The sequence below is a fragment of the Mustela putorius genome, unplaced genomic scaffold, assembly GCF_011764305.1.
Source record: "Mustela putorius furo isolate JIRA1106 unplaced genomic scaffold, ASM1176430v1.1 tig00000174_pilon_pilon_pilon, whole genome shotgun sequence".
NCBI lineage: Eukaryota > Metazoa > Chordata > Mammalia > Carnivora > Mustelidae > Mustela > Mustela putorius.
In genome coordinates, this window is record NW_025421304.1 from 7,284,297 (window position 1) to 7,354,825 (window position 70,529).

Genomic DNA, 70,529 nt, shown 5'->3' on the forward strand with positions numbered 1-70,529 from the left:
TTTCCAACAGCCAGCACTTGAATCTCTCTGCATCAGGACCCCTTTTTCACTGGGTACAGCAAGCCATAAGGTCCTGGAAATCAGCAGGCAGGATATGGTGTATAAATACCCCAGCTCCCTCATCCCTGCTTGGGATAACTCAAGTGTGACTTGTCACCTCCCAGAGTTCCCTGGTGGGATAGGTTTCAGTTCCCCATGGTGGTAATGGGCCTGATAACATGCCCTTTTTGGCTGTCTCACTTTCCACCTCCCCTGTAGATATCTCATGACTTCCCAAACAGACTACTTTTTCTCTAACCTTCATGTCAGGATACGCATCTCAGGCAACCCATGACCTTCAGTGATCTGGGTATAGTCTTTGTGTGATCCCATCACTTCAATCTGAAAGACAGGTTTGTCCTTGGGCATGTTGGATAACTGCTTAGTGTGATATTATATATAATAGCTGAAATTATATGATCTTATTCATTGTCTCCAGAATTAAGTTGTTTTAGACAAATTGTAATTTGGTTTTTTTTCTGTTAGCAGCCCTCAGCTTCCTCTTGGGGAGCACAGTTGTCCTACCCTCACTTCTTACCTCTAATGAGAGGCTATGACTCATTCCTGGCCAATAAGAGTGCCACTCCTCCCTGGCCACTTTGACTGGCTCTCAGTTTGGCACATAACCCCAGAAAGATCACTGAGAGGTAATCCCAGAAGCTTTAGGGAGAGAGATGTCCTCTTTCCACTAGTTGCTAAACTAGACAATATAAACCAGAGCCATGGGAGTCACCACACAGACAGGGACCTGCTCAGGACCCAAGTCAGCCCTGAGGAAAGCAGAGCTGGGAGATAGAAAGAGAATTGGGCCCAGTAATGATGTTCGCACCCTTGATCCAGCCATGCCTGCACTTTTCCTCCTGAGTTCTTTTTCCTATTAATTGTTATAGTCATGACCATACTACTGAACTGGAGAGGGGGTTTCTCTGGAGGAGGACAGAGTTCCCTTCCCAGAAACTGTTTTCCTAGTGGGGGCTGTGGAGTCTTCTAGAGTGTGGGTACTGAGAAGAGAACTCCTGGCTCCAGTGGCAGGCCCATCAGATCTACAAGATCACTGTGGATCTCAATTCTGGGTCTGGATGTATTGGGAAACCTGCCCTGGGTGGCCCTTTCCCGAAGATATGTATGGAGGGTTTGGACAGAAGGGTTGGGCACCATGGTGATATGAAATACTAAGCAACAGGTGTCTGGGTTATACTGTTTCTATAGTGCCCTCTCTGGACCATAGTGCCATGTGGCTCTCCCCAGTCCCTCTGAAGCCTCACATACAGACTCTGCAGCATCCATTTTGTAGGGTATCCACCAAGATTGAGTCACTTCCCTAATTGGACACTGTTCCAAACCTCATGGGTGTTTCACCCTGAGACCTTGGTCATCTCCTGACTGGCTAGTAAGAAGATGGGGCTGTGAAGGGCAATAGGACCACAGCCATGAAGAGCCATTGAAATAGGAACATCTGCTACTGGTAGCTTATGAGGCCATGGACAGGAAAAGACAGAAAGAACAGACAGAAATGGATACTAGGGCTTGAGAGGGGGAATGTAAGGCACAGGTGTGGTAGGGGTGTACAAGGTACAAATGTGGTACTCTGCAGGCTGGGAGCCCTCACTGGTGAGGGCAGAAGACACCAGAGCTGTAGACAAATGAGATTTACAAGAGGAAAGACAGGTGAGGAAACTCCAGGGATGAGGCAAGGTGGGCAAAAGAAGACCACTTTGACTTGCCCACTTGAAGTCACTGTCCCAAAAATGCTGTGATGAAATATAAAATCACTGTTTTTAATTAATCCAAGACATTTCTACAACAATGCTGGCAGATGATGGGAGGGTAAGTCTCAGGGCTGGGACCTAATTTGATCTGATTTGATCATTACTCTGGTGAAAGTAATTACTTGGCTGAAAGTTTAATGGCTTGGTTTGTAGGCTGTGTTAAATGTCCCTGTGTAAAAAAAAAGCCCCATGAAAATGTCATTGACAACTCAATTCTTATCATGTCTCAACCAGCAAGTAGTCCTCCTTGTTGTCTTTGCTGTGTAGCAAAGTGGTTTTTCTTGTTGGTTGTGGGGAGGGATGGGTGCTTACTTAGTGAGGCTGAAGACGGTCCTCTTTGACTACTGAGTAGCAGTAGTGCTGCTACTGAAAGTATGCAGAGTGCACAGCAACGTCAACATCTTATTGTTGGAAATGCAGACTCTAAGGCCTTATCCTGGACCTGCATTTTAACAAGACCCTCCAGTGATTTGTGAGCACAGAGAAGTGTGAGCAGCATTGGTACAATGGACATCTATTATAGTGTCTTCCCAGATCAAAATGGCACCCCATTCCCTCACCAGAAGAAGGGGGTGGGGCTGGAAGACACATTGGATAACATAACCCCAGCTCCCTGTCACATTTGATTGGATTGGAGCTAATCACCTAGCTGAAGCTGGGAGAATCACAGCCTTTCTCTGGGAATTTAGATAGGACTGTGTGTGTGTGTGTGTGTTGTCTGTGTGTGAGAGAGAGAGAGAGAGAGAAAGACACAGAGAGACAGAGACAGGGAGGACAGGGAGAGACAGAGAGGAACTGAGACAGAGAGAGGTACACACCTTCTTCCTGGGCAGCCAGATGTTTAACTTGTACACTTGAGAATGGGATGTCTTTTACCAGCTATAGGGCCGTGAGCAAGGGAATGTGTTAGACAATGGATAGTGCTGGCGTTTATGGTCTTGTTCTAGCCCCATGTTGAAGCACAAGCTCAAATGCCATGAGGTTTCATGAGGCTACCCTGCTTCCTAATAAATTCCTCTGGTCAGCCTAGCTTGGCTTGAGTTGCTAACTATGTCAGCTGGGATTTGTGGTGGCAGCAATGGAACCTGACTCTGGCTATCTTCCATCAGAGAGAATCTCTTGGTTGTGAAGGCTCTCAGGGTCTCATGGGAGGTAGGTGCACCAAAGGAGCTGGGTGGGTGAGCAGCAGAAGACACAGTCAGAGCGACGCAGCAAGGACAGTCCAGTAAACATGAATTACTGTTACCTGGAAGTGGTCCCAAGCTGTTCTTCTCACCTCTGTCTCTCTGTGGCCCTGTGGCCCTGTGGCCCTGATGGTGTGAGGGAAGGGACAGATTTAGTTGATTTGACTCTCTTATGGGTGCCTGATAGATCTACCTCCACAGATCTGCACACATCCAGTGCATGGTCATTTCCCAAGAAAATTCAGTTATAAAGGAAGAATGGCTGCTGGACAGCCCCAAACTGCAAAGCTCTGGGTCCTAATCAGAGCCTGGGGCAAGCACTTGAGTGGAGGCAATTTATTTGGGGATGATTCTAGAAAGTGGATGGCAGGAAGCAGAGACTGAGTCTGGAAGGAGGAAGACAATAAAGGATGTTATATCTAGGTCACTTCTGTAGGCAACAGGACTCGGTTGTACATTAAGAAGCAGGCAGAATGCCTTTGAGAACAATCCACCATGGGACCCACAGGATCCTTCAGTAGTCACCCAACCCTACTATGCTTCCACTGTGCCTGCTCCAGACTGAACAGGTGCTGTGACTTAGTGGAAGCCCTGGGTGGAAAAGCAGAGGACACAGGCCAAGCTTCTGAGAATGGCCCCAGGCCAGCATCTGGAAGCATCTGCCACAGCTGGGTAAAGCCCAAGGAGACTGAAGGAAGGTCTGTATGGTGCAAAAAACGTCTGTCGCAGTCATGACACACCGACTGGTCGTGTTTAAATGACCTACGTAACTAAGATGTGGGAACATAGTCGATGCCCCCAAGTTGGAATGATGGAATAATTATCTGAAAAATCATCTGTCAATGATGTGAAAATTTCCCTTTCGATCTTGACCAGTGGCATAAATTGGAAAATTGGGAACTTTGTTCATAGTAACAAGCAAGGACAAAATCTCTGATCTTTCTGGTCTCCTGGGATACTTTCTACAATTTCTAGTCTATAGAAAATGTATCCGGTAACAACGCAAATGCCATGCATCTTTTTAATAAATAAAAACCAACTGCTGAGATACTTCCAGCTTGATAGATTATTTTCTTAGTCCTTGCCTCCTGCAATTTAGGGGGAAATGAAAAATGTCTCGTTTATTTGACTGATTTTTAGTTTTTAACATGGTCAACAAACACATCTCTTTGACCTGGACCTGCCTATTCATAGGCAAAACCTCCACTGGGCCCATTTCTGTGGTCCCGGGAGTCTGTGTGCAGAGAACGCAAGGCTCTGGCAAAGCTAGGAGGAGAAGAGCTGGCGTGGCTTGAGTTTTCTTTGACGGAAGGTTTCCTTCTTATTTTTGATTTGTGGTGTGCCTGGCTTCCCCCACATCTGTCGCTGTCGTAACAGGTACTCTCTGATTCACGCAGCACGGCACTGTCTCCCAGGCACTGCCTGCATGGAACGGCTCAGAACAAGCCGCTCCCTGTGGCTGGGTCAACTTTCAGCATCACTGCGTGTCTTGGCCCTGCCCAGAGATCTCTCCATGTTCCTGTGTGGGCTCTGAGACTCCCACATGACTCAACTGCCCCGAGACCGCCCTGAGTTCTTGTTCCAGCAGCTCAACACATCTCGGAAGGATGTGCAGTGAGGCCTCCACTTCTGGTGACAGCCGCTGTGAGAAAGCACCGAGTTCTGCCCAAATGACAGCAGCTCTGGTTGTCGTAGGGGAAATCCTGCTGTGTCTGTGTCTGATAGGGCTCTCTGAGCGTCAGGGTGAGGGAGGGAGAGCTCTTAAAGCCCAGCTTAAATGCCACTTCAATTCAATTCCATGAATGTTTGATGAGCCCCTGCTTCCCTCCCCCCCCACCCCATCACAATTAATTATTTCTCCCCCTGGGTCCCCTTCCACCCCATTATTGTGCCTATCTGGGTCCAAATGGAATTCCAGTTAACTGTGGATGTGTTCCTCCCTGCTGCTGGACTGCCAGCTCCTTCAGTGAATGGTGGAGGGGTGTCCTTGCGTAGTCAGCTCTTTCTCCTGTACAGAGCTTGTGTGGGATAATAAACAATGTGTGTTTGAGTTTGAATTTGTGTAACAGTAGCTCATGTCACGTTCTGCAGACCTCATGGGTCCATGTCCCCCAAGACACCCCATATCCCTAACCTCTTCTTCCTCTGAGTTTGTTTTGCTACCAACCCTGTGTTTGGGCCAAATAGATTTTTTTTTTTTCTTTTTGGGTGGTGGGGTGTGGTAGATCATTCGCCTCAGATGAACCCCAAGCTCCCACCCAAGTGATCTGAGGTAGGCTCGGCCACCACGGAGCCAGGTGTGAAAAGCACCACATTCCTGGAAAGCCCCCTCCTAGAGGAAATGTCCTTCTGAAAACTCCTGGGAAGTTACATTTTTTATACATAAATCATCCTTTTTGTGTGTGAGAGTTGCTTTAATTAAAAATATCTTATTGCTTTTATTTTATTATAGAAGTGGTATTCATCACAGAAAAGTTGAGCCTTATAGTCAGCCACTAACGCCACCCATCATGGAGATATCAATCCTTAACACCCTGGTGTATAACCTTCCAAATCTGTGTGTTTGCACGCGCGCACGCGTTTGTCTGTGTGCACAAGCACACATGTGCTTATAATAAAATTAAAATTGAAACCTTATTTTTTTAAGATTTTATTTATTTATTTGACAGAGAGAGATCACAAGTAGGACGAGAGGCAGGCAGAGAGAGAGAGAGAGAGAGGAGGAAGCAGGCTCCCTGCTGAGCAGAGAGCCCGATGTGGGACTCGATCCCAGGACCCTGAGATCATGACCTGAGCTGAAGGCAGCGGCTTAACCCACTGAGCCACCCAGGCGCCCTGAAACCTTATTTTGAACAGGCTGCAGGAGCTTGCTATTTAAGGGAATTCTAAAGTAATTCCTTTGGGGACATGACTCCTCTGGGATTTATTGGTGCTACTTGCTCAGGTAAAATCTAGAAGTCATAAATCTAGAAGTTATGGTTGGGTTGTGTATGTCTGACAGTCTTTGAAAATTTCTATTTCTGTCTCTCCCTCCATATCCATCCATCCGTCTTTTATCCATCCACGTAACCATCCATTCATCTAACCATTTGTCCATCCACTCATCTGTTCATCCATCCGTCCATGCGTCCATCCGTCCATCCATCCATCCATCCATCCATCCATCCATCCATCCATCATCTATTAGCCTACCATATATTTTTTTAATTGAGTGTTGATAGATTGACATAAAAAGGCAGGCAGGGAAGCCAGGGCTGGGTTGATCGAGTGCCCTCCACAGGGAGCCTTGCACACTCAGTGCCACGCGTTTATGGGGTTCCCCAAGGGCTGGATTACACCAGGAAAGATTAACAACCCTGCTGCACAAATTAAAAATGCTCTATTATTTGCAGCATGAAGCACACTAGCTGAAGATCAGCATCTTCTCTTTGAACAACATAATTGAATGTCTCTCAGCCTGAACCTCTCGCTGTATTGATTTGAATTAATTATTTGTGCATTTGTAATCTGGCTTCCCCAGCCCAGGAGTGCTCCACGTCACAACACTGCATGGCCACCTCCTCCCCAGCTGTCACGGCTAATCTAGAAGCCTTTGACAGTTCAAAAGGCAATTAATCAGTCAAATGGAATCAGTTTTGCTGATAAAGGAGAGCTTTCCCTGTAAAACTGACACTCCATTTTATGGGATTAACATTCTGAAAAGTTGGTGTTAAAAGTACCAATTCATTAGGACCCTATTTGGAGAAGCTGTGGGAGGTGGTGGTTGGTGGGATCAAATTTTTACCATTGAGGGTCTTAGAGCTGGGTCATTGGAGAGGAGCTTGACAATACCAAGCTTTTAGGGATTTAGGGAGCAGGACGATGTTTGGCTGTAAACAGGGCATTAGTGGGTTATGTAGATAAGAGTATGTTGTAGATTGTGCTATAGACATGCTGCAGACCTTCCAAAGCAGAATGGAAAATTTCATATACTATAATTTACTGAAAAAAAAAAAAAAGCACCGAAAAATCAACATTTGCAAGGAAAAGAAAACTCAGGTTATCTGCAATCCAATTTAACTTCACTGTGTTCTTAAATCGAAAACTGGATACATGTTCTACAGGAACATCAATTACTTGCTTTGGGAATGGAAAGTGGTTAACCCTAAAACTTCTTTTGCTTCAGACCCCTTTGGGAAGCATTCTGAACGGCTGCAATCTCTTCTGGCCCTGCAAGGCCAGGAGAGTGGACACAGCTGTTGGAAGCTGCTGAGGGCAGAAGGAAAAGGGAGGCTGGCAAGGGCCCTCCTGGGGCTGGGGGCGGCGCTCACTGGCTCCCAGGTGCTTACAGATTTGGCACCTGCATGAAGCAGGCCAAGTGTGGGCAAGGAGGGCTTGTCAGGAAGTGGGGAGACCGTGCTCTTTCTCCGGGAACAGCTGCTTGGCACCCATCTATTGTGACCACACAGTAATGTGGGCCCCATGTGGCCACCTATGATGATTTTCTCAAGAGAAACCAGAAATTTGGATTTTCACATGAGAGTTCCTGCTGTTGTAAAATAATAACCAACATCCTTGTGCAGGCCAAGCAAAGAAAGTCTGTGAGCCAGAGGTAACTCAGGTACCCTCGGTCTGCAACCTCAGGGCGGAAGCCTGAGGACGGACGATGTGGGTTTGTCTTGCAGCCTGTAGAAGGGGAGCGCTGAATGTTACTTCTCGAATTTAACAGAAACCCCTGATGGGACGCCGTCTTTGCTTCTTTTGTTTTTAACCTCACCTGGGTTGCACTGATTGATCACAGCCCTCATTCGTGATAAGTTCTTATCATTGATTCAAGTGTGGTAACATTCACTCATTCATTCAAGATGATGCAGTCAGTACCCCACCTTAGTCTGAAAACTAAGGTCTTGACCATCCCCTGCATCTGGCTGTGGGTTCCTCCTTCACCCCATCTCTCTGCCTCCTCTAACCAAGATAGCCATGGTCCCGTGGTTCCATATCCTTACTCATCACTCTCTTGCTTTCCTTTTAGATAGTTTTATCTCATCTATAGGTTTTTTAGAGAGTCCATCCATCCATCCATCCATTCAGGCTCTATCTATTGGCTCTTGTTGGGTTTTAACTTTATATTAAAGTGCCTTTTTTTTAAAAGATTTTATTTATTTATTTGACAGAGAGAGAAATCATAAGCAGGCAGAGAGGCAGGCAGAGAGAGAGAGGGAGAAGCAGGCTCCCCGCTGAGCAGAGAGCCCGATGCGGGACTCGATCCCAGGACCCTGGGATCATGACCTGAGCCAAAGGCAGCGGCCTAACCCACTGAGCCACCCAGGCGCCCGGGTTTTAACTTTATAAAAAGAATATTATACTGTATGTAATCTTTTGGGACTTACTATTTTCAACTAATAGATAATATGATAATAGTTCATTTTTGACTCTTGTGTCATATTCCCTGATAAGAATATTCTACAGCCTATTCATCTGATCTCTAGTCCACGGGAACTTGTCTGTTTCCAGGTTATGCAAATGGCTGCCATTAGCTTTTATGTATACATTCCCTGGTGCCCATGAGCAAGACTTTTTCCACTCCGAAGTGGAGTTGTTGGGGGATGCCTGGGTGGCTCAGTTGGTTAAGCGGCTGCCTTCAGCTCAGGTCATGATTCCAGGATCCTGGGATCGAGTCCTGCATCAGGCTCCCTGCTCAGCGGGGAGCCTGCTTCTCTCTCTGCCTCTCCCTGCCACTCTGCCTGCTTGTGCTCTCTCTTTCTCTGATAAATAAATAAATAAAATCTTTAAAAAATATATTTTTAAAAAAGTGAAGTTGCTGGGCCACAGGGTATGGGAATGTTCAATCTTGAGAGTCAGTGGCAAAGCATGTCTAATTAGGTTGCACCAATTTATGCTCCCACAGTCAATGCCTGAGAGATCTTACAATCCACATCCTAACACATGGTATTATCAGGCTTTCACACTGTTGGTAACTGAGTGGCCATAATTATTATGGATTTGTTCTGCATTTCTGTTGTCACTAGTGAGGTGAGGCAGAACACGTTTTTTATGCTTACAGACCATATTTTTTGTGGCTCATGTTTTCTGTCTGTTTCTGCATTATGCTTTGCTTACTGATTTCTGGGAGTTCTTTGTACATGCTTGATATTAATTCTTTATTGGTTGCATTTTTAAGTCTCTTTTCCCTTTCTTTATGGTGGCTTTGGATGAACAAATGCTCTTCATGATACTTGGTCACCATCATCCATCTCTTCTCTTAAACTTACCGTCTTCGGGAGTTATTTAAGAAATCCTCCCCCTTAGGGGCGCCTGGGTGGTTCAGTGGGTTAAAGCCTCTGCCGTCGGCTCAGGTCATGATCCGAGGGTCCTGGGATCGAGCCCCGCATCAGGGTCTCTGCTCAGCAGGGAGCCTGCTTCCTCATCTTTCTCTGCCTGCCACTCTGTCTACTTGTGATCTCTGTCTGTCAAATAGATAAATAAAACCTTTAAAAAAAAAAAGAAAGAAAGAAATCCTCCCCCCCCTTCAAAATCTGAAAGATATCATCCATATTTTCAAGATTATCACTGATTGATGAGTATTAGTTATCATATGCCCCTTTAAAAAATCAAGGGCAGGGAACAGATCTGATTTTCATTGGGTTTCTGTTAGTTGGTGGCACATTAGACTTGGTGTGCAGTCCGGTTCTCTGACTTGATACGTATTTTTAGTGCTCCATGGCTCTTTGTAATTTAAAAGGTGTCCCTGCTAGTGTTGTGTTCAGACTTTATCTCATGTTGTGTCTGCAGGCACAAGAGGGTGTAGGTCCTTCCTACACATCATGGGTTTTCCATGCATGTGTGGGTAAAGGTTCTTCTTGGCAATAGAAGTCACGGAAGCCTGAGGGGCAGCAACCCCACCATGTGGTCAGGCTGGCTAAAGTTCCCCCAAGCACTGGGCCACTCCCACTGCTGCATCACTCACTGCAAAGAAAGCAAATGTGCTCTGAAGCAGTGGACCGCTCAGCAGACGTGTGTCCACACATGAGGAACAAGTGCACTGAGCTTCTTGCTACTTGTTATCTAGGAACAGCAGGGGGTGCACCCTCTGAAACGTTTGCAGCACGGATGCCCAATGCCAACGGATATGGGGATGAGCCTGTCTGGGGAAGCAGTGCAGAGAGAAGCCAGAATCAGACCCCGCCCCCGACAGTGTCAGGAGCCCCTTAGCCACAAGCTCAGCTCACAGATGGCTTACTTGATTATTCCAACCATATTCCAACCAAGGTCAGTCTTGACCAATCACACGGAGCTCTGTTTTATGGGTCAGAGCTGTAGCTAAGAATGCGGGGTCGATACAGAACTGAAACTCAGAATGCTACTCCCTCTGGTCACGTCACCTCCCATCACTTCTCTGACGACTCCTGTCCTTCCTGCGAAGCTTTGCCCTGAAATGCTGCCTGCAACACCATGGGGTGCTGCCAACCAGGGGCAGCCTTATCACAACTGCAGAATGCAGGGTCGCTTCCCCAGGTCTGGGTTGTGTACTCTCTCCAACATGTCTACACCCCCGCACCCCCTTATTTCCCTCCCTTAACCCCACACTCAGTCTCCCACTGGGGTGGACTTTGCCCTGCCATCACTCCCCTCCTCTCCCCTCCTGCCTCCTCACCCTCATTTTGGTGTTATTTGCAATAATGACCCACACTTCCACAATCCCTTCTAGTCAGCTGGGTGGTCTTCACAGCCTGGGGCCAGAGTTCCTGAATCACCTGCAGAGCCTTCTTCTCAAATCAAAATATTCATCTTTGTCCTCATACCTGAGGCCCTGTCTGCTGTGGATTCGGGCCAAAATCCAAAGGGAAAGGTGGTTTAGGTGGTGAGTCCAGTCCCATTGTTTCCATTTTGGGTGGGTGCTTGATCCTCCTGGTTTGTGTATATGCCAGAAAACTCAATGCAGACTGTCCATTTTTTGTCAGCATCTTGGGGTGTTACATGAGGGACCTCAGGGAGGGACCTCAGGGAGCATGTGTGAAGGTTCTGGTGCACATGTGCACCCTTCACTTCTTCTTCCTTTGAGTCCAGGGCACTAACCAGCAGGGACGTGGTGCAGGGGGGTCCATGGTCAGAAGGTTTTGTTTTTGGCTCTCTTGGACCCCAGTTCCACCTTGATCTTGGTCCGACTTCCACTGGCCTCTGTTGGGGAGTTAAGCCCAGCCTCACCCATGTCTTCCTTCCTAGAAATCCCTCATCCCAAGGAGAAGACACAGGGCTTGTACCTGTGAGTGTGAGGTGCTGCCCATCTGTGCAGAAAGAGGGCAGCCCAGGAGAGGAGTTCCCCAAAGCACATCAGCCTGTTCTTTCCCAGGCCCATCATGCCGGCAGAAACCTGGCTGACTGCGCATGTGTAGAAGGTCTGGTTTTAGGGATAGGATATGGCTCCCCAGTTCCGGGTCCCTGGAGTGATCTGGCACAATGTTAGCCCACCACTGACACATCGTTTCCGTTCAACCTGGAGTCAGCCTAGGAGGTGCCGTTTTCTTTTCAAGCACAGAGGACCTGTATTTAACATGACATTAGCCCACTGCACTATTGAGTTAACTATAAAAGAGATGATCCTCTGGACAGAATCATTGTCCACCAGGCAAATGATTAAATTTAAAGCTTGATTGGTGCTGATCAATAGAAATGAAATGTGAACAAACTCCATGTATCCGCCAGAAACAACAACTACAGGTGGTCTCCCCCATTGGCATTTCAGGGTATCAGTTCCACACCGGGGGTCTCTGCACGCGTGGAGTCATCCAAATGCACCTTCTTTTCCTTTCACCCCTCAAGTGAATACGGCAGTGACTTGCTGAATCAGTGGAGATAGGCTGGACTGTGCTGCACTAATAACTCCAAACTCAGTGGCTTGAAGCCTCACAGGCTGATTCGCCATGGTGCTGCATTTCCAGTACTGACCAGCAGAGGGGGCTGCGTGCACCATAGAGGGGGCTGCGTGCACCATAGAAACTCAGGACCTGGGCAGGCTGAGTATTTATTTAGTCTTCAAAACTGCAGGGCTTACCAGAGGCTTTGAAGGGTCTTGCACTAGCAGTCAAATGCCTGGGACTGAAAGTCATGTATCCCCCTTTATTTACCACTCCGTCACAGAGCTGCCCCACCTGCCACAGAATGCAGGAAGATGACCAACATCAAGCACAAACACACTTGTTTAAAAACTTGCTAGATTAGGGTGCCTGGGTGGCTCAGTGGATTAGGGCCTCTGCCTTCCACTGGGGTCATGATCCCAGTGTCCTAGGATGGAGCCCCGCATTGGGAATCCCTGCTCAGCGGGGAGCCTGCTTCCCCCTCTCTCTCTGCATGCCTCTCTGCCTACTTGTGATCTCTGTCAAATAAATAAACAAAATCTTTAAAAACAAAACAAAAAACTTGCTAGACTAGCAAACCCAATGGGTTCTAGTTATTTAATGGTATCTTATCGTGGAATGAATAACAGCCCCCACGTCATGTCTATTCCTTTAAGATATGTGACACCTACCCAGACACCTGTATTTCAGAGGCTCAAAGCTATCCCTCTATGCATATAGAAAGAGTATGAGCTTCCCCATCTTCTCCCGGAATTTCCTTCTCAAGCTAGCAGTGAATCCAATGTGAAATAGTCTTATCCAAGTGGACAAATACATTGCATAATTACTTTAAACCAAAAGGGGAAAATTGGTTCTTGATTTAAATTACACTCTTCCCAGCAACCTTCTTTCCTTCTGAACCCAGGCTGGGGGCTGCTCTTGATCCTGGCTCTGTGAGGTCCCCTGTGCCTCGTGGAGGCTGGGAAACACTCTGTCTGCTCTGTGCAGCCTTGGCCAGGTTCCCTGGGCTGTCGTCCATGCTGGGCTGCATCCTGCCAAGTGTGCAGCTGGCTTCAAAGAACAAGAGGTCATGGCATTCGGGCTGTTTTAGGCTCCTGGGCTTAACATTTATACATGCCTGCAGAAAGGTTATTTCAAAGTTGTTTTTTATTCAACTGTTATCAGCAATATACAATACAGTTTATAAACAAGTATCTGACCTTGTTTCCAATCTTTATTTAAAAATAAATATTATTGACAGTGAATTTTAATTATGATAAGATGTATCTTTTTAATCAAAATGTCTCAAAAGAAATAATTTACTTCAATAAAAAAAGGAAAGCCCCCAAAGAAAAGAAGTAAATAAAAAATTCCTAAACACAATAATCTACTAAAAATATTTTGCTTTGTCAGAAAGGCTTTGACCCAACATTTTTACATAGTATCCTAAAGATAACTGCTCAACAGTTCGTGCAAAATGAAGACTTGGAGGAAAAGTTTAGAAAAGAAAAATACATTGAAGTAGAGAAATCACGGATCCCATGCATACCGCATGGCCCAAATTCCATCTTATTTGGAAACTAGATGCATTATTTTAGGTGTTCTACGTTTGAGTAACCTCCCCCAAAATATGATTTATTCATTTTCCACGTGGACTCTGTCATGCTTCTCTCAGTCTCTCTGTGTCCGTCTGGGGCTGCGGGCCTCACACCGGGTCCAGGCAGGTCATGTGGGGCAGCTGAGGTGAGCAGGATGACCATGTCTGTCAGTGCCCCACCAGCAGGCGAAGGAACTTATGCAGACCTAGCAGGAGCAGGGACAGGAGTGGGTCTGTGGCCGAGCTAGGGCCAGTGCCTGCAGGGGATGAGAAAATGGGCACAGTGAACGCCTGATGCACGAGAACCTAGTGGCCATGAGCAGACCGGAGAGAAGCTGGGCACGTAGCTGATGCTTGGTAGCGGTTCCCTACAACAAGGAGGCATTTTGCCGTTTGTTGTTTTCAGACCACCCGTTTTAGACGCTACTGTGTTCAGACAAAAGGTACCCTGGCCTGAAGCTGGGTGAGTTAGATTGCAGTTCTCAAGTCCATGTTGTTATTTTAGCTAAATAAAAAGACAGTATACTCTCCCCACCACCACTCCCCTCAACGTATACTGCAAAGTACCCTCTGCAGGAAAGCCCCAGCTTCCCCTCTTCTCTAGGGAGACTCCACGACTTCACATGGCTCCAACCCCTCCAACCCCTGCCTGAATCGCACAGTTTAGCATTACAAATGCTATCTTAGGCATGCTGATGTTTCCGAGTCCTCTTCCCTTGTACCGTCAGTGGAGCCCTTGGGGTCAAAGTGGGGAGCTCAGAAATCACTGGTTGGTGGAGGTGAGGGAGCTGGGTTCCTGGAAGAGTGACGCCTGCAACAGTTCTAGTGGGAGGTCACTTCCATCTGCTTCTCCGGTGCTGCCATGAACTCGGGCCCCTGGCCCACCACAGGAATGATGACATGTGTCTTCATTCTGCCTCTCCTGGACAGCCTGCTCTGGCTTCCTGCCCATCTGTCATCAGGGTCTGTGTCTACTGGAGGTCTCTGGTGTAAGCTGGGACAGGCCTACCTGTGAACCCTAGGCTTTCGTTGGAAGGTTGGACGCCCCAGGGGTCCTGAGAGAAGCCAGTGTAGAAGTGCTGCCCAAACCCTGGGGAAAGCACTGCCCCTAAGACCTGCTTAGGGTCTGGCTTCCTGAATGTAGACGGTTTCTAGCCCCAGCCTGCTCACTGGCACCCCCTGGAGGCCTCTCTCTTCCCTTCACTCCAGCTAACCAGCTGGGCTGCAGCTCTGCACCTGGACGGAGAGAGGCGGCCCTTCCCTGCGCCAAGCAGGCCAGGTTTCTGGTTTTCCTGACCAGGCTGGGACCGAACCTATGACCTGCCCCTCTCTCCAGTTGAAAGAGCCAGTAATCTTCTATTCAAGGTGTTTCCCCCAATCACAAATCCTTCTTGCTCTGGAAATCACTGTGTTCTGGGCCCATCTCCCTTGGTAGAAGGAGGAGGATGGGTCAATGGTCCAGGGGCCACTCCTGCTGCAGACTCCGGGATTCCATCCGCCCATTTTGGGAAACTGGCTATGTTCGAACATCTGAATGGAAGGGGGGTGGGGGCCGTCTGTGGAGTGCCTCTCACCCACAGTGAATCGTTTCCAAGCACAGTCTGAGACCCCATGGAGAAGCATAAGGACAGGACAAGTCCAAGTGTGCGGACCTTCCTCTTCAGACACTGATTTTCCACACAGGTGTTGCTACTGGCCATTCTTGCAGCCTGGTCGGAGCGGTCCTGGGCATCTTGCCATCCATCAGTGAGGAGGACCAGGGTATGCTGGTCACTCCAAAGACTCGGTTAGGTCCTCCTTTGCTGCTTTTCACTGTCACACATCACTGGAAAGGATGAGGGTGGGTGTGGAGACGGATGTGTTGATGGATGGCCAGGCGCCTGGACTCAGGTGCACGGAAACGGGGGACGCAGCGGGCAGAGCGCTGCCTCTTGGGTACCCAGGTCTCACAGGCCCAGACTGGGCCCATTGGCCTCCAGATCTCCTGGCTCAGATCTTTGTGCTCCTGCAAACCCTGACACTCAGGCAGAGTCAGGTGGGACCAAACAGCCACGTGAGACATGGGAAAGCAGAGGGATGTGCACAGCAGAACAGAGACCCTTGAGGGATGCAGGGGCAGGAGAAAGGGCAATTGGGCTCGTGAGCCGGACAAGGTAAACGTCACCTGCGGAACTCTGTGCATAGGAGATGCGAGGAGAAATTTTAATTTTCCTCCAAATACTGCGGACTGGCCCTTCCCAGTGTCACACTATCACCTCCTCCCATCGCCAAGTTTTAGAATTGCACGAGACTTCCCAAAGACCCTGGATTAAAACAATCAGCCTGCCATTCATTGCTGGGCCAGAGTGGAAGCAGCAGGGGCTGGTGGGTCCCGGAGGCCAGTGCCTGGGGCTGGCAGACGCCAAGGTCTCTGGTGTCTCTGCTGATGGATGTCTGTGGGGGGGACAGCCAGGCTTTGGCTCCTGGGTGACATGTCATCCACTCTCTGGCCTAGTGTCACCAGAGAGGGGGCCCAGGGTGGTGGTGTCGGGCAGTGGGCTGGCACCTGGGAGAGAGGCTTCCGAGCCAGCCTGCTGTGTGCCCTGGGTGTGTGTGTGACTTGCTGTGTGACCCTGTACCTCTCCGGGTCTTGTGCCACACTCCATAAAGTGGAGATGTGCATACTCATGGCTCCATACAGTTAACAGGCACTTGGCATGATGCACAAGGTTGGGGTCAGATCAAGCAAGGTCACAGTGGCTGACTGCAGGAATGACCACACTCTCCTTCCCTCATCTCTGCGATCCCCACAGCTGCACCCTATGGTGGTGTCCCCGACACCCCGGGCTAGGTCACATGACTTGCTTTGGCCAATGAACATTATCAAGTATGAGGCAAGCCAAGGCTTGCCCTTCCTCTGTGCCTCTTGTAGCCTGTGACCAAGCCTGGACCAGCCTGCAGCAGGACAAAAGCCATGAGATGTCCCTGCTCAGCCTGTCTAGTCCAATCAGTCCTCAGCTGAAAGTTCAGCTGTGCAGAGAAGCATGAGTGAGCCCAGATGAGAACGGCAGATCACGAGCTAATGAATGGTTCTCACATTACGCCAAAGCCTCCGAATTTTCGAGTGCCCTGTCACACAATCATGTAAACATCAGTGCCTCAAACACAGTCAGTTGCTTTGCAAATAAATCTTATCGAAAAGGGTAACATAATCACTTTTCTGAAAAGCGTTGGAGAAAAACAGAATGTAGGAGGTTGTCGTTCGCTCAAGAGAAAAATTTCCCAAGAGATAAGAAGTTGGGCAAATGATCTCCCCAGCCCTTTCTTACAAGACAGACGGACGTCCCTGGATCTTTGGTGGCAGAAAGACCGAGTTTTTGTTTGGAATGTTTTGGAACGTTTTGTTTGAAAGTTTTGGAATGTCTTGCCAATCCTCACTGGATATACAAACACACACCTGGCTTCCCGAATGGATCAGGGCCGACGGGGCAAGACTGACTTCCAGGTTGGCCCTGGAGGAAGAGGGCTCTTTACACCAGAGGGGGCAATTCAGGATGCTGGCAGTCCAGTGTCGCCCTCCCCAGGTGCCAGCTCCTGGGAGGGACAAGGACGGTGAGCACGAGGCTGCTGGGCCCCCCTCAACAGCTGCTGCCCCCAGCCCTGTCTTCACTTTCCTGGAGTGAACCAGGACAGCTCACTGTGTCGGGGCCCACTTTCCCCGGGCAGGGCCGGGCATGTGCCTCAGCTGGGGTAGGATCTCCAGTACCGGCCTCTTTCATTATGCCGCGAGCGGCGGCTCTGTTCCAGGGGGCCTGAGGCTGCTGCGCAATGGGATACGGCCCATCTCTGTATCTATTTCCTCTCTTCCCCAAGACTACAGGAATAGCACTGGAACACGCAGAAGTTTGTTTGTCATGATTAAGCTGGAAAATCAGGCTGCTTCCAATCAGGCTGGAAAATCAGAGGTGAGGGAAGCCCTCTGATGGGATAGTGGCTGATTCATTCTTTAATTTAACAAGTAGCACCATTTTGCTAATCATTCTTAAAGAAATCAAAGCTGCTTTTGCTCTGTGAATATTAACTTTTATCCTTGAGAGGGTGAGCGGGATAAGACGCCTCCTGGAGCCATTTAAGAGGCTCCTGAAGAAGCCAGTGGGGGCCCTGAGCCCCCATGGGCACAGCAGAAGCACCAGCCAAGCGGCTTCTGGCGGGAAAGTCCCACTTTTTCATGGACCCAACAATGGCAGAATGCCAAACGCCCCGTCAGAAAACAGCACGGGCTCTCTGAGGCCATCTGAGGCCTCGTGACAGAGGTGCAGGAGGAGGTTTTTCTTGGGTCATCTCCTGGGACCCCTGCCCTGTCCACAATGTCTGGAGACTGAGCCCATGAGTCAGGTTCCTGGTGGGGGAGGGCCTGCAGGGGAAACAGCAGGACACCCCCACTACATCCCAGATGCCCACAGGCATGGGAGCCCTGATGGGAAAGCCCCCTCTCTGTGGACATCAGAAGCATGGTGAGCTGCTCCCCGGCTGGCCGAGGGGGTATGGCTAGCCAGGGAAGCCACCGTCGCCCCTCCATGGATCCTGCCTGCCCTTCCCGGGTTCCCTGTCCTTGGGGGTAACTTCTGCCCCGATGTGGTCTGTAGCACCTGCCACGCAGCCGTGGACAGGAGACAGCTGCAGGCCTGCGGGTGGCCTGGCTGCTGTCATGGAAGGGCTGGCCTGAGTCAGCCTCCGAGTCCAAGGCTGCTCCAAGGCCATTTTGTTTTTGTTTTCACTATAGATTAAAAACCAAAATGTGGTCCTGGTATGCAAAGAATAAATAAAACTCAGATACAATTGAGGCCTGGCTCTACCTACCTAAACAGATAACTGGTTGGTTCTGGCCCTCAGGGCCTAGGCTCAGGTTCACTCTGAGGGCTGACAGCACAATGCTGGGTCCTTCCCTTCCCAGAACTGCCCTAGAATATTCCACGCTGAGTACAGGTGGCCAGAGAACTAGTCTGGTCTCCACAGACAAGCCAGACCACCAGAGAACAAGGGTAGCCTAACGTAAGGGCCGTGAGGAGGGTCGTGAGGACAGTCCCCTCCTCTACGTCACCCAGAGCAAGGCACATGAGTCTGTTCTGCACTTCGTGCTGTCATAACACCTCTTTTAAATACAGGCTTCTTGGCTAGAAAAGTAGGAAGCCAAGTGAGTGACCTGGATGAGGCCTTTCAGCGCTGATGTCCAGTGTCGGCCTTTCCCCTTTTGCTCTGCCTCCAAGTGAGAGGGGGAGGGCTGGCCCCCAAGAGGCAGCAGCCTACGTGTGGCTGGTCTTTATGGGCTGGCCTCAGACCTCCATGTAGCCATGGGACAGAGGGCTGTCTGCCTGGAGCAGCCAGGGATGGCCTGGCCTCACTCCTGTTCCCATCAGCAGCCCCACTCCCTCCTGGACCCGAGGCAGAGGGGGCCAAGCCCCGGCTGAAGGAGAGGGTCCCTCGTAGAGCATCCCAGGGCCAGGGTGCAGGGGGCTTCTCTCTGGGTTTTTAGGCGCTTGTGAAGTGGAGCAGAAAGGACATGTAGGAGTCACCCTGGCCAAGGTGGAGACGCCTGACCCAGAACATCAGGCCAGAGCTGCAGGCAGGGTCGCGGCGCTCCTGCAGGCTGGCCTCTCCCTCTTCTTCACCACCCCACCCCCTTCTCCAGCCCCACCTCCCTGGCCAGGAATCACCAGCTCCCACAGAGCCCAGGGGCAACAGCAGGGAGAAGGAAAAGGGAAGAAGCCATTGGAGGATCAGTAAGGTCTGCAGAGGGATCTGGCTGGGTGCACACAGTTCTAAAAAATTCTAAATTATAATCCAGCATGCAAAACCGGGGAGGAGGCTCTTACATGAAAGCAGAGGTTTGGGCGTCTACTGCCAACACCCGAGTCCCAGACACCCTGGGCATGTACCCCTCCCAGCTACACGGCCCATAGCTGGGGGCTCTTCTCAGCAGGACTCTGCTGCTCATTGCTCCTTCCCTAACCCCAGCTGGACCAAGGGTGGATGCCAGTTACCCCCTGGCCCTCGAGCACTTGGGGCTCCCTTCGCTCAGCCAGCCTCGCTCGCCTCCACCACCCAGCCTGGCCCTCAGCAGCCCCTGACTTTGCAGCCCTCGAGCCAGCTCTGGGGCAGCATCCAGGAGGCCGGGCCTTGGTCCTGCCTTAGTTTGTATCTCGTGTGAAGACAGACACTGGCCCTCCCCGCTCTGATACTCCTGACTTGCACATGGCCACCAGCACCCACGCTGCCACCGCCGCGGTTCTCTGCCTCCTCCCCAGACGTCACGCCGAGCAGGCCACGCAACCCCGCCGCAGCTGAGTGAGAAGAGGCCAGCCTTGTAAGGAGGCAGCTTCCCTTGTTGGCGTTTTAATTAAAGCCTCTTCATGGATATTTATTCAAAGGGAGTCAGCAAGGAATAACCGGGCACCAACAGAATTGGACAGAATTGATTTCTGCCATAAAATTAATGCATGCCGGTAACTAGGGCAGAAACTAGGCACAACCAGTGCAGTTGGGCTTTAAAGGAAACGGAGATGTTGGGAAGGAAAGCTGAGCGTGGAAGGAAGAGCTGCGGGAGAGCAAATGGGACGAGGGTCCCTTGGTCCCATGTTGATCGGCCCTGCTGCCTGGCCTGCCCGGGGCCTGGGTGGGAAGACAAGCTGTCCTCCGGCAGCCTCAGTGTCCAGCCAGTGGGAGGAGCCCTGGGGTGAACGGGGGCAGAGGCAGGGGTGGGACACTGGTTTTAGCCCTTGCTTGCTGTGTCTTCTGTGCACGGCCCCCGCGCTCCCTAAAGCATCTTCCTGTCTCCGTCACCACCCGTTGCTCACCTCCCTTCTTCAGACACACCTGGAGAGCTCTCTCCGAGGTGCAGAGCCCCTCTGCTCTAGGAGAAAGAGCAACCATCTCAGGGCTACAGCTGGGCTTCTCTGTGACACTCCCTAACAACCTCACCTTTGCTGTCCCCCTGCCAGCCGACCTGCTCTCCAGTCCACCGTTCTCTGTGAGCACCTGCAGTGGACTCTGGGCTCACCCTGCGGCACCTCTGTTTCCTTTGTCTAGTTCTGACCTGTGCCTCAAGCCTGCAACCAGTGCTACCTCCTCCAGGAAGCCCTCCCTGAGCGCCCCGGCACAGAGGGCTTGGGGCAAGTGTCTGCACTGTTCATGGGGCCCTTTGTCTCTCTACCACTTCTCTCCCCATTACCATAAATGCCTTTCTTACAATATGTCCTGCCTTGGTGGAAGCCCAGGCATCAGAGGACTGGCCTCAGACCTCCTCCTCTCCTCTGCCTGGGCAAGCAGCCCCGCCCCCAGGGAGGCATGGCGATCTGATGTGGGAGCGAATGTCCAGCACTGGGGAGTGGATGGCCTGAAGAAGACCCAGCCAGGCCCAAGCAGAGAGAGGCAAGCACCTTCAGAAAGAGGACAGCAGAGCTGGCTAGTCCCTGTTAGGGCAGACACTGTCACAGGATGGTACATTAAATGCAATCGTCCTAACTGCGGGAGTTGCTATTTCACTCTCCTTCATGGGGATGGGGGAGGGTGAGGGGGGGGGGTGAGATCCAGAGCCCTGACGTACCCAAGGCCTAGGGTTGCCAGAGAAAATACAGGACACCAGCTCAGTTTGAATTTCAGGTAAACAATGAATAATTTTAAGTTCATGTATATCCCATATACTGCATGGGACCTACTTGCACTCAAAGGCTATTGTTTGTTTCTTGTGATTCAATTAACCGGGTGTCCTGAATTTTCATTTTTTAAATCTGGCCCTACCAAGGGCCAGATAAATAAATGGCAGAGTCCAGACTTATACCCAGACCGTCCGGCTGCTGTCCACACACCAACCCCCTGCCTAGACTACCTCTCAGAACCAAAGAGCAGGAGCGTTGCTCCCCACCCCCCAGGCCCCAGCTGGATCGCAGCCCCAAGCTGCTTCCTAGGGAGATGGCGTCGGAGGAGATGTTCTTCTGTATTTTAACCTTCATAATGGCTTTTTTTTTTTTTTTAAAGATTTTATTTATTTACTTGACAGAGAGAAATCACAAGTAGACGGAGAGGCAGGCAGAGAGAGAGAGAGAGAGAAAGAGAGAAGCAGGCTCCCCACTGAGCAGAGAGCCCGATGTGGTACTCCATCCCAGGACCCTGAGATCATGACCTGAGCAGAAGGCAGTGGCTTAACCCACTGAGCCACCCAGGTGCCCCATAATGGCTTCTTAATGTGGCCACAACTTTGTTGTGAACTCCCTTCCAGCTTCCTATTTCTTTTGAAATGAGATCTCGCTCCAAATGATCCCTTAATGGTGTCACTTAATGAAAATGGTAAACTAGTCTTTCCGTGTTGTCAGGAGGCCAGTGTTGGCAGAGCCAGGGATAGCCCTGACCACGGTGACCGTCAGGGTGCACCCCGGGCGGGGGGAGGGGGGCTCCCTCAGTGCTGGGGCCCATCCTCATGGGGGATCCGCCACTCTCCATCCGGATTCTCTGAGCTCTGAGGCTGCAGGGTGCTAACAGCACACGATTCTGGGTTCTCTCCTTTTATCCTCTCAGTGGCCTTAGGAGGTAGAAGCCATTTTCTCCTCACCCAGGTGAGACCCAGAGAGATTAAGGGGCTTGTTAAAGTTGCACAGCGGGTAGGCAGTATAGGTATAGGAGTTAATCTCTGGTGTAGCTGTGAGTGGAATCTCGGCTCCTTAGCCTGAGGGAGGCTCTTCCTGACCCCACTCAGGGATCCCTCTGCCTCATCTGCTTCCACAATGCTTCAGGTACCCCCACCTCCAGCTGACTGAGGTGCTGCATGGAGGCCGCTCATGCTGTCCCCTTTACTAGAGGGCCCTGCTCTGTCTCCTCTGGCTGCCCACAGCCCACTCCCCTTCCCCAGCCGAGCCCAGCCCAATCCAGAGGCCCTTACAAGGTGACCTCCAAGACAGTTCTCCTGTTGCATACTACCCCCTGCTGAACTGTCCTGGCCCACCCTTGCCTGGTCCCTGTGTAAGGACCTATTTAGCCAGAGGCCTCCATCAAAGTTAAACAATAACGTTGTTTAAAGGTCGCTGCTCCCCTTCCCCCAGGGGACTTACTTAAAAACAAGCCCCAGAGGAGATTATGCTGAGTGAAGTAAGTCAAGCAGAGAGAGTCAATTATCATGGTTTCACTTATTTGTGGAGCCTAACAAATAGCATGGTGGACATGGGGAGTTAGAGAAGAGAAGGGAGTTGGGGGAAATTGGAAGGGGAGGTGAACCATGAGAGACTATGGACTCTGAAAACCAATCTGAGGGGTTTTAAGTGGTGGGGGGTGGGAGGTTGGGGTACCAGGTGGTGGGTATTAGAGAGGGCATGGATTGCATGGAGCATTGGGTGTGGTACAAAAACAATGAATACTGTTATGCTGAAAATAAATAAAAAATAAATTAAAATAAATTAATAAATAAACAAGTCCCGGAAACCAGCTCCAGGTAACAAAGCCCAGATACAAGGGTGGGTCAGTCCAGGTGGGGACATCCGATCAGTGGGGGGTTGCATACTGTCTCCCTAGCTACCAAGGAGTATGGGCCCCACCCTTTGGGAGCCTTTTGGGCGCCAGTTCTAACCAAGGTGATAGGCTAGGTCAAATGTCTACTATAGGGTAGACTGTAATTCAGTTGGTCACCTAGCATCACTGTGCAGCTTTCTCTGTGTGTTACAATTTCATTGACCACCTGTGCATGGCCAGGCCCAACCGCATGGCCTTTGCCCTTAAAAGTTAGTCTGTGAAACAGAGAAAGGTCGTCCTCTCTGTAAGAGGCGCAGCCCTGGCCCGTCAGTTTGATTCTTGATGCTTGACACGAAATAAAGCTTTGCTTGACCTTCGCTTTGTATCAGTCTTGCTCCTTTAATCATGGATGCATTATTAGGGGACCTAACACCTGGACCCTCCCTCTCACCAAATCAGCTGTCTCCTGGCAGGGCAGGGATGTTCCTGACTCCCCACATTCACTGATCTCAACAGCCAGGCACCCACTCAGTAAAAAGACACAGCACCCTTTTCAAATGCAAAGCGCCCATCACACCCTGGCCCCCCAGGGGCTCCATCCTAGCTAGGAGATCTGACTCTTCACCTGGCCCCAGCCCAGCCCACTTTGCACCTTCACACCTGCTTTCCAGCCCTGTCATCTACCACACTGCTCTCCCTGTGCCTGCCTTTTCCTCTGCACCCCCAAGGTCTCCCTGAGACACTGCATCCACTTGGACTCCATCTGGAGGCTCCCTGCCTTCTGTGGACTTGAGGGCAAGTTCCGATTCTTCCCAGCTGCCTTTGCGCGCCCATGGGAGGTTCACCTTCTGACTCCTGTCTCCCAGCACCCTGCCCACACCCTGCAATGCTCATAAAATACGGGCTGAATGAATGAATGGACGTCTTTCTTAGTCTAAGCATCCAGACATTCACCAGATGCTTCACATTTGGAATCTCATTTTTCATCTTCAAACCCAAGCTGGTGCTGGAGGCCGGTTGCTACCACACTGATCTGACCTTTCAACTGCCCGAGACTGTACGCGCACGTCTCTTTGTCCAACTTTTCCTCAAACGAATTTCACTGTTTTACATTCATTTTCCCTTTATGATAATTTCTTCATTAAAAATTTTTTGTTCTGCTATGTTACATGCAGTCTGTAAGCCACTTCAAATTCTTCCCTTAGAAGGTGACATATATATATATATATATATATATATATATGTGTTACTTGTATACCCTATGTAATTTGTGTATTTTTGTATTATATATATATATATATATATATATATATATATATATATATATGGCTATATCCATTGCTTTTTAAATCTAAAGCAGTAGACCCCCCCCCTTTTTAAGCTAATTTCTGCATGGAACCCTGATATTTCAAGCCATTAGAAAAACCAAACAGCTCTGGTTAAAGCTAGGAATAGGGCTGGAACTCAGGGTTCCAAGGAACACAGCTTGAGAACCATTCACCAGAGGCTCTTGAGGACCCTTTCCAGATCTGAAACACACAGACCTGTGGCTGCTGGGGCACTAGGGTGCCTATTACACAGATAGGGAATGGAGGACCTGCCAGGGCTTCAAATTAGTGGACCCTGCCCCTCTTCGGGGCATCCTAGCCCCATCCAAATCCCACAGGTCCCCTCTACAGCCCTTGTGTCCTTTGACAGAGCGTGCCCCAGATACCCCAGGTCAGACAAACGTTGGGCACTCAATGTCGGCTCAATGAAGCCTGTTTAATGTGTGGGTCCAGGACTCAGCTTCCTTGCCCTCCTCTATGGAGTGGGACCTGGCCATGAAGAGAGGCCAGAGGGCCAAGGACGAAGGTCTAGAGGTCCCCGAGCCCAGCACTGCCAGGACACAACTGCAAACCTTTCTTCTAGGTTCTGCCTTGACCGTGCCCAGGTATTTCTTTCTGTTTCACACTGACGACTTTTCGTTAGAAATACAATTTAACTGAAAAGGTTAACACATTTTAATTGCCCAGGGATAGTGCTCTGAAAATTCTTTAACATGTGCTCATTAAATAAAATTAGCACAGAGGAGCTGCCCAGGATATGTCACGCATTAAAATATGACTCTGTAGACTAGAATGCATTATGAATTATTGCCTTGTGTATTTTTTGTTACATTAGTCTTTAATGCGAATATAGTTATTCCTGCCCACCTGGAGATTTTATTTCTTTTTTGATGCTTGAAAACAAATGTATCCACATTGAGTTTTGGATGGATAATAATCATGCAATCAGTCTTGGTCAGGCTGCATTCACCAGAGTGCCCAGTGTCCAGCAGATGGGAAGGTCCCCCACTCTTGTCCTTCACCAGGGAGCGAAGGTGGTGCCTTCTAAAGGCTGAAGGGATAGGGGAGCTGGAGCAGGCTGGAGACTAGCTGTGTCCACTTGCCCTGCCCATTCTTACTGTACCTGGGGACTATAGACAGAAGCAAGGGCTCATATGGAATTCTGAGCTGAACCAGTTTGTGCCATGCCACTGCCTAGGAAACTTCTTCTGGAATATGGACTGCGTGTGTGTGTCAGGTTTGGGCAATGCCAACCCTGGGCATGTCTGCAGCCCCAACCCCACACATTCTGTAAGACTCATCATGTACCCCACCAGAACCCATCTTCCCATTCCTGTTTCATCTACATATCCACTCATCCTTCCTTTTATCCCCCATTCACCCATCCATTCACCTGTTCACATTCTTCCTTCCATCTATCTTCACCTACCCTCATCCTTCATTCCACCTACACTTTCACTCCTCCTTCTATCCATTCTCACTTCCACTCAACCTTCCATCCACCCACACATCCACTCATCCTTCCACCCATTCATCCACATGTCCACATGTCCTTCCAACTGTCTACACCTCTGTCCATCCTTCCATCCACCCACACTTCCACTCATCTTCCACCCATTCATCCACATGTCCACATGTCCACATGTCCTTCCAACTGTCTACACCTCTGTCCATCCTTCCATCCACCCACACTTCCACTCATCTTCCACCCATTCATCCACATGTCCACATGTCCTTCCAACTGTCTACACCTCTGTCCATCCTTCCATCCACCCACACATCCACTCATCTTCCACCCATTCATCCACATGTCCACATGTCCTTCCAACTGTCTACACCTCTGTCCATCCTTCCATCCACCCACACATCCACTCATCTTCCACCCATTCATCCACATGTCCACATGTCCTTCCAACTGTCTACACCTCTGTCCATCCTTCCATCCACCCACACTTCCACTCATCTTCCACCCATTCATCCACATGTCCACATGTCCTTCCAACTGTCTACAATTCTGTCCATCCTTCCATCCACCCACACTTCCACTCATTCTTCCATCCATTCATCCACACATCCATTTGTCCTTCCATCCATCCATCCATCCATCTACACACCCACTCATATTTCCTTCCACTCATCCCTACCCTCTTACCATATTTTCACATCTTTCCCTTGATTCAGCCACCGGCTTGTTTTTCCACCCCCACCAGTCCCACCACCTATCTAACCAAACAGGTCGTCTAAGACCCATCATCTCTTAGCTGGATCACTGCCTCTAAAGTGGTTTCTCCACATCCACTCTGTCCTCACCTCTCCAACCTCCACACAGCAGCCAGAGTATTGGTTCCAAAAACATCATCCCTTATCACTCACTTGCTCCCCATTCTGTTGCCCATAAGACAAAGCCCAAACACCCATCTCTATCATAAGGCCTTATGGAGTAGGAGCTCTGAAATACTCTTTACTTACATTTCCCTCTGTTCCCTTTCTTGTTTGTTGCCCCAACTGTAGTAATGTTTGTCAGGTCTTTGTACTCTCCTGTTCCCTCCTGCCATGCTACAGGATCTTTGCACACACTGTCCCCTCTTCTTAGAAACCCAACCTACTCTCCTTACCCTCTCTCTTTACTCTTAACCATCTTTCAGATTATGGCTCATGCGTCACTCCCTCAGACACCCTTCCCTGGCTGAGTCAAGTCTCCCTATTTTTAGCTCCTATAGCTCATGGGCCTCTCATTTAGAGTAACCAGCCATGGCTGCAAACTTCCACTTGCCATGTGACTATTTGATCAATGTCTGCTTCTCTCTCTGTCAGACTCTGAGGACCTTGTATGTGTCCTCAATGCCTAGCACAGTTCCTGCATATAAAAGATGTTCAACGAACATTAGTTGAACGAACGAATGAATGAATGAATGAATGAACTAGTGCCAGGCCCAATGAACACGGGGCAGGGAGGATAAAGACCTGAGAAAGAACTTAGCCTGCCTCACTGGGGCATCAGCCTGGCATCTGCCAGACACCGACTCCATGATAGAGAAGGAAAGGTTGGGAGCCCCGAGACATCAGTGGAGCCCTTCTGGATGCTCAGGGTGAATGAGACCCCTTTGACCGGAGGATCAACAAAGCTCTCCTCCCTTCTTTGAAGTGATATCTACCTTCCCACCTTTTCTGAGCCCTTCTTGTGCCCCAGCTGAGCCCTGCATTCATTCTCAGCATACTTCTTGCTTGGTCTGACCACCACTGTGAGACAGTGAGCTCCTCCCTGAGATAGGGGATGGGGCTCCCTGATGCTCTGGGCAGTTGGCTCTGGCCAGACCAAATATAGTTGGCCAAGAGTGCCCTTTCAGGATGAGCCATGGTATGTCAGCTCTCCCTCCTTCTGGTTTATTATATTATATATAAAGATCCTTCATCTGGGCCAAGTGGCATTTCTGTGAGAATCAGTTGTAATAAAATTTGCTATAAGGGGACTCACGTGGCAGCTGGGCTTTCCTGGTTAAAGAAAATGGATTTCCTCCTGAGGAAAGCTGATGGGCAGGGGGCCAGAAATGAGCAGAGCAAGGGGCTCTCTGTCTTGGCCAACAGACATTAACAGTAGGTGGGCCTCCTTTTCGGTGAGTCTGCATGGGCTCTCTGTGCTGGGTGGGAGGAAGGTCCCCATGGGGCAGGGAGGGGTATGGCTGGACAGAGGGGCCCTGGCCTTCAGCCCTGCAAATAGGCCGCTCAGGCTCCCAGCACCTACCCATGGTGGTCTTTGTCCTACCTTCTCCCCAGTGGTCCTTGGGACCAACCAACACCTTGATTGGTCGTCATCAGGCACAGTGAGCCACAGCAAGGGCATTTGGCTAGAGCGTGAACATGAAAAGCAACCACAGGACCTCGTGTGGAAGGGCCAGTGCAAGCCCAAGCCTGTGACAGTGGCCCCAAGGCCCCTCCACAGGCGCCTCTCTGTGGGACACCGGGCTTTCCCACAAAAGCAGTTCTACCTTGAGTGGTAAGAGTCCCAGTAAGGGGGACGTGGGCCACCCCATCCCCAGTCCAGGCCTGCTCTGGAGGCTCTTTGGCTATTTGACTGTCACCGAAGGGGTTGTTCCTTCTGCTCCCTTCTCCTGTGGAGGGGTCCTAGTCTAGTGCTGCAAACACCAGGCTCTCCTCAGAATGGCTTTCCAGCAACCAAAGGGCCTGTCTCCTCCCATCACAATGGCCTGTGGACAGCAGCCTATACAACCCTGAACCAAGACCAGGGATAACACAGGTGCACAGAGTGGCCTACAGGCAGGTGCACACACATGGTGTGGTTTAAGGTGGAACTTGAGAAAAACCAGGATAAGGTTGTCCTTGCTCATGAAGGAGCTCCTAACACATCGAAAACAGCCACAGCCAGGCCAGGAGGAGGGCGTAGAGTCCTCCCCATTTCCTACCTGGAAAAGGCACTAGGAGAAAAAGGACAAAAATAGAAACCCACTGAGCCATTTACAGTCTGAAGGCACTTTCTGTTCTGAAGCTCCCCAGCTTCCTCCCATCACCTTTAGCTCCATGAGGCTCACAGCAGTGCAGAGGGAGAAATGTCTCAGGGCGAGGGCTCAGATCTGAGCACCATGAAAGGATCCTGGGCAGTCAATGCCATTTGCCCAAATGATGCAGATAACAGGAGTCAGCATCTACTGAGGCTTTTCTAGGTGGCAGGCGCTGCGCTAAGCTCAGCTCTCTCTCTGTAGATTGTTTCCTCTGATGCTGGCACAGGTCCAGGAACCACCCAGACAAGAACTGATGTGGAAGTCACACATGGGGCGCATGGATCAGGATTCGGATCCGAGCAGCTGGACTCATGCAGAAAATGGGAAGCACGGTACTTACGAAGGTTAGGAGGGATAAGGCACATACTGTGATATCTCTGCGGTCGGGGCTCTGTAGGGCCCAGAAATGGGGCGAGTGTTGTGGCAGCCACCCCTGGATTGCTTATGAGCCATCTCACTGGACAGTAAGGAACACTCGAAATGTCAGGAGGAAGAATAAAATGTCTGAGAAAGGTGGTAAGGAAAGGCTTCCTTCTGAATTGTTCTTGGTCTCCAGGTTTGCGCTTTTTCTCTTCCACCATAAGGGGCAGCCCCTGAGAGAAGTGACTGGGCCACGTCCCCGGGGCTCCCCAATTATGGGCGCCGGGTGTCCAGCTGGGAGCACTCAGGCCACACCCTCTTTGTAGTTGGCTTCCAGACATGAGGGGTCTGTTCCCCATATCAGCCCTTCTGGCCAGGTGGTGGCTTCTGAGCTGGACAGAGCAGAACCCCCGGGGGTGGCTGAAAGCTGGGGAGAAAGCTTTTGAAATGTCCACTTTGGCCCTATTTTGTGCAGACAGAGGCCCTCCAAACCTTCCGCTTGAACCAGAAACACCAGAGGCCAGTCCAGAGTGGCTTTGATGTTTCAGTCCAAGGAGTGATAATGTGGAACACAATGACCAGTAATTTCCAGAAGCAGCCTCCCCAGGACTGCCAGCTGGCCTGCCTCTCCAGGAGGGCACAGGTCTCAAGCTCTTGTCGAAGGCTGAGAGGCCCCTCCTGTAGCTATTTGCATGGTGAGCTGCTCAGTAGCAGCTAAACCCAGAGGTAGCCCAGAGGAGGCTGAATTGGTTAAGTCATCTTGGTATTTATAGCACACCTTCCCCAGGAGTAGCAAAGCCACAGACAAGCAGGCTAGTTTCCCCAGAAGCCCCACCACAGGGTAGGTCTGCCACCCTTCAAGGAGCAGGTAGGGATCGGCAGTTACGGGGGCCAGGCCTGTTTGCTGGTCATCCTAAACTTCCCTGCTGCCCTTCCATAAGACCAAGGGAAGCTTCTCACGCTTCAGATAGGAGTTTCTGAGAGATGACCAGTAACAGTCAGCAAAGCTCGGAGGAATAGAAAAGATAATTCTTTTTTTCCTTCTGTGCTGCAAAGAAGTGTTCGAACCAAGCCAACATCTCCCATACAGCTCAGGGGTTTAGACCACAGCCAAGCCCTTGCCTCTGTCCACATGGGGCAGAACTAATCAATATCATTTTACAAAAGCACTTGACCTTATTTATCTCCACAGATGCTTGGGGAATCCTTAATATTCAGAGCTTTAAAAGTGTGCACCTGGCTTATTAATGAGTAGCTCCTTGGTGGGTTTGGCTCCCAGTGACATTTAGAAAGGCCGGCTCTCCACTTTTCTTGTGGGGGCCTCCACCTGAGCTGGGGAAGGGGTCTGTGCCCTGGGGAGGGGACTGTGAGATGAAGGGAGGCAGGAGGAGTTACTCAGAACAGCAAAAAGGAGGGAAACCCGGGGTGGGCGTGTGGCCCATAATCAGTGCTCAGGAAAAGGTAAGTTCTATTCATCGTCATTGCAATCCACAGGGTAGCTGTTTTGTCCTTAATTTGGGATCTCCCTTATGCAGAAAGAATGGCCACGCAATGGGCTGGCTAACCACTCAGTGGTGGACGAAGGTCATCCCATCTGGTGTGACTTTCTCAATTCATGTGGCTCAGGATGGGGAGGGAGGCAAGGCCTCCAGCAGCTTTCCCAGGACTGACCTAAGCAGGCGGACAAAGCTCCAGGTGCCTCTTTGTGTCAGAAACTGCACGCTCCCTATAGGAAGCCTCCTCTGATTGCCTTTGGTGGATGAGGACTATCAACTGACACAGACTTCTTTGTGGCAGAGATCCACAGGTGCCCTTGACACTCTTGAGCTGGGTGCATGGCCACCATCACCGGTTCCTGCTCATGGCGGTCACGTGACTGGCCCATGGGGCCGAGGATGCCATGCAGCCAATAATCAAACATGTTTGCTGTCGGGGATCACGCAGGCCTCTCTCACCAGCTGTGAGGCTCAGCCATTTTCTTTATGAAATCCTTTAATTTCTCTTTCAGGATGCTCAGGGAGCCTCACCCTCTTCTCTGGGACAAATTTTGCTAGACTTATTTTCTCTTTAATTATGATCCTCATGTCACATCAGAGCTTGAGGGAAGAGTGAATTGTTTATTGAAGGCAATTGTTTTGGGGCTCTTCGTGGGTCCAGGGAGATTGGGAACACCAGGTGACTCTTGCTTGGCTCTGCTGGCCTGGGTGGAGACTTTCCCAGCTCCATGGAGACTCTCCCAGGTTGGTCATCTCCGCGGGGCACGGGCTGAGAGTGAGGGCCTTCACCTTGTCCACAGCCCCCTTCTGGTATGGTTTATAGTTGCCATGGCGATACCCAAGGATGCTCCTCTCAGTGGCTCCCAGCAGTAAGAGCCTCTTGAAAGCTGGCACACCCATGGCCTTGACTCTCTCTCTCATTAGTAATTGAAATACTGAGAGCCAGTTCCCTGTGTGGGCCCCAGGCTGCAGTTTGCCACATCAGCCGGCTCTCTGTAGGGGCCTGGGTGCCTCTCCTTGGAGCCGGAGCCTTGAGGCTAATTAGAGGTTCGCATGCCACAGATCTGATCCCCAGGTCCCCGCAGAGGGGAACCTCTTGCCAACACACAAGCCATTGAGTTGCAAACTATATTCTTCTGAGGCTGCCGTTGGCTTCACTGTGGCACCAACGCCTTTCCTGATTAGAAGGGTTTGTCTGGAAGATACTCTGTTTTGTTCTCTCTCTCTCGCTCTCTCTTTTTTATTTTTTCTAGAAATGGCAATCAGCAACAAAGTGTTCATAAAAAATAGGTCAGCGTTCAGATTAATTAGGAGCCAGATTTACGAGGACGTGGCTAAGAAGGGGCCTGGTCTCCTGTGCCAACTCCACTGTGCTAATCCAGCCCATGTTATTTTTAAGCACAAATATCAAAATGTCTCTTGACAAATGAGACGTGAAATGAATGAATTTTTGGACATAAACTTTTAGTGCAAATATGTATTTGGCTGTGTTGGGCACCTATGGGGCACAGGAAGGGTTTTCTGGCCTGGCTGGGCAGTAGTTAAAGGACAGACATTCAAGTGAGTACCCACCCCCCACCCCCCTGCAACACACACACACACACACACACACACACACACAAACACCCCTTTCCTGGCATTGCTGAAGTAGCTTGCTTGAAAAACACAGTATTGTCTGGGACTTCTTTCTTCCAGGAGCAATTGCTGAACCAATGACTGGGGAGGTGGGCTGGAACCAGCCCTGAGGCTGCCATTCTCAAACAGCCAGAGTGTCCCCTTGACCCAGGCCTGGAATGGCCTTTTTAGCTAGAAACTCAGCTTTGGATTTGTCTTGGAATTGGGGTGGGGTTGAAACCCTCTTCCTCTGTCTGAGAGTTGGGTTATCGCCGACGCACCCCCTGAATCACTATCCACCTTTCTGCACTCTGTTCGAAGCCCCTGGGCACTGGTCCATCCAGGCCACTTCGTCAGAGTCCTTGCCCGAGGCTCTCAGGAGGGTTTGGCCAGTAGGAGGCCCGCCCAGGAACTGGAGTGCAGGAGGAAAGTGAGGTCCTTGCTGGGCCATCCGACCAAGCCCACAGCTCCCGTCAGGCAGGCCGCTCCAACTGGCCAGTCCCTCCGGGTTATACTAATTGCTCCCCCTTTGCCCCTTCAGGCCAGGGGTGCTAAAGGCTCCCACTGTCCCCAGCCCCGGGGACTGGCACTCATGCTTTGTTGGCTACCCTAGCCCTGTCCACACCTTCAGAAACTACTCTCGTCGCCTTTCCCCAGTGACCCTGTTTGAATGTGCCATTTGCTTTGCCAGCACCTGACTGATAAACTCCATCAGTACTCCGTGCTTGTTAACCAGGTGGCAGTAGTCCTTGCCGGCGCCTTGTCCTCGAGGCTGCTGAAAACTGTGAGCAAGGGAGGTCAGGCCTGAGGTCACGGTCTCAAGCTCCCTGTCTGGCTCATGCTGCTGGTGGCTCTGGTGGACTGGCTGGCCTGCTGCACCCCAGGCTCAGTGACACACACACCTGCAGAACAGTGATCAACGCCTGCCACCTAAAACACCATGTTCAGGCTTTGTCCCCGCTGACAGCCCAAACCTGGGTGGCCTTGGGTGGTAGGCGGGATGGAACACATAGGACCACATGGGCCCCCTCCTTGGGATCAAGGCCATTTGGGTATGTTTGTGGATTAGAAATCAGCTCATACACTTCTCCATGGCCACAGTGGGGCACAGAGGTACCCAGAGCACCGTGACTCTCCCAAGACCTTCACCTGGAGATGGGAAGGTACAGGCTTTCTGGTCTTTTGGCAGAAGGCCCACCTCTGGCCTTCTGAATGGGAGCTGGAAAGAAACTTGGGGTTCTTTCTGAGATGTGTCTAGTAGTTCCAGGCCTGTTCAGGAGCCGGCAACTGCTCGGGATGATAGAGACCTTATGGGCCACCACACCCCCATCCTGGTGGCACTGCCCTATCAGCCCTGTTGGGAGTCCACTTGGTGTGCTTTTCGGAGGGAATGCACATTACAAGCCACTCCATGGGAGGACAGCAGAGTTAAAATGCTGCCCTATGGCGGGCTAAATGCCCAAGGCCCTACCTGCTGGGGGTCCTGAGCACTACACCCTCAGAACTGCACGGGTGTGAGACCCTCTAGATCTTCCAGAAAGGGCACAATCAGCGTTTCTGTAGTGTAGTGGTTATCACGTTCGCCTCACAGAAAGGGCACAATCTGTGCCACCTTCCACAGTGGGGGTCCTGTTGTGGGGATGAGTGACCCTGGAGCCCCTTGTGTCCAGCCCAGAGACTGGATATCAGACCAGCGATGCCAGTCACACTCAGATCAACCCTGGTTGGACCAGGGTATCAAGGTTCTGGCTGGGGAGAGAAGATTCAAGCAGGAATGAGCTTGTGGCCTTGGTCTCATTAACACCTTTTGTGAACCCTATCAAGTTCATTCTCAAAGATCTGTTTCATATGATGCTTCCTTGACCAAAGCCTTTAATGGTCCCTATTGGATCCACTTAGCATTCAAGGCCCTCAGCAGTGTGGCCTCCAACTGCCAACCACTCAGCTTCATCTCCCCCATCCCCTCCTCTCTGGCAATAGCAGGTAATGGCCCCGGTGATGATAATGAACATTTACATAGAAATTTCCACACTGAGCTCCCTCTGCAGTCAGGGATTCCCACTCTCTTTTACAGATGAGGACATACATTCGGAGCTGTTAGACCACTTGCTTAAGTCATTCATACAGTAAGTGCTGGGAGCACAACTCACATCTGGCCCTGCCTTCTGAAGCCTTTGTTCTGCCACTACTCATGGTCTATGGAACATCCCAGAGGAATGTTCCGGCCAGAGACACATGCATTTACTTGCTGGGGCCCAAGGGCATAGAGCAAAGGGATTTTTTTTTTTTTCCATCAACCCAATTAAGCCCCTCACTCTACAAGTCAATAAACACTTTTCCAGTGGACCTACTGTGTGCTAGACAAAGATGGCTAACCCCCTAAAATTTATGTTCCCCTTCCACCGAGAAGAGACAGGACATGAGGTCGGAAAGCAGCTGCCAGGATGAGGGCTACGTTTTCCAGCCTGCCTTGCAGCTCTGTTGCCCCACGTGACTGAGTTCTGGCCAAAAGGTGAGAAGGGAAGTAACCTTTACCATTTGTAGGCCTGGTCTTTAAACACTTGCCTTGCCATTCTCTACAACAGCTTTGCTCCAGGAGAATTCACGCCTACCAAAATGATTTCAGTGGCCATTCTCTCAGTCTTCCAAGAACAATACAAACTTAGAACCATTCTAAATGAACAAGAAAGAAGTCAATTTGTTATCTACAATGTATGCCTCAGAGCATTAGGGCTTGGTTTTCTTGGGGAACTGGAGTGAGAATGTTGCTTCTGTTCACTCCCATCCTTTGGCTGTAAGTTAATGCCCAGAGCGACCCTGGCAGGCACATTTTGAAGATGGGAAAGTGCACCTCAGCCTGGGTCCCTGAATGAATTCATGGAACAGAACCTCTATCCCACCCCACCCCCACCCCCGACTTCAGAGCAGCATGAGACGTGGACCAGAAATAATACAGTTGAATTGTGTTAAGCACTGGCATTTTAGGGTTTATTTGTCACAGCAGCTAGTGTTATCTCACACTTACATAGGGGATAGAAAATTCCAAGTCAGGTGGGGAAGGCTGGGGCTGTTTGGGGAGAGGCCCTCCACAGATCTCAGCTCACCCACCTTCTCCCACAGCCTGGGGGAAAGTCTTGTGGGGGGCTGTGTGGAGCTTAAGATCCAGCCAGAAGCCTGAGCTGCATGGAGAGACCCCCAAAGGGCAGTGGAACTGAACTGACACGAAGACAGATAGGGTCTCAGCTGTTGGAAAGCTTCAGAACCAGACAAGGGAGACAGGCTGGGATCCCTGTCACCTCAGATTCCGTGGGAGAGCCCAGGATCCTGAGTCCTTAACCAGCTCTATGCTGCTGGTGAGCGGCCTGCACTTTGAGAAGCACGTGCCTAGGGCACAGTGTGCTCCATCCCACAGTGACGTTTACAGGCCACTGTCGAAGAACCCAGACACCTAGTGCTGCAAAGCCAGTAGAGATGCTCTCTCTGGGACTGTGTCAAACAAGTCTGGGTGTCCTGCCCCAGAGCTGTCTGCCCAGGGCAGTCAGTCTGTTTTCCCTTCTGATCTCCAACTCCTCTCTCTCCTGTCCCCCCACCATCTCTCCCAGCCCTTTCAGCTCCCTAGGAAAGCAGGTCTTAACCTCTGGATGCCCTGCTAACCATGGCAAGGCTCTATCTTCACGCCCCCATTCCCCAAGAAGGCCCAAAGGGGACTATTTATAGCAGAGCCTGTGCCTAGGAAACAGTCTGGACTTAGCTAAAGAGAGCAGAGGCAGCACAGCCAGTCTTACCCACAGCCTCCAACAATGTCTGCTCTAGCAATCAGCATCCAGATGCCCACTGTCTGAGTTGTAGCCACATCCTCCCACTCTGGGGGCTAGTGCCCTACCCTCTAGGCTCTCAGGGCTCCAGGAGAAAAGGGTCCAGTTCTCCAAACTCAAGAGAGGTTTCCCCACACAGCAGCCACGAATGTACCGGGAGATCGGGGCAGGCCGGCCCCCACCCCCTTCATAAATACACACCTTGAATGCTTCTGAGCGACCAGCAATAAACAGGAAACTCAGGAAATGAGGGAGCCCAAATGAGGCTGCGGAAAACTTGCCCCAGGCACACCCAAGTGCACTCCCAATCATCAGGCAAACTCAAACGCTAGAGTCCCTCCCCTACTCCTCCCGCCCCCCCCCCGCCCCGTTCCGCAGCCCCCGCGCAAGCGCGCCCCCTCTCGGCATCTTCCCTTACCTGAGCCGTGCCTCTGGCGAAGAAGGACCGCCTGGCCCAGTGGCGGTGACGCTGACGAAGCTGCGGCCGCAGTCGCGACGGTGGTCGTGGCTGCGTGGGCCGCGGAGGCGGCTGCCGCCTCGGGGACTGCAGGACCCGGGGCCGCAGGAGGACTCCCCGGAGGCAGGCTTTTGTCGCCGCGGTCGGGGTCGGAGGTAGCGCGGCCCGCGGCGCCGGTGGCACCCACGTTGTTGGCGTTGGCTGCGCTGTTGGCGCTGTGGCGACGCGGACCGCTGCTCTGAATGTGGGACACGGCCTCGGCGGCCTGCATGTTGGGTGGCGCAAAGCGCGAGAGCACGCGCAGCAACGCCTGGGCCTTGTGCTCCTGCGTGTCATCGTCGCTGTAGTCGGACACGCGGCATTCGTACACGCCTTCGTCCTGCCGCCGCACGGCGGACAGCCGCAGCCGGTGTGAGATGTCATTGCCCTGGACGCGCACGGTCTGCAAGAGAGCAGGCGCTGGTGTCAGAGGCTGGGATGCGCAAGCCCACAGCAAACTCTGCAGCAGCGTAGTGCCACCGCGCCCCACTTCTGCTTTTACGCCCTCATGCCGCAGCACCCCAACACCTCTCGGACTCAGGTCTGCCCCTGGTGACTCAGTTTTTCTTTCATCCCGCGTCTCCCCAGAGGCATGGGACTCCCAAACCTGACTGGACCCTAGATGGCCCTACCCATTGCGCCGTCTCCCCATCATCTTAAGCGAATGCATCATGTTACATCCGCTCGCCAAACTATGCTTCTGTCCATCAGAGAAGCAGAACCCACCCCTCCTTCCTCCTTTCTTCACCTTGGAAAATTCTGGCTTGGCCTCCTGTCGCTAAACCACCGCAGGGCCTTAAGCCCAGCCCTCCACATCCACTTCCACCAACGTTCCTTTTCTCTGGAATCCAGAGGGCCTGGGTTAGTGCCTGAAGGACAGCCACTTGGCTCTCAAGAGTACACATAAATATCTGCCTCCCCCCTCCACGCTGCCCTTCACAGCTAACCCTCCACCCTTCCGAGGATGTAGGCAACGCGGAGGCTGCTGCTGGGCTCCCCGGGCTCGGCTACTTTTGAGTCTGCATTTCAGAGAGGCAGCCCGAAGCTTCCTACAAGCCCACCTCCTCGGCGGCCTGGAGGATACCACTTTGAGGCGCTCACCTCGGAACCCAGAGCATGATGAGGCCCCAGTGGTTTCCAAGCCCTGATATTTCCACGCTCCAGGTAGGAGAGCTTGGGCGCATCTCCTCCTTGAGTTATAGATCCCAAGACTCCGGCCCCTAGCAGCCCCGCCAATTCCTCCTACCCCTTCCCGCCCCCCACCTTCCCCCAGGACCTGCCCACAGCACCCGGCACCGGACCTGAAAGCCACGCAAAGGAGAGGAATGAGGTGGAGGGCGCAACTTGGGCGCCGGGTGTGTGGGGGCGGGGCCGGAAAGGCCCACCAGTTGGCGAAGGGGTCAAGGCCAGCGCGCTCCAGTTGCTGGGAGACAAGCCAGCAGAGGAGAGTCAAGCAGATGCGCAGGGGTCTGGAACGCGCCAGCTGGACGAAGGAGAGTTTTACAGGTGAGCGCCTCACAGAGAAAGGAGATTCAGGCCTGGGACCCTTGATTTACACAAAAGCGAACCGGATTCCACTAGCGGCGACAGATGGCGCCCCGACAAGCCAAGCAACCGACAACGCAAGGCTGCGAGCAGGGCCCTACATCGCGCGGCCGCCGAGCCTTTCTAAGAGAGGAAAATGTGGGGCGCGAAGCGGCCAGAAGGGGTCTCCCGCGGCCCGCGCTGGGCTCCACACTTACGCTGATTTTAGTTGCATCCTTATTTGTTACCTAAAATGCAAAGAGGGAGAGAGACACATTAGGCTCTCGGCCTTCAGGCTCCGGGAACTCAGATGCGCCTCAAGCAAGGGGACTCTCCGCGGGCGGGCTAGGACTCGAAACCGCTCGGGATGTAGCCAGGCTGAAGTCACGAAGGACATGAGGATTTCCTGGAGTTTTACCCAGAAGGAAGCAGGGCTTGGAGCTAGCATGGTCCCTGGACAAGGAGAGGCTGCCCTAGCACACCTGGGCGCCAGAGAGTAAAGGCTGGATTGCCACCAGGGTAGGAAGAAAGGCTCATCTCCCTCCCCCCCCACCCCCAACATCATCATTCCCTGCCGTGTTTCTCTAAATCCCGTGGAAAGCTGGACAGAGGGGCCCGTGTATCCGGACAGGACGCAGAGGGAGACGTGAGCAGTAACTCTGGGGGCGACCCTGGGTAGAGAGTAGGTGTGCATGTGTGTGTGTTAGACTGTATGTGAGAGGCCGGTTTAAGAGGCAGACAGACGGTGGGGGCCTTCCCTCCGATCCTGTGGGGGTTGGAGGTGCACTGCGGGCTTCTGGAACCCAGCCCAGAGGAGCTTAACTCCTTGGCCCTGTGCCCTGGGGACCTCGGAGTAGCAGAGGGCAGGGAAAGCCTGGCCCATTTAAGTGGTCTTCCTTCATCACCCAGTACCCGTCTGACTCTGCGGCCAGCAGCCAGCAAGCAAGAGCAGACGAACTGGATGAAGGGTTGCTTTTAAGAGAATTTTAAATGAAAGGAGAAGGGAAGGTATTACCAAAACTGTGCTGTTGTTCAAGATGCTGCGGGAATGGGGGTTGTGGGAGACGGGCAGCTCCACAGGGCGGCGCCCTGCCTTCCTTGCCGGGGTTGCCCCAGCCGCCCGGGCCTGAGCCGAGTGAGCGCCGGCGCCGCGTGGGCGGCGGGTTACCTTGCTCCGGGCGCCCGGCACGCTGAGCGCCAGCTCGTGCAGCAGCTCCCGGGGCGGTTCCTTGAGGTACCACCACTGAATCTCCAGCGAATACGAGGTGGCTCCGCTAGCCCGGAAGGCGCAGGGCATTTCGATGTCGTCTCCCTCCCGTACTGTCACATCTTTGGGGACTTCGGTAAATGTAGCTGGGGGCGGGGAAGAGAGAGGCGTGACCAACTGTGGGGCGGGGGCCTGGGGCAACTCTAGGCGAGACTGTGCGTCCCGGCTCTCTGGCCTTTGTGCTTGCCACCCCGTAGCCACAAGCGTGGCCCAGGAGCTAGCAAAGTTCGGTTGAACAGCTGCCCGGCCCCAGCAGAGACCGGCTACCGCGGCAGGCTGCTTTCCTCGGATCCCGCGGAGCGGCACGGGCAGCTTATGCTTCCACCCCGCGCCCAGCCGCACTGTCAGAGCCAGCCTGGGGCGCGCCAGGTCGCGTGCCCCGAAAGCCACCTTTCCGCCGAAGCACCTGTCCGGCTTCAAATGACCCCGGAGAGGGCTCCGCCGCTGCGGCGACCCTTCGCTGCTCTCCTCCCCCTACCCCTCTGGGCCTGGGCTGCACACCGGGATTGCTGGAGACCATGAAGCCTTCCCCTTCTCTTCCTTCTCCGGCTCCTTGATGACCGGGACAGAACGGTTCTGGCGGCCCCGGCAAGGACTCCCCCGCCCGAGCCCCCCGCGGCAGCAAAGTTCCCGCGCTCACCGTCGGCCACGAAGAGCAGCAGGGCGTGCAGCAGCAGCGGCGGCAGGTATCCGAGGGCTCCGAGAGGGTTCCGCTGTTCCATCTCCCGCGGGGGGCGCGGCGGCGGCGGGGGCCCGGGCGCCGAGAGGCAGCGGTGGCGGCAGCGTGGGCTCGGATCCGGCTCGGGGCTCGGGCTAGGACGCCTCCGAGCCTGCCATGGCCCCGCGCGGCGCCCCCTCCCCCGGCCGCCGGCGGCCGCCAATCAGCCCAGCTCCCTCGCCGGCTTGCCCGGCGCGGCTCCGGCTGGGGGCGCTGCGCGGGGGGCGCAGGACGCTAGGTCCCGCCGGGAGGCTACTGGTGATCTGTCCGTGCTTCCCTCTGTCGGGCCGTCCACAGGACTATGGGGTAGCTCAATTTAGTCTCTGCCCGGCGGGCCGGGCAGAGGCTGGGCCGCCCGGAGACCCATCCCTGGCCAAGGGAGCGCGCGCCTCAGAGCCGCGAGCTTCTGCCTCCGGGTCTCGTTCTGATTTGGCTCCCGAATGCCACCTCCTCCGGCTCCCGCCGAGCTCTCCCGCCGCCGCCCCCGCTGGTCCCTCCGCGTCTCTCTCCGCAAGGCGAGTGGGCGCTCAGCCGCGGCTAGCAGACCTGGCGTCCGACCCAGTGCAGCGCGGGGAGTGCGGGTCCGGTGTAGCGGACCCAGAGCCGGGGAGAGGCGGGGAGAGGGGGAGGGGAAGGAAAAAGGGAGGGGGCGGTCAGTGGCTGGGCTCGGAGCCGCCTCCACCGCTGCATCACCCCCGCCCTCCCCTCTTCTTCCACAGCCTGCACCGCCCCCGCCCCAGAGCGCGCCCCCACCCCCGCGGGGGTCGCTTGGAGGGGCCACAATCTCTGTGGTTGGAGCGCAGCCCCGCCCGCACCCTCTTTGGCTGGGGGTCCTCCCACCCAAACTCTCCCTGGCTTCTTCCCAATCTTCTCGCCTGAGACGGCAGCTTATCCCTGCACCCGCGTGCCCCGCGGCCCTCTCCGCAGACCCCCGCCCTCAACTCCTTACCCCAGTTTGGGCAAAGAGCTGCACCGCTCTTTGTCCCAGGCCCAGGCCATGGCTGGTGGGTGGGCGCCGGGGGCCAGGGAGAAGGGCGGAGCGCTGTGCTGGGCTGGGGACGAGGCCGGGTGACGGAGGCGACGCCGGGAGTCTGCAGTGTGCGAGCGAGAAGTGAGCGCAGAGCGCCCGGCGAGCAGGTGCCTGTGGCGCGGAGAGCGCACGAGCGAGCCAGCGAGCAGCGGCCGTGAGTGACGGCAGAGGCGGCGGGGGTGGGGTGGGGTGGGGAGCGCCCAGCACGACTCAGGGCTCCGGAGGTTTCCGAGCGGGGGTGGGGTTCCTGCACCTAAATCGTTGGCCCATGCGTGCCCACTCGTTCCTCGCCGGTCGCGGCCCTCTCTTTACCGGTGCAAGGCTAGGGGATCCTCAGGCGGCGAGAGGTCGGGTCCAGGGAGCTTTCCGAAGCCCGTCCCCGGTCCCTGCATCTCTCGCCCCCACCCCCACCCCCACCCCCCGCCGCATCCCTGTACCTCTCCCAGCCTTCACCAGGAGCTTGTCCCTCCCCAGCTCTCTGCGGGAGTCCAGTCTGGCCCCCAAGGGGGAGTGTAGGGCCGGCTTCTGGTTCCGATGGGCACACAGTTGTAGGGGCAAGTCCCGCAACTGGGTTTGGGTCTCTCTTGCTTCCCTTCCCATGGGAGACCTGAATCCCGGATTTCAGTTTCTCTGTCCCTATCTTCCTGGCCCCAACCTCTCAGCTCAGTCCTACAGGAGGCCCCCACCAGTGGATGGTTGACGTGTCTGTTTTCCAGCTTGGCTTGCCAGCTTTCTGGAGGCACCACCAGAGTGTTCCCCAAGAGCCAAGGAGAAGGAAACCCAGAGGGCAGATACTTCAGGGCAGCAGACATGGTGCAGGCTGCCCAGGGCATACCCTGGGTGGGGAAGTAGTAGCTTCAGTCCCTTCCTAAGCTTTGTCTTACCAATAAGGCTACCCCTGGACACTGTGCCCTCTACCCCTCCTGGGCCTGGCTTTCAGTATCCTCATCTGTGACCACGGAGTCATTTCCACCCCCTCAAGCCATTGCTGCTCCACTAGGGAGCCCTGGCTGGGAAAATGTCTAGGGTCTTTCTCTTATTTCTATGGTTTCTCTGCAAGGACTCCAACCCATGGAGGCAGTTGCCAGCTGCCTTCCGTCATTTCATCTCCCTCGGGCCAGGGGCTTCCCGTTAGAAATCCCACCTCCCTTTAGAAACTGCCTTGGGTTGCTGAATGGAAGACCCTGTGGAACCCACTGCTGTCCTTAGTTTCTGAACGGAGGGGGCAGACTTGCACTGTGCTAAGGAGATTCAGGACCTTGAGGGGATTCTAGGAAAGCACATTCATTTGGGAATTGATTACAGGCAGGGCTCTGATGGCAAGAGCTAGCCCACAGGGCAGGGGGCCTGCCTGGGGACACAGCCATCTCCTGTCCTGACACCAGATCCAAGCAAAGATGGATGGCCAGTGATCAGGGATACATGAGGGGAGAATTCCTGCAGGTAGAGGGAGTTATACTTTGGTTCCCCATTAGATCTGTGAGTCTTCTAAACCTGAACCACCCTGTGGGGTAAGCTATATCTTGACTGCTTCATGAGCTGGTGTTATTATTAACAAGAATAATGACCATGTTCTTTCACATGCTTTCCATGTATCAGGCATTGGTTATATACTTACCATGCATTAGTTCTCACTATGAAATTGGATCACTCTTTCTCTGCTCAAAATCCTACAGAGGCTCTTTTTGCACTCAGGATTAATGCCAGAGGCCTTACAATGTCTGACAAGGTCAAACTATCTGCTTTTGTCTTCCACTCAATCACTATGTCTTCATACTTTTTGTGTCCTTTCCCTGATGACTCTCTCTAGCCACGCGGGCTTCCTTACTACAGTGCAGTACACTGTGGTCTCACCCCAGGACCTTTGCACGAGCTGTATCATTTGACTGGGATGCTCCTTCCCCACACCTTCTAAACAAACTCCATCATGTTCTTCTGCCTTTAGTTAAGAAGTTGCCTTCTCAACTAGGATCCTGGGACCACCGTTTTTATACTGCTGTCTGCATGCTCTCTCCCCCGACACTCCCCTCACCCTGCTCTCCTTTTTTTCTCCTTCCTTAGTACTAAATGCCTTCCAGCACATGATAAAACATCCTTATTTTTTGTGTTTCTTGTTTATGGCCTGTAGTCTCTACTAGGATGGGGTTGTTTCACTGCTTTGTTCACTGACACATCTCTGACACCTAGACGGGCATAGAGTAACCCTATAAATATTTGTGGAGTGAATGAAAGAGCTAATTTAACCCCTATAACAACTCTGTCGGGGTAGACACTGTGATTTCACTGTATTTTAGAGATGTTGTGGCTGAAGCTCAGAGAGCTTAAGGAACTAGCCCCAGGTCAGTAAGCGGCAGAGTAAGAGCTTTGGCCCAGGTCTGTCTTAGTCTGGGGACCTAATTCTTAACCTAAACATTCAACTTCTCCCTACTCCAGGTGACACTCTGGTCTCTGTATGTGCTGTTGGTGTGGAGGGCAGGACCTCCCTGCCCTTGGTTGATGGCAGCCTGACCTGCCTTGCAGCTTCTTCCTTACTTTTTGAAAAGTGCACAGGGGTTCTGTATCCAGAGGGTTTGTTTTTTCTTCTGTTCCCTCTGGCAGCCTGGGAGGTCGGTAGCTGTGCCTTCCCTCTCTTGTCTCTAAGTCTCAGCTAGGCCAGCCCTTGCTTAGGCTCAGTAACATTGCAGCTAGGAGTGCTGTTAGTTGTGGCGGAAAGGGATGTTTGGCCTCTGCCCCCCTTTCTGCAAGGGAGCTGGTTCCTTCTGGTTGTGTTGAGACGTGGAAAGAGGTCTCAGTCGGGGGCTGTAAAGAAGGCATCTGTGATGGAGCACGTGTGTGGTTTCTCTGGTTCTCTTCTCAAAGGAAACTTCTCTCTGGGGACACGGCTACTCACCCCACTCACCCCTAGCAACTGCCAGAGTGTCCCTTGGGTCCCTGCAAGGATGCCCTGTTTAGAGGAAATGTTGGTCATGTGGCATGAGGCTGGTTTCTTCACTGGTGGACTTCTGAGAGCATTTCAGGATCAGAGACACACTCAGGATCAGAGACACAACCTTGGGACCCCACGGTTTTTCTCTCCCTCTGTCCATTCACAGGCTCCAGAATGCCTGCAGGATCACAGTGTACAGGGACTTGGAGGTGGGCCCCCCTGTGGCGTGACCACTAGACCCTCCATGTCCTGGACTCCCCCATGCTGGGTGCTCGCCCGTAGTCACCCTTGCCCTGTCCTGCCTGTCGTCATCCGTGCTCCCATCATTGGGCTGCCAGCTGGGGTGTGTGGCGCTTGTCAATACCATTTTGTGGATGGATTCACTAGACTCTCAAAGGCACTTCAAAAAGCGCCATTTAAAAAGAGTGCCCAGCCTTTCGTGAAAGTACCCTTAAATTACAGCCCTAAGTGAATGTGTTTCCTGGAACTCACTTTCAAAATATATTTATTTTAATGCTCAGGTCCTCTTGGAGTTTTGGTTTCGATATTCGCTTCTCGGCTGACCTTTCCTGTCCTCCCATACCACGCACGGCAACATTGATTTGGGGTAATGTATTTTGATTTTAAGATGCAGCCCATCCATAAACTTTTCTATCAATAATCCCGGCACACTCTGTGTACCCGACAGCTTAAAGGAAAATACCAGATTTATGGGGACTTTTATTTTTGACCACTTTAGTCATTCAGTGGCCATCACTGTCCGGGGATAAAGGCCTGAAGTCCTGCCCCAGGACTACTCCCCTCCAAGGGCAAACATCAGGTCAGCGTCTCCAGAGGGAGGTGGCAGAGGGTGGCCTTCTCTGCACCCTGGCTGCCCCTAAGACATGGGGCGAGGCAAGTGGAAAAGGCTTGTTTTGGGTACTGGGTTCCTGTTTTCCTGTTCTACCCCTCCTCCTTGCAGGAGGCTGAGAGCCGCCTCCGGCCCCTGCCATCCCAGGGAGACAAGAGAGGGTCCTTGGCTCGCACTGTACCTCAGGGCCGTCAGGGAGGCGGGCCTGGCCTCGCCCCCGGTCCTGCCTGCCCAGGCGCACTCTGAGAAGCAGGCTTGGCTCACAGTCCCAGGTCTGGCCTGTCATTGCTGCATTGGTGTCACTGCTCTGGGTCCCCTGTGCCTGGGGCTGTTTGTTTGCTTGTCAGAGACAGGATTGATTAGGCTTGTGGATTGCCCGGAGAGATGGAATGAGAGGAGAAACTCCAGGCAGAGCCTGCTTCGCCTCAAACATTTATCCAGCCAATGTGTCCTGAGAGCTCAGTTTTCATTTACCCTGCACATAGGTGTCAGCAGGGACTCTATACGGTGTGGGGAATCTGTAGCTTCCTGCCTGCAGGGAAGGGGCATTTCAGCCCAGAAGGGGGCAGAGATACACCTGCAGAGGAGAAGCAAAACCTAAGCCTGATCGTCTTAGCTTTGTGTACCCTGTGACCCGTGGCCCAGACACATGCACACACACAGACGTACCTAGTGGGAACCTCGTGGGCAGAGGAAGACCTGTAGTGGTCAGCTAAGCAGAGCCCTGGGGGAGGCAGGCAGATGACACAGCCAGTGCCATCTGTTTCAGGCAGATGACACAGCAAGTGTGAAGGCCGAAGGTTGAGCAGGGTGGGCACTTGGAGGGAAGAAGGTGGCAGAGCCTCCTAGGAGAGAGGTGCACAGTGGGGCTGGGGGGAGGTGGGGAAGGCAGGTGAGGGCACACATAGGCTTCTAGCCACATGTGGAAGGACCTTGAGGTGCAGGCAGGAAAGCCCCTGAGGCTCAGGTTCCCTAGCTGCAAAGTGGGATTTTTAATTCCTGCCCTAGCTCCTCTCTCTCCTGCATGCATCCTCTCTCCCATGCACTTGCCTGAAGGTGCTGAGCCAGGGTTGGCAGGAATAGCAGGGGGGGGGCAGGCTCTGGGGCTTCCAGACCCTGCTCTGACGAGCTTCATGAGAGCAAGATCCTGCTTCGTGGCCTGGTTATTGATGGCTCAATGAAAAATTAAGTCTAAACCAAACCGAACAAAACAAAGCAAAGCAAGGTGGTGTCCAGGGTTGTGGAATCCAGGGGCTCCTGTTCAGACCTTGGTCTTGCCTTGGCCTCTTGGAGCCTCACTTTTCTTACCTGTAAGGAGCGTGTCCCAGCTGTGCTAAGTGCAGGGGGAATGGGAGCCTTGGCTTTTGAGCTAAAGGCCTGTGAGACTCAGGACCAGCAGCCACGGTCCGCATTCTGAAGTGTGTGTCCCGCTGGCTTCTGGGTCATGAGGATGTGGGTGGGGGACCTCAGGGAACTGCCTGGCCACCCTCAAGCCTGGGTGCCTGGGCGGGTCGTGTGGCCTGCAGGGAGGTGACCAGTGGAGCTGACTGTCCCCTAATGGATCTTATTATAGCCTGTCCGTGTGTTATTTACTTAATCATTTGCCAAAGTAAATCTTACAGACCCATGAAGAGTTTTTTTTTTTTAATTTTTAATATTCTCAGTACACTTGGGGTTTTATTTCCCACTAGATCTATTAGTTTAATTTAGTAGAGGACAGACTGTATACTTAACCAAAAATTGCTTTGACATTATGGAGAATTAAGAGGCCGGGGCCAGACGGATCTGAGCAGATCGATCGGTTTGAGATAAAACCCTGTTATTTCCCTATGTGCTTTCTTCACCTTAATGGTGAGGATGGTGATTAGAAACACAGAGCTGGCTGTAATGGCCAGGGGTCAGCCTGAGGGTCAGGGCTCTGGCTCCAGTGCTTTCTCTGGACCCATAGCAAGGTCTCGAGACCCCACGGTGAGAGGTTGTTTTATGGTTCCATGGGAGATGTTTTGGGGGGCCAGAGGTGTCCGTGGCGGTCTCCCTATGTCTGGGATTGGACAGCCTTCTGAGGAGTTGGCCTCATGTGGTCAGAAAACACAGACTTGGTGTGGTACTAGGGGGGCAGTGATGGGGTGATGGAAGCCTGGTGGGACAGGGCCAAGTCTCTCCCTGATGCTGAGGCTGAGCTGAGCCTGAGCTCCCCATTGGAGGGCACTACAATCCCCACCTCCCAGGGCTGTTGTGGGGGTCAAGAGAGCTGATGTCCACAAAGTAGCTTTGTGAATTGTCATGGGAGAAGACTCGTCATTATGGTCCTGTGTCCCCTGCATTTTGGGCCCCCCAGAGCAGCTCAGGAAATCCCTGTCTGGCTATCAGATGGCTCTATTTCCAGGACCCTAAGGTTTGGGCTTCTTTCTACATCTTTCTGGACTACCACCTAGAAGCTTCTGAACAGAGCAACCCCATGGGGGACCTGGGGCCATCGGGAGGCACTGCGGCCCATGGGCGGTTACACCCCGTGGCCAAGTGGTGCCGCCCTTGGTGCCACATCTTGTGGCACCTCTCTCTGGAGAGTGAGGGAGCAGAACGGGTTCTCCATTCCCCACCTCCATCCTGAGCTGACGTGGAACCTGAGGATCCGGCAAAGGGTCACCTCCAGCTCCACCTAGGAGTCCCAGGGCTGGACTCGGGCTGCTTCCTGCAGTCCAGTTTGCAAACTCAGCCCTGTGGTCCTGCCCCACCATCCCTGCTCAGCCCAGGGTATGCTCCCCTGCCTACTCCCTGGCTCTTCTGACTGACTCCTGCCTCCAGACTCTTCCTCCAGGAAGACTTCCTCATGATCTCCTCCTCTTGTCCGCATTCCGAACACCCCTCATGCCCCCAGGAAACTCTCACTTCAGGAAGGCTCAGACCTGCTGTCATTTCTCAGGATGACTCGATGAGGTGCTGGCCTCTACTGGGGCTCTGTGTTGGGGAATACTCTGAGGCCACATCTGGGCTTTGCCGGGAAGCATGTTTTCATGGTGAAGTGACATGTGCCATTGCTGTGGGTGGGGGGTGGGAGGCATACAGCAGCATCTGCCTTCCCTGGAGAAGGCTTCTTGGGCTCCCTGAGCTCTGGAGACTGCTTCCTTCTCCCATTTTCCCCTTGAGGCCAGCACCTGTAGGTCTGTACCTAGAGTTGGCGGTGTTTGGGCGTAAACATGAGAGCTCTTGGGTCCCCCTCCTTGTCCACATACAGTGGTAGGCACAGGTACCTGGTTCTGGCAGTGCCTTGTTTGAGCCTGTCTCCCTGCTCCTGCCCAAGTTGGGTTACCTGCAGGAAAAGAACGCTGGTCTGGACCTACCCAGACACTTGGCCTGGCATGTAGCAGGGGCTCAGTGTGTGCTGGACTGCAGGAAGCTGAGGCAATCGCACAGTTCCCAGCGCGTTTCTCAAAGGAATGTCTGTTGGTCCTGGTTTCTCCTGGATAGGGGCTCCTCCCCACTGTTGGGCTATGGCAGGTGTACCACTGGGGTCAAGGAAACAGGTGCAAGCTCCAGGTTTGACAGTATCTTTGGCTTCAGAGCCCCGGAGTGTCTGGTCTGGATGGCCCTGGAGGTCAGCTCATCTCTCTTGCTGGGGTGCACCTGTGCAAATGCATGGGTCCAGAAGGGACAGGACCTCCAGGCAGGGGCGTCCACCCTGGCCCGAGCCTGCTGGGCCCTGGCCATTTGGGCCCCTGGCCCCTCTGTGCTGATGCCTGGGCCTGGGAGAGGCTCCTCAGCACCGCCATGACCTTCACGCCTGACTTGCCCCTTTAGAGTTCCTCCTGCCGGTAGACTGGCAGCTGCCAGAGCCGCTCTGTTTGTGAAATGTCAGTGGTTTAATATCAATTCTGGAGGTTTTATTGCCTTTCCCCCCCTGTTTTCCAATGGGATTTTGATCCAATCAAGGCCGATCCAGAGTGACGGTAGATTTGTGTTCCTGTCCAAAGTTGACAAAAGGTCACCCTGCCTGAGGAGCCGGGGGCTGTCTTGGCTTTGCACACATGTGATTACTCTCCCATCCCCCTGGGCTCTGGAGCTGGCCACGCTTTCCCCCAGGAGAGCAGTTGCAGGTGGGTGAGGTCCCTACGCCTTCTGGGGCCTTTTGGCTGGGCCGGGGTACCTGGGGCTTTAAACTCGGGCAGTCACCAACCACAAAATGCCCTGGTTTTGTTTGCAAAATGTCTTTGATGCTTCAGACCAAAATTAATTTTTCACAGTAATGTTTCAAAATGTCATTTTTCCCTTTCCAAGAAAAAAAAAAAAAACTGTTGAGTAAGGTTCTCTGTTTGGGAAGAGGTGTGAGCCTGGGGAGAGACCAGGCCCCTATCCACACTGGCCTGTGCCCTTTTCCTTCTCTCTCTGGCTCAGCTCCCAGCTGTCCCCACAAGCAGAACACCCTGTCCTGCTCATTTCAGGTCAGGGAGCTGGCAAGGGTGGAGAATGGGCGTGAGAATTTTTGTCCAGTTGTGATCTGCTCCGTGCACTTTAGAGAAGTGGTTTTCAGAGTTTCCACCCAGCCTGGCCTGCCTTTTTTAGACCCCCTGGTGGGGGTGCGGCTCAGAGAGGGCTCTGCTGGTGGGTAGGGAAAGGCAAGCTGGAAAAAAGAGAAGCGGGCTCTGGTGGGTGCCCTGCTGGGCATTGACACCGGAGTCTCCACCATGCTGAGGCAAGAGGGAGATGGCATGGCTTTTGGAACTCCCAGCTGGGGGATGGCTGGGGCGAGACCATGGTGGCCAAGTTGGGGGGAAGGGGCTGTTGGAGGGCACATTTGTGCAAGGTGACAGAGCTTAGGATGACAGAACAGGGGGTTCTTGGTGGTAAGAGAGTGGCAGAGTGCGCCTCAAGTAAAGCTGGAGGCTTGACAAAGGGGCACAGATCTCCCCACACCTGCACCCCATCTCTGGACAAGGGGGAACTGGGAAGACGGCCACCCCTGGGTCCCGGCTTCAGGCATTGCCGACTTCTGTCACTGTGCTCTTCTGGCACACACCGTGTGGCCTGTCCCCTAAAAGACTATCTGGTGCAGGCTCACTCTCCACGTGGGTCCTGCTCTTCTACCCCAGCCCTTTTATCCAGGGCCTGGGGTCCCAGGGGTGTGCTCTCGGGATGCGGGTGGTGGGCACATGCTGTGTTTATGTGTACTGACAGCATGGATGCAGGGAAGGACATGGGTGTGTGTGTACCAGTGTATCTGTGTGTGCAGATGGGGCACTGGTGTGCAGACAGCTGGCCTGTGTGTGTGTGTGTCTGTGTATGGACAACTGGCATGACAGACAGCGTAGATGTGTGTAAATGGTGTGCATATGCCCAGACAGCCTGTACACAGACACTGTGCACACATATGGACAGTGTGTGCAGACTTGTGCACCATGCACAAAATCAGGGTGGCAAGTTGCAGCCAGGTGGCTGGTTGGCCCTCCTACGGCACTGAACAGGAACCCAGAGACTGTGCTCTGCCTGGCCTCACCTTCCATTCCTCCTCCTCCCTCCTCCTGCTCCCTTCTGCCTTCTCTCTCCTCCTCCCTCTCCCCTACCCTTCCCTCTATTCCTTCTCCTTTCTCCCCTCCTTCTCTCCTTTTAATGGCACACATCCCCCCTGGGACTGCAGACCTGAGCTGACTCCCCTCCCTGACTTGTTCCCCCTTAGCCAGTCCCCCTTCTCCTCCTGGCTGCTCTTAGGGCGCGAGTGGACAGGGACTCTGGGCAGGCCCTGTCTGAGCTGCGGAAGAGGGCCAAGCTGTCCATGCTGCAGGAATGCTTCCTGTCCCCGCATGCTACCTAGAAGCTGCACTCCATATCTCTCTTCTAGGGGCAAGGCCTGAAGCCTTCAGGGCCCAGGCAGACATGTAAAATGGGAAGGGGCCATTGGGGGAGATGCTGGGGAGGAGCCGGGACTGGGGTCACCTTTGCTTTCGTGCTCCCGGTCTGTGGGACCCGATTCTCCAGTGCTTCTGGTAAAGCTGGCAGATCCAGGTTTCTATGCAGGATCTAATTTTTCAATGTTGGTTCCACTACAGAAATAAACCTCTGGGGTCTGTCGGCTACACCCTGGCCTACAGGGTCTGGTTTCCCATGTCGGTTTAGCATGCCTCGTCCCTCGCCAGCCCCAGCCGCCGACCCCCGCCCGGCAAGACTCTGGTGTGGCCCTCGCGTCCAGTTTCCCCCACGCCTTGTGGAGACATGGACAGAGAGCGGGCAGCACCCTTGTGCACCCTCTGGGGATACTTGCGAGACTAGAGATTCCTATGAGACACGGCCCTGTGGAGTTTTCAGACTCAACTGAAGTTTCTGTCCATTTCAAGTCTGGGTGAGGATGTTCTTGAATCTGACTTTGTTTTCAGTCGGAGGTCTCTCACTGGAGCTGGCTCTGGAGTTGCCTTGGAGGGATGGGGCCTGGTGCTGGTGCCAGCCAGGCTCCTCGCCCTGTCACCCTCACGGCCACCTGTATCCAGAATTCCTCCCCCACTTACAGGTGAGGAGGCTGGGCTTACGTACAGGAAGAAGGAGCTGGGCCATGGGTCCTGCAGTGCCTGCTTTACTCCTCATTCCTGGGCTCGAGAGGCCCAGGCTGGGGAGGAGGAGGGCTGGTCTCGTTCCTGGGGCCTTCCTGCAGAGGCTGACGGAGACCGCCACCTGCCTTTCGCTTCCCTCCCTCGGGGGCAGGTCCGTCTGCGTCCCTGTTGTCCAGTCCTCCTCAGCCTGCCTAGAACCCCATTCCTTCACCGCAGTGGTACCTCCAACCTCACAAACCTCAGGATGTCAGTGTTCTCAAGTTTAAGGGTCACTGTCGTTCCCAGCTTGAGCTTCTACAACTCGGCACAGCTGGGCTTGCTCTTCTTTCTCACGCACGTCTCTTTTCCTGCACTGGCTGTGCCATCTGCCTCCCCGCGGGCTGGCTGTCTCTGCCCAGCCTCTGAGTCTCAGAGTCCTCATGGCTTGGACCTGGGCCCTCTTCTCCAGCTCCGGTCGGCGGTGCTCCTCTGTGGGTGTGCACTTCTGCGTGGATGTCCCACGGGACCTGACAGCCTGGCCCTCTGCAAAGCCTGGTGTCCTGTGAGCCTGGAAGTTCTCTCTGGCTTAGCAACTGACCGGACTTCCCTACAGCCCAGCTGGAGAGATCACAGCACTTTTCTCTCCCTTGCCCCCAGGAGGGAGGGAGCGGCTTGTGATTTGACCCTTGGGATGTCTCTCAGATCACCCGCTTCTCTTCACCTCCTCAGCGGCCGTCCTATCCTGACCCCTGCCACCCCTTGCTGGTTGATCCCCTGGCCCCTGGCTCTAGCACTCATCTCCCATGGGGAGGAAGCCCAGTGAAGCGTTGCTGGGGCTCTCTGCTGAAGCGTGGTCCTTCTGGTGGTCCCTCAGGCTCTGTGGCTGCTGGCCTCCATCAGTCCTGAGAAGTGTTGCCCCTGGGGACCAAGAGTACCTGCCAGGCCCATCCGGATGTCCGAGTTCTTCGCCCTCCTCCATATAATCATCATTACCGTGTGCCGTGTATTTCCCGAGTGCCCAGAGAGAGTAACCTGCAGTAAACATTCCTTGAACAAACAAATGAGTGAAGGCATAAATGCATTTATGCCCTAGGAGAGAGTACCTAGTGTCATTCTCGTCTCGCAGATGAAAGTCTGAGCTGTGGCGCAATTTAGTAATAACGTAATCAAAGGACCTGGTACTGGTACGAGGTGGAGTCTGGGCGAAGCCTGTTCTGCCAGCCACCAGAGGCCGCCAGGACCCCTCACTCAGGCGCCCGTGATCTCTCCCATCTTTCTTGCCTGTCAGGGGATTTCCCCTCCTGGCATCTCAAGTTGGGGGCTGTGTCGACACAGCTACTGGGTTAGTTAGTGCAGACTCTAGTGAGCAACTGGGTAATTATTTCCAAAAATATTGACTTGTAATGTGAAGAAAGCTCTTCTCCATGCCACCCGTCAGCAGAAAATTGCCTTTGGTATTAACATTTCATCAACCGCATAATGTGAATTGATGTAAATGCATAATTAGATATAATAGCCTGGGAAAATTCACTCTTATTTATAAAATTGGGCTTGTTAAATTAAAATGGGAGCTAACGATTTCCATCTCACTCTTAAAACATGTCCGAGGTTTTGCCTGCCTTGCTATGCAGAAGCCCTTTATCAGTGGGTGCCTGGGCACACGGGCAGCTTTGTAGGGAGACTCCGAAGAAGGGGACCCTCTGAGGAGGCGTGGACGCCACCTGTCCAAAAGGTGGCTCCCTAGTATCATAAACGGGTCTCTTAAAAACATTTTAATCCACGTGCAACAAAGGACAAGCCCTGAGGAGAGAAGGCTGGGTGACACTATCCTTAGCCCTCATTCTTCTTGTAGGACGGGGGCCAGACCCCATCCTGCCAGAGTCTGAGGATGTCGTGGGGGATGGGAAAGGTGCCCGGTGTGCAGTTGCGGTGAACACAGCAATGGGCTCCGCGAGTGTGGAGAGCTTGCAGAGGGCAGTGGGCAGAGAAACCTCCTCATCCCCGTTGATACTTGTCATTCATTCAACAACCGCTCAGTTAGCATCTCTCACCGGTGCCAGCCCCTGTGCCGGGTGCTGGGTATCCAGAGATGGAGAAGGTATGATTTCCGATCATTTGGAGCTCACCCCGTAGGTGGGAGGGCAGGGATTTAAACATGTCTTCATTTTGGTGGCAAGTGACAGAAAAACCATTCACACCATGTAAAACAAGGAACAAATCTATTGATTCGCATAACTCAAATAGATTTCAGGCACAGCTTGATCCAGGGACTCAAATGAATCAATCAGGATGCTTGTTCTAGCTGTTTCTCTCCCTTTCTCTTCATGCTAGCCTCATTCTCTCCACTCTTGCAGATTGCAGCCACCCCTCCCACCCCCCCACCCCCATTGCGGGAATGGGCGATACTGGCATGCTGTTCACATTTATAGGGAATAGCTGATTTTTAAGAAAAAAAACCCTACAACTCTTTCCAAATGGAGATAATTGCTTCCCCCACACCCTGTGCTTACGGGGTATGTGGGGCTGACTCCACTTCTCAGCTTCGGAGATGTGAACGTGACTCAGACCTTGCCAGTTGGAACACTCAGACCCCCATCTGTGGAAACAAGCTCAGGGACGCACAGGGTCCTGGCTAGATGTAACGTCCATGCCACAAGGAGGAGTCTGGCCAGAATCATCAGGAAGGTAGCATGCTCTGGTCCTCACGGTGGTGGGCTCTGTGGTAGCCAGAGCCATCCCTGACCCTTTCGGGAGAAACCAGAGCTGACCCATAGAAAGATGATCTTACGAAGTTGTTGGTGTCCCTGGCTCAGCCAGGCCTGGAGACAGGTGCACCCCCCATGCTCCTCACTTCCATGGCCAGTCCCTTCCTTTTCGATTTGACGCTCTAGGACTCCAGTTTTCCGTCAGCTACGACTGGAAGAGTCCTGGCACTATCGGTCCAGGTCTTTCTCCCCGACTGAAAATCACTCCCCAAACAGCGATTCATGGTTGTTTTTAATAAGGCCCAGCCCCCTTCTAGAAGCTCCCCACAATGCGCTCATGGTTTCCTCTTCCAACCCTGTTGTCACACTGTTGGTCCCTCTTCTGTGCCGATTGTGCCCTCCTGGGAGGGTGGATCTCTGTGCTCTGTTGCTGAGCCTGGGGGTGCCTGGCACTCACGAAGGTCGTCCGGACTGTTTGCACCCAGACCTGGAACCTGCAGTAAGGTCCCCAGGGGGATAAGCCTGCCTTGGACTGCCCTGGGGAGTGTGTGTGTATGTATGTGTGTGTGTGTGTGTGTGTGTGTGTGTGTAAGAAGGAACTGGTATCAGAATGTGTGGATGTCTTAGGATTCCTTATTTCTAAAATGATTAATGGTAAGATCCAGGGAGGAGGAGACCAAAAAATGATCTGCCTTGGACCATTTTCATCAGTTTTCAGAGGGAGGGCTCGGAAGGCTGTCATATTCTGTGACGATGCTCTGGGGCTCCCGGGGCAGAGTTTGTCCTAACTCTGCCATCAGCGCCATCTTGGGGGCCTTCTTGGGGCCTTGGGGTTCACACATGTGCCTGGTTGCCCGCGGTGCTCCCTGGAGCATGCTGGTCTACTGCCAAACAGAGGCAGGGTCCTGCCGCAGTGCCGTTCAGACCATGTGTCCTGGGTCCTCAGTTTTGGGTCCTGCTTCCTCTTCATGCAGGGCGACCAGCCTTCCCAAGGAAATGGTGCACCCCCTTCCCTGCAGGATCATAGGAAAAACGCTCCAACGCCCCCTTTACAGTGGAGAGCATGGGGCCAGAGTGGGAAAGGACCGGCCCAGGTCACACAGGGGTCAGGACCAGAGGCCCGGCCTCAGGCTCCAGCCGGGGCTCAGACTAGGAAGTTTGTTCAAGAGCCCTTGCTGCCTTCCCCTTCCTGGCCCCACCTGGCCCACTCCAGACCACAGAGGGGACCTTGAGGAGGGGTGTTTACAGCTCTGCCTGAGCCTCCCGTGGCCCCTTTCCTCCTCCTCCTTCCCCTCCCCCCGGGGACACAGGTCCCCTTTTCATGTGGGAAGAAAGCTGCCCGCTTGTCTCCAGGAACAGCTGGGCCTTGTCCCCTCAGCTGCGGCTTAGCGCCTGCCGCGGGCCGCACAATTCCGGCTGTGTCCTGGGGAGCCAGGGGCCAACGGAAGCGCCTTGGCTCAGGCCCAGGAGCCGTGGGGGGCATTGGGCCTGTGGGGCTGGAGGCAGGCCCCAGGGAGCCCATTTCTCCAGGGCATCTGCTTTCTCCCGCAGCCCCGCCTCGAGGACCCACACTGGCAGAGGAGGGGGCTCTGAGCCTCCTTGGAAGGGATGCTGAAGGCCTGTTCCTTTCTCACTGGCCTCCTTGCTCTCAGGGGACGTGAGCAGCAGATGAAAGCAGCTATGGATTTGCTCCGCTGTTGGTCCCCTCCTCTGAGCTCAAGGCCCGCAGTGGGCTGGACGCTCTTCCGCCGGGTAGAAAGGAGGAGAACAGGGAGAAACAGCTGGTCCAGGGGCAGGTTCTCAGCCTGGACCTCAGCGGTGGGCTGTCCCACCTGCAGCTCCAAGGGGCTGGGCAGTTCCTGCCACGGTGCTCCTGCCAGGGGCAGAAGCGCTCATGTTCCTCGCCAGCCAGCCTGCTTTGTCTCCCTCTGAGATGCAGGCCCCTCCGGGAGCCCCCATGAGCTCTGACCCCAGGTTCCCCACAACTCACCATTGCGCCATGGATGGAGGGTTTGCTCTGAACCTGCTCTTGGACCAAGTGCTCCACAAGCACCTCCTCACTCCCGTCATGGGGGGGTGGAGGTCATGAGCTCTTATCGTCCTCATTTTGCGCGGGTTCTGCACGCACAAAATGAGGACAATCCTGAGACTCAGGATGGTCAGGTAACTTGCCCAAGGCTACATAGTGGGCCAACCTAGATCTTTCTGGACCCAGAGCCTGTGCTTAGAACCAGTAGGCTCCGTGGCTTCTCTGGGCTTTGGCTCCGGCTGCTGATTCTTTTGTCTATAGAGCTGTTCTCTCTTCAGATGACAGCATTTACTGAGTTCTTACCCTGTGTGTATTCACAGTCTTACATTCTGGAATGGGGGTCAGAGAAGGAACATGTGGCTGAGAGAGAAGAAAGCATGTAGTGCTCACTGTTATGCAAAGTGTCTAACCAGAAGGGTAATGCCTGGCCGTGATGGGGGTGCCTTTAGCAGGCCAGTCAGTGAAGGCTGCTCGGAGAACCTACGATCCGAAGGACGAGATGGGGACGAGCTATGAAGACACTGCACAAAGTCATGCTGGGCAGAGGAAAGAGCTGGCAAAGGCCCTGGGGCAGGGGAGGGTGTGGAGTGTACTGTGAACCTGGAACGACGGGCGTGGGCATGGAAGGGGACATAGGAACACTCCCAGGAATGAGGGGGAGCCACCTGGTGGCTTATGTCACTAGGCTCCATTGTCCTTTCTGGACTTTGGGTCCATAACTAGCTCCCTGTTGTGCAGGTATCAAAGCGAGACATGGAGTCTTGGCAACAGGCAGGGATCTCTACTTAAGCAGTCAGAGGACCGATAGGGGAAGGATTGTTGTGCAGTATTTGGTCTCTTAGAGCAGAATCAGTCCTGTTGTGGGAGATGGGTTTTGGATGTGTTTAGCAGTCACAGATATTCAGGGGTGAAAAGAGTCCCCCTGGTAGGTGGTGAGCTGCCTGTCACGGGTTGAGTCCAAGGGGAGCTAGGCTTGGAGTCAGAATCCAGTGGACCAGCCAGCCTTTGGTGATGGAGCAGGGGTCTTGAGTACTGAAGGGGATGTGACTAGCCCACATGGGAGTCTTTCTTCGTGGTCTCTGTACTGCCCGAGTGTGGTAGGATGTCGACACTGGACAGGGTGCTCGCTTCCTCTGGCCACAGGCCTCTGCGTGGCTGGGGTCCGATTGCAGAGCTGGCTCTGAGCTCCGGGCTGGAATGCGCCTGGTGCTTGGTAAATTTTGTCACTTGATTGATTTCATCCTGGCCCCAGAGGGAAGTGCAGGGAAGATTTCTTGATTTGAGAAGACCAAATTAGGAACAGATGTCTTTTCTAGCTATTAATAGGCGGTTGGGGAACAATGGGGCTTCTTTTTAAAGGAGCCCACAGCGTGCGGGTTGCTGCTGTCCATTTGAATGTTTTCTGTTAGAGCCATTCATAATTGGTGGCAGTTGGGGAGTCACTTGCAGGGAATGACTGAGCCTCCCCCGCCTCCCATGCTCGATTCCATTCGTGAGCCAGAGGGTCCAAACTTAACCACTTCCCCAAACGGTTCTAGTTCCTAGTAAGGGCCCAGAACACCCCACGGTTCTGGTAAAGGGGTACAGCCCAGAACGAATTTCCAGAGGGGCGGGGGCGGGACGCACAAGGCAGGCACAGGTCAGCCCCAGTCATCTTTTCATTCTTCAATAGGGACGTCTGGGCTCTGGCTTTTAGGCAAATGAATATAAACCACCGTGGAAGCTATTAGTAGCATTATTCACAATCACAATTGTTGAAAATTAAAATTGTCCATTACTGTGTGTGTGTGCTTTCTCTCCCAATTGCAATTTCAAAACTAACATCACTTAGCTCATTAAAAATAATACTAGTGAGGAAAATGCTTTTCTTCTTAAAGAAAATTCCTTAATATTCTGCTGTAATGTATTCCTCTGAATAAAGTAAAGTTAATTATGATGCAGACGGGAGAATGATCTGACTCGATTTAACACGGTAGACTGAGTCTCTGTCCCCGTCCTGCTGTGCCCACTGAGCCCGGAGGGGGATTGTACTCTGGGGCAAATGCTGCTTCTTGGGCGTGTAGCTTCGCACACTCACGGAGACAGGCAGGAGCCCATCGGGGTCACCCAGCACCCCTTGGTGGCTTGTGGACATTTCTGAATGAAGCCTGGGCTTGTCCACTAGGACTAAGCCCTGGTGGGGGTCCACCATCTCTGGGCACTTGAGGGTGCTCTCAGCCCTCTGGAAGTGTCTGCTTGGGGAGTGTGTCCACTACCACTGGTGTGCATTTCCCCGGCGCATTCACAGTGGGTCCACATACCAGCAGCATCTTACCCTTTGTACCTGCAACTCTGACTCCGTGTCCTTCTAGCCGTGGAGCACATGCCTGCACAGACAGGAGACAACACCCCCAGAAGCAGCTTTCAGCAGTGATGACAGGACCCCTACCTTCACGTCTTGTGGGTAGGGCTGCTCTGTGGTGTGCTCTGCAGTGTCACAGGGTGCCCGGCAGGTGGCCTCATCCTGCACCCTTCCTTCCCAGCCCTCTTATAGACACCTGGAGCTTAAACTCTGTCTCAGGACCGGCTCCCAGGGGTGGGGAGTGTTAGAGTAGCAGACAGGTTGGAGAACAGCTTGTAGGGCATGGTCAGGGGGCCCGACAAGGGTCTGCCTCTGCACACCTGTTTTCCTGCAGGTGTTATCTGCCCTCAGCCCAGTGCGAGGGTGGGCAATGTCTGGTGATTTGAAGGGCACGAGGGATGCATCCCTGCAGGCTTCTTCCTCTGCCCCTACTCATCACAGTGCCTGGTACGCTGCTATGGACTGAGTGTATCCCCCTGTTTCATCATCTGGTATGTTGACGCTCTAACCCCAATGCCTGCTTAGATTGTTTTTGGAGATAGGGTCTTTAGGAGGTAATGAGGTTCATTGAGGTCCTAAAAGTGGAGTCCTAATCTGATGGGACTTGTGTCCTTTTAAAAAGAGGAGAAGTGATCTCCACCCCCACCCCCACATACCCATGCACAGAATGGATGTCATGTGAGCACACAGAGATGGTAGCCACCTGCAAGCCCAGAAACGAGCCTTCAGCACCTTGATCTTGGACATCTGATCTCCAGAACTGTGTGAAGATAAATGTCCGTTGTCTAAGCCACCCTGATCTACGGTATTTCGTTATGGCAGCCTCAGCCGGCAAAGGCACACGCTCTTCGAGGTGACTGTGTTCCTCTGCGGCCAAAGCTTTGAGCGCCGTGTTCAGAGCACATCTGTCTGGAGAGAGGAGCCTCTGCCTCACCTCCCCCTCTCTACTGCCTGCCAGCTTCTCTGCGGTTTGGGATGAAGCCAGGAGAAGCCCCCATTCAGATATTAAGGGTAAACAACCCTCACACAGGGTTAGCTTTTGCCAGTGTAGGAGCCCCGATGAAGCACGGCTTCTAAATGTGTCTGGCATGGGCATCTTTCACTCTGCTGGAATGCCAGGTCTGCCCCTTCTGTATCATCAGAATCCTTCCTCTTCGGAGGATCTCAAACCCTCGGTCAAGCATGTGGCTTCTGGAGGGAGGTGGGGGCGGGGGATCCAAGCCAAGGAAGTGGCCCCACTTTGCATGACCACTTCCAACGCTAGGAAGCTGGGAACTGTGAGCCCTGGCGTGGTGGTGGCTACCGTCCAGCCATAGCGGGGAAACGTGTGTGACAGCATGCTTGCTCGCGTGGGGAGAGGACAGAGGGTGAGAGAATCCTGAGAACCCCACTTGTTGTCAGGCCCTGCTGGACCCCAGCCTTCCTAGGGCTTGACTACTGAGCCCATAAACTCCCCTGGTCTGTCTTGGATGGTTCCTGCCCCTTGTCACCAAGTGTTCTGACTGCCATGCCCACACGAAGGCATACTTGTCCAGCCACGGAGGCTCCTTGCTCATTGTAAACGTCGTGACTGACTACAGATCTGCAGAATGTCCTCTGGCAGATCTGCCGTGATTCGACTGTCCAGGGAATGCCTCTTACCACCGAATGTCTCTGACCCAAAGCGGTCCCCAATCCAGCCAAGAGACCAAGGTAGTCCCCAGGAAACCAGACTAAAGAGAGAATGCATAGGACAAGAGCTGTGGCCCCTTCAGTTGCCATGGGGCACTGTGTCAGAGGAAGTGGTGCGGTGGCGAGCTGTCAGTTCGCTCTCCGTGGCACCCACTCAGCACCCTCTGGGAGAAGAGACCTGACCTGAGCAGAAGGAGGAGTTGGGACAGCGGGTGGAGTGCTCTGGGCACTGGGCCAGCAAACCTCCCTGGTGCCCAGGGCCGTGGAGAGCACAGAGCTGTGTACGGCGTGGCCTGTGACAGTGGTCCGCGGCGGTGATAGGCAGTGATAAGGACAACCCATGGGCCAGACTTCTCCAGACTGCAAGCCTCCCATTTCTCCCCATTCACACACATGTCGTCGTCAGACCTTATGTCGAGGCCGTGGGCCACCATGGAGGTAAGACGGACGCAGGTGGCCATGATGCCAGGTAGGAAGGGAACCTGCTCAGAAGGCTCTGACGTCTCCAGGGCTGGAGTGGCCCCATGCGCAGATGTCCACCTGGGTGGACATTTGGCTCTACAACTTGGCCAATAAATGGCTGACTCAGTGGTCACAGCGTGTCCTGCACCTGGACTTTCAGAGCCACCTTGGCCCATTTCTCAAGCCCACATTGCATGGGAGTCTGCCTAGGGAGTCTGTGAAGCCTCCTTCCCAGCCATGCCCTCTGCCCAAGTAGTGCACCTGCTCAGCCAGGCTTCTCAGGAGCTTTGGCCTCTAAGAACCTTTGGAGGCCATGTTACCAGTCCCTGCCTCTGGACAGGTGAATGCTTCTGGGCTGATGGGCAGTCCTGGTGATCAGCCTCACGGACTTCTTCCCAATCTCCACCTTGTTCACTGAGGAAGTCCCTCTTGCTATGCAGCCACATACCACCGTGCTGCAAAGTGTGGGGACTGTGTTAGAAACTTGTGTTTGGGCTGAGGCTTTTAGAGAAGAAAGAATCACCCGGAAATGGCTCCATCTTATTACCTTTGTTTTTTTAAACAACCAAAGTATTTCTTTTGACCAAAAAGGAGTCATTTTACTTCCCATCGTTCTCTGCCTGGGCAGGGGTTCTGGCTCCCCAATCTGCTTGCGTCAGGCCTCTCTGATGTCTGGAATCTCGAGGAGTTTCCTGGAGACAGATGGCATTGATTTTGCATTTGTTCCACCATGCCTGTCTCTCACAAAAGATTAACATCAGCTTTTGACATGGAGCTCCCGAAAAATATCAGAAACAACTTGATCTGTGACTTCATAAAATATTTGATAACATGTTAGACAAGGGGGATGTTTTAAAGAAGGCACTAGTTTTCAAGCAATTGGAGAATTTTGGAGAATACCCAAATTGTTGCTCTTTTTTTTGCATATAATCTTCGTGCCTCTTCTTGTAGCTGATATTTTGACAACTTGTGTTTTAGTAACTTCAGTATGAGAGGCCAAGTTCGACCAGCTTTGGCGTAGCGGCACAGGGAGGAGCTCTAGGCCAGAAGTCTGCAGGCGAGGCTCTCGGTGACCTTGTGCAAGTCATTTCGGCTCTTTGGACCTTAGTTGCTCCATTGCTGACGTGGGGGGCAGGATCCCTTTCCTTTCGACATCTCAGGTGCCTGCATGCACGACTTACAGTTTTCTCAGGGGAGAGTTGATGAACTCCCTTGCTTGCATGCTCTCTCTTTCTCCTTCTCCCTGTGGACAAAGAAGGTCCCTGGACCTCATTGAACTTGAACATCTGAGTGGCTCTCCTTATCACAAAACAGATAATGAGGCAGGCCCCATGGCCCAGCAGAAGAGGTCCCCCAGGACCTCTTGCTCAGTCCTCACAGAGTCCCAGGGCTGATTGCTAGGGAAGATGGGCTTATTCGCATAGCCCCCCCGTCCCCAGTCCCCTGGAGTGTCACACCCAGATCTTCGCTATAGCAATGGGTTCTCGATTCCAGTAAAATGGATTGTGATACTCATCGCCACACAGGGACTCCATGGGAAACCCCATTTCAGAAATGGACAGTTAGGGTTCAGGTTGAATTCAGCCTGGAACTCAGGAGGGGAGAGTGAGTCTTCCTCTCCTGGGACCCTGTCCCCAGACTCTACAGTGCGACCCTCCGTCAGTTCTTCTGCTCAGGGAAACTGAAAAATGCCATGCCTAGTGCAGACACTTGAGGAAGGAAATTGGCTTGGACAGAGACATTTAGCACTAGTTACAAGGTCAGGCTACTCTAACTGACAGAGATTGCACACCGTGGTCTGATGTCCTGAATGCCCAGCCCTGGGCCAAATGGCCTCTTCTTTCTCTTGTTTAGAGGCATGAGCCAAAAGAATGTAAGCACGATGCAGCACGGACCCTCCAGCCTTCGGTTCCTTGAACCCAGAGGCAAGAATAGTGCTGGGCACACGGAATATGCTTCCTTCGATCGCTCGTCCGTCTGGTACTCAGTTCGGAACACTGGGCCACGCTGCGATGTGGGCTGAGGACGGTCAGAGATGAGCCACATTCAGCTCTTCCCCCTGAGCTCATGGTTAAGCAAGGGAGAGGCGGGCCCCATGGCAAGCCCAGGGAAGCTGGGGGTGAGCCAGGAAGTCCAGTGCAGGCCCTTGCAGGCTCCTAGAGGGGAGGAGCAGGACAGTGCTTCTCACCAGCACCCCGCCTCATTTTCTGGGGGCCCTTAGGGGCTTTGAGCTCCAAATGCACTGTCCGCAGTAATAGCAGCCTTTGGGGCTGACCGCACCAGCTCTCTTACAGGACCGCCTTCCCTGGGGAAGTCAGCCTGAGTTTTTATCAAAGTTCCCTTTAAACCTGATGCTTGGTCTAAACTTCTCCTGCTCTCTACCCCACGATTTCCTTCCTGGAAATTAGTGGGAGAGCTGCAGCCCTCGTAGGTCCTTTGAAGCAGATGTTGGCCTGGCTGAGAGAGCACCAGCGGGGAACCTCTGCAGCACGAGGCTGGCGGATGGATGAGCACGTGTCTTGGTCACGAGGAAACGGCTGCGTGCGGCATGTGCTTCCACCTCCGGGCTGGCTCAGGGGGTTTCAGCTACTTGCCAGCCACTTTACTTGACAGTTAGCCTTGGGAATAGAATGTGCAACTGAGACTTAATCGAGACTATGGGCAAGAACTTAGCAGGGAAACATTTATAGGACAAAGGAAATCCCAAAGTCCAGCTAGAAGGGCCTTTGGAGGCTGCTTTGTTGGGATGCTTGTAGTCGCAGCTGATAAAGACCATTATATACCTGGATTAAGCAAAGAGGACAATTTATTGACTCAATAACTAAAAGACTTAGCCTTCAGGCATGGCTTGATCTGGGGGTTTAACCTCTCCCTATTTCCATGTGTTTGTCTGTTTTTATTTGAGATTAATCCCCTTGTAGGCTCTCCCATATGGGTGCCCTTGCTGTCTATAGGTCGTCATCTGAACAGGTGAAGCAGCCCAGGCAAAAAGAGAACCCACCAGCATCCCTAGGGGTTCAAGATAAAGTCTCAGGAGTGAGTGCTATCCAGCAACTTGAGTCATGCTTTTGTACCTGAATGCTTCTTTCCTCTCTTCTTCCCTCCCTCTCTTTCTTTCTCTTTTTTCCCTTTAAGAATCATGAATTTATTGATCTTATTAAAATTATGTTAACATAAACAATTCAGGCTTAAGAGAGAAGGAAAAAGAAAAAAAAATTAGGTGGTGGTCATTCCAGATATCTCTCTAGGAATATATACAGATATATAAATAGAAGCAGTTTGATAAAATGAGATTATTTCACACAGCTATTTCACAAATAAAATCAAATTTTGCTTGGATTTAATAGCAGCAATGGGAAGCCTAAAGTGACAGTGTAAATGTTTGAACTTTAGAACAATGCGTCTTCACCTCAGAAAAACATCACTCCTAAATGAGTCCCTAAGATTAAAAAAAAAAAAAAAAAAGGATTATGAAAAACAACATGAGCCAAGAGTCAGTCATTTTAAGGATGTTTCAATTCTAGACAATTTCAACTGGCTCCTTACTCCGAAAGATGAGGAAATTAGCAGGATTTGCTTCTTTTTTCCGGATGATTCTTTGTCTCTGTTTGTTCGCTAGATTCTTTTTTTACCTTGTCTAAGTTTATAATGTTTGGATTCTCTTCTACAAGCTTTCTTTTTTCTCTGTTTTATTGTATTCAGTGGTTGTCATTTTTTTCCCCATGACTTTTCCACTTCAAGGTTTTTTTTTTTTCTTTCTTTCTTTCTTTCTATTTTGATGTTTGGTTTTATTGTGAAATAGCTATTTTTCTTTCTGAGAATCATGGGTTCTATGTTGCCTGATTTCTTCATGCCGGAGAATGACTGTCTTCTGATTTTTAGATTTCAAAGACAGCTGGAGACATGCATAGTTTTGCCTTTAAAAGTGCCTTAGCGGTGGAGACTTCCAGGATTGAGGATTCCTTACCCCAATCTCTCCATTTTTTTTCTCTGATGCTATCATTTTGCCAATTTCCTTTTCTTTTTGTTATACCTTGCCTGTCTTTAACTATCAATTAGATTTTTAAAGGAAGGTTCCTGGGGGCTATGTTCCCTGAGTTCTTTCGTGTTCTTTGACAATGTTTTCCTGTCGCTTTTTTGCTCGAAGGACACATGGAATGGTCATAACATTTCAGGTTTATATTTTAGCTGCAAGTTTGTGGACATTTTCCTTTCATCCACTGCTTTGAAAATTGTTGAGGAAAGGACTAAACACAGCATGACTTCACAAACCTCTCTTGCCCTGAGAAAACTTTCCTTTTCCTCTCTGAATGCACGACGATTTTTTTTTCTTAGTTAACCATTATATTTCTTGATAGCTATCCTTTTAAGTAATTTGTTCCTGAAGATATTGTGCCTTTTGGATGTAAAAATGAAGTTCCTCATCTGGAAAATTTCCTGTATTGTATCTCTTGTATCGTTGGATATCTTTCTTCTTTCAGTTTTTGCTCTCATGGTCAGGTTATTCAGGAAATGGGTGAAAAAAGTGGAGAAGTTCCCAAGCCCATTTTGCAAGGTGAGCCTATGCCTGGCACCAACATCAGACAAAGACAACCATAGAAAACTGCCATGAACCTCATTTAGAAACAAAAGTTATGTATAAAATATTAGTACATCAAATCAAGCACGAGATCATAAGAAATATACAGCGTGTTCAAATATGGCTTATTCTAGCAACAAAGGATGATTCAACATTGGGAAATATACTAATGTAATTACTCTGCTGGCAGATTAAGTCATGTGAGTCTCTTAATAGAGGCTGAAGCAGCATTGGATATAATGCGGCGCCCACTCCTGATTAGAAAGAAACGACGATTAGCCATCTTAACAAACATCATACTTAGTGTCCATTTGATGTAATGCGGTGTCCACTCCCGATTAGACATAAAAGACGATTAGCCATCTTAGCAAACATCATTCCTGGTGTCCATTTGAGAGGGAGCCTTGATAAGTCACGGCGGCTATAAAAACAATTCAGATTTAAGGATTTTTCAATTCTAGACAACCGCACCTGGCTCCATACTCTGGGTTCCAGCTTGCCTGGGGATGCGGAGGTTCCTGGGACGTGGGACCTCCAGGGCTAGAACTAGCAAACATGGGGATGGTGGTTGTCATGTACATAGCAGGTGGGCAGTGGCTTGGGCGACAGAAAAATAAAACAATGATGAAGCTGTTCTGGAGAAGAAAATGAGACTTTTCTCATTCCAGAGAGGGAGAGGAGAGAAGACAAGGAGGAGCAGGGAATGGAGGAAAGAGACAAGTGGGTGCCAGGGCGGCATTGCATGGGCGAGGAGGGTTCTTCGGTGTGGGCTGGGAACGGGGTGCCTGAGGCTGATGCGGAGCTCTGCATTCACGATGGAAGTCTCAGGGCACCGTTTCCCCCTTCTCCCTGTGCTGGATGCTGTGGGTGCCCCAGCCAGACTTGGTTATGGGACTTCTGCCCCCTTTCTGGGAAATTGCGCAGAGCTGATTACAGCCACTGATCACCACAGCCTCCACCTGGCTGAGTCACCCCAAGGGTACAAAAGGCCAACCCCCTTCCTGTGCTGCTGGGGAGCTAACCCAAAGTGAACCTTTCAGCATCCTACCACTTCTGGGGGGATGTGCCACTGAGGATGGGCCAGCTGTCCCACTGGCGTTAGGGCAGCACGAACAGAGACTGTGCGGGGGAGTGGGATCCCCAGGCAGAGGTGACCACAGGGGTTTTCAGAGATCTTAGGGGGGGATCCTCATGGATAATGCAGTTGGAATTTGGATCAGTCGTATCTAGACCTCAGAGAAGTCTGGAGCCTTCATCTCTCTTACATAGATGGAGACTCAACAGGGCCAAGCTGCCATGTCCAAAGTCTCTCCAAAGGAGACAGAGAGCTGAGATTAGGACCCTGATCTGTGAGAGGCAAGGCTGGGGGCTCTAAGCATTGGGTGAATTTGCTGGATGCTGGAGTTTGGGCAGGTTCCTTCAGCTCTTTGGGCCTCAAGTTCCCCAAGTTGTCTATGAGGCCAGTGGCTCTCGGGGGGTACTTCTACTTCTTAACTCAGTACTGGAGGAATCATCATGCTTGATGGGGCCAGGTGAGGTCCTGGAATTGATATAGGGCAGCAGATGGGCTGGGGCTATGGCTAGAGTGAAGGGGGAGCTGAGAGCTTGGGGCTCACCAACAGTTATAACTTAATGTGCACATTTTTCTTTAAGAACAACATTTGCTTTTAAGTAGGTTACACTTACTGTGGCTTGTTTGCATCCTCCTTTGCTTGGAAAGCAGATGCTTTCTTCAAAGCTAAGCTTCCTTCTAGGCCTATGGGATTAGCACGTTCTCCAGATTAATGGTGTCCAAATTAATGCGATTTATCGTCATGGCTTTCAAAAGCTGTGGTCTGCTTGTACAGCTACCTTTTATTCTTGGACCAAAATTTAGGACACTCGGACCAATGAAAGAGACTTTTCTCAGTGGTACCTTTACCCGCATGACATATCTGACAAAGTTATGAGAAGCCCAGCACGTCGAATAAATCCCTGCTGTCTGATAGAAGAAAACAGTATCCAGTCTCCTCTGGAAGCCCAGGGTTGGGTTGGTCGCCATGTTGATGTTCACTGTGGAATAGGAGTGATCCGAGACTCAGTTGAGGGATCCTTGAGAAGGTCCGGAAGGCTGAGTGCTCTGCAGGTCTCCGGAGAGTAAAGACAACAGAGTCTACACATCTTCTAGTGTGGCTGAGTGCCTGACGCTTGCAGACACATATGTGCCACAGACGGGGTTTCTATGAACCAAATAAAAAGCAGCTTATGAATCCCACCCCTCACCCCCTACCCCAATCTCTTTTCTAGTGTGTTTAATGAGAACCAGGTGAGAACTCCAGCTTGGGTCATATGTGGATGTAGCCTCATCCTCTATGAAGTCTGGGCTGATCTGATGCCCAAGACAAGCCTACTGATGAATTAGGGATATTCAGGTTCTCCTTCCTTCATTTCTGGGCGCCACTGGCATCAGAAAGGGGTTTTGTGAACTCTGGCTCCCCACGAGGCACCCACAGCTTCCCTCACCACAACCCTCAGGAAATTGAGTCCTTTCACGGTGTTATTTAGCTCAAAACGATTATGTAATTACATTTGTGAAGGTAATCCTGTAGGGCCTTATTCTAATTATAGTCCACAATCCCATTCAGCAGCTTTCAGAGAAACAATTTTTGCAATAAACATGGGGCTCTTCGACTGCAAAAAGTCCAAGATGCCTGGGAATAGACAGTCGCATCCACCTGCTGGAATCCACACACCCTCGTGCTTTCTTAGGAAGCAGAGCAAAGGGCCCAGTTCCCTGAAGCCTCTCCCCAGGGATGGTCCAATTCCGTGCATGTCTGAATTATGGATCCCCAAGGATCTTTGAGAAGTTCCTATTCTCCCAGTAACTTTGCTCAGCTCCTAATTGCTCATTATGCATTCTTTAAAGGTAGTTTTAGGTGAATTTTTGAATATGTAAATTACATTTCAATAACGTTGTTATAAAATACAGTAGTTACTAAGTTAATTATAATCAAATACAGAAATGTGTCTATCATACAGGTAATCATTGCTGTGGGCCCCGAGCAGATCCCGTGAGATTGTAATGACCCAGGAAAGTCTGGAGGTGGAGCCCGAATGACTGTAAGGTTTGATCAGCAGTGGTGTCCAAAGTAAATGCTGGTAGCCATTTGTCTACAATGGGCTAAGCTGTCTCTTCTCTCTCCTCCTGCCACCACTCCTGCCCTCTTGTCTCATTACATCTTAGTTTTGGGGGCTTGTTCATGGATAGAGAAGGAAATTTTCCAGTTGGCCAAAAGTTTTATAGACTTTGTTCTTTGACACGCACTTACTTTAGGGTCAACACAATAGTAGGCTTCCTGGAGGGTCCTGTGAGCCCTGATTTCTGGCCTCTGCACCACTGGGGTTCACAGGCTGCTGGGAGAGAAGCCACCGTCACAAACACTGAAGCCCCAAGAGCAGACTCTCCTTTTTCAGTCATTCCACCTGCAGTCACAGGTGGAAGGGAGTCCGCCTTTCCTGCATTCTCAAGGGCATGGCTGACACTGAGGGTGAGGTTCAACGCCAAACTTGTGCGTGCCGCTCGGTGTGTTCTCCCAAAGTCTCTCATTTTCTACGTCCTGTTTGACCTGAATCAGAATTTCTGCCCTCGTCATGGCCTTTTCCACCCATAGGCATTTTTGGAAAAAGTATAACTTTAATATTTCATCATTATTGATTACGAGTATGAATTCACTTTATCATCATCATCATCATCAATCTACCTTTTCAGTTAATCTGTGTTGGTCGTAAACAGCTATATATTTATATAACATCTCTATATATGGCATTTTGGTTTCTGAATCTGATAGCTGCAGTTAATGTGCCAGAGTCGAGGATGGGCAAGCACCAGATGAGGTTTTTCTGAGTCTCACTGGTCAGATTTACTTGCTGGGTCTTTCTAAATGTGGGTCGATGTAGTTCATTTGCAAGTTCTGGTCTGGCCCTGGCATTGAAGTGCTTACCCATTTCATGTCTTACATAGAAAACAGTTTTGACCTAAGGCAGTGTCCCACAGTGTTTATTTCAATAGATTCTAATATAAAAATGGTCTAGAAAGGCATTCATGTTGCATTATTTTATATAAACCGTCCTCGTGAAAAGGAGGTAGGAAACTTGAATGCCCCTCCTTTCTAGGTTAGGACAGAGGCTGTTCCTTTCTCTTACTTTCTCATGCTACATTTTATCTCTTTTTTCTTTTGAAGTTGATTTATTTATTTGAGAGAGAAAGAGAGCATGAGCAGGAGGGAGGAACAGAGGAGAGGGAGAAGAAGACTTCCTGCTGAGCATGGAGCCCAATGCAGGGCTCGATCCCAGGACCCTGGGATCATGACTGAGCACAAGGCAGAGGCTTAACTGACTGAGCCACCCAGGTGCCCCTTATCTGGTTCTTTCTAATGTATGGAGTTGAATGCTCAGTTTAATTCTTGTATTCTTGTAAATAATGAAATCAACCAAGGCTATTAATTTTCCTCTGTGTGTATTTTTGGATGAATCCCTTAAACTTTGATATGATGATATGAGTGCCTTATTTTTGTTCTTATCTAAATAAGATGCAAATTCTATTTAATCCAAGAGTTTTGTGGGACAGTTTTAAATTTAAAAAATTTGGAAAGCTCCAAGGTATTAGGTTTACATCTTTATTATTCTTTTCTAGTCTTATTGTGCTGTGATTAAAAAAAAAAAGATTATGGCCTAAGTAACTTTGAGAATTAGAGTTTCTTGTGGTCAAAAATATTTATTTTTGTAAACCTATCATGGGTACTGGAAAAGTATATTCTCTATAGGAAATAAGATTTATTAATTTGTAGTCAGGTTTTTTATATTTTTGCTCATTTTGCTTTTTGCTAACTTTTCTGTCTAAGGCAGACTAGCTGGGCTGAGTGGTAGTTCTGGGTCCTGGGAAATGCTGGCCTGACTTGCAGTATGAGCCTGTCCATCCTTTCTTCCCTGCAGTCCCTTGCAGAGAAAGAGCTCAGGATTCAGACGACCTGGATTTGAGTTCTGGCTCCAGCTGCCCCTCGCCACTGTGGCCATTTGTAGAGTGGGAATGGAAGCATGAACTTGGCAAGGCTGCAGGGAGTGTATCGAGTAAGAGAAGGATGTGGAGAGAATGTCGGCCTGGCTCCTCCCCCATGCCTCTCTGGGGGCTGCCCCTTCTGTCCCGCTAGATAAGAGACCATTGTAGTTGAAATGATGCAGCATCCTCTCCAAGAGGGCCTGTGTGACTAAGGCATACCTCCAAGAAGTGATGCAGGGATGGTGCATTTCAGGCATATTTGAGTGATTGTGGGGGTGCTTTTCTAGAATTGCCTCTCAAATCTCACCAGGCAGGAGGCTGTCCCTTGATCTCTAACTTAGGGATCCTGCTTAGGCCAGCCTGACTGGCCTAAGG

At 52.1% G+C, this 70,529-nt stretch overlaps 1 protein-coding gene across 1 annotated transcript; it reads right to left on the reverse strand.

Moving 5' to 3' along the window:
* Nucleotides 1-12,973: 12,973 nt before the first annotated feature.
* Nucleotides 12,974-41,660, reverse strand: VSTM2B (V-set and transmembrane domain containing 2B). Its single transcript, XM_004765257.2, has 6 exons — nucleotides 40,961-41,660; nucleotides 39,934-40,557; nucleotides 39,195-39,379; nucleotides 38,245-38,274; nucleotides 36,425-36,905; nucleotides 12,974-13,659 (listed from the first exon to the last, which is right to left on the reverse strand). Exons 2-6 carry the CDS (start codon nucleotides 40,013-40,015, stop codon nucleotides 13,571-13,573), a joined length of 867 nt encoding a protein of 288 aa, XP_004765314.1. The 5' UTR covers nucleotides 40,016-40,557; nucleotides 40,961-41,660; the 3' UTR covers nucleotides 12,974-13,570.
* Between the last annotated feature and the right edge of the window lie 28,869 nt (nucleotides 41,661-70,529).

Excerpts from the sequence above, each read along its gene's own strand:
- VSTM2B (XM_004765257.2), bottom strand. The coding sequence starts at position 40,015 with ATGGAACAGCGGAACCCTCTCGGAGCCCTCGGATACCTGCCGCCGCTG. Across the intron at positions 39,380-39,933 it reads GCTGCTCTTCGTGGCCGACG|CTACATTTACCGAAGTCCCC; the intron begins GTGAGCGCGGGA and ends CCCCGCCCCCAG. Across the intron at positions 38,275-39,194 it reads TGCCGGGCGCCCGGAGCAAG|GTAACAAATAAGGATGCAAC; the intron begins GTAACCCGCCGC and ends TTTGCATTTTAG.